This window comes from Cyprinodon tularosa, unplaced genomic scaffold (genome assembly GCF_016077235.1).
Source record: "Cyprinodon tularosa strain WSP-4 unplaced genomic scaffold, ASM1607723v1 ctg131, whole genome shotgun sequence".
NCBI lineage: Eukaryota > Metazoa > Chordata > Actinopteri > Cyprinodontiformes > Cyprinodontidae > Cyprinodon > Cyprinodon tularosa.
Genome location: NW_024038126.1, coordinates 986,438 through 1,058,526, shown reverse-complemented (window position 1 = coordinate 1,058,526; position 72,089 = coordinate 986,438). Strand labels below are relative to the sequence as shown.

At 38.3% G+C, this 72,089-nt stretch overlaps 1 protein-coding gene across 2 annotated transcripts; it reads right to left on the bottom strand.

Annotated features, from left to right (window-relative positions):
- Positions 1-15,172: 15,172 nt before the first annotated feature.
- Positions 15,173-54,281, bottom strand: rnf213a (ring finger protein 213a). Of its 2 annotated transcripts, none has more exons than XM_038277457.1 (67): positions 54,144-54,281; positions 52,266-52,378; positions 50,833-50,984; positions 49,799-50,404; positions 49,557-49,711; positions 48,436-48,606; positions 47,868-48,073; positions 47,477-47,766; positions 47,131-47,387; positions 46,828-47,040; positions 46,538-46,730; positions 46,211-46,266; positions 44,796-44,967; positions 44,552-44,710; positions 44,361-44,459; positions 44,037-44,159; positions 43,643-43,826; positions 43,336-43,509; positions 43,104-43,256; positions 42,400-43,019; positions 41,298-41,457; positions 40,997-41,214; positions 40,713-40,850; positions 40,423-40,587; positions 38,443-39,721; positions 38,172-38,353; positions 37,890-38,045; positions 34,192-37,797; positions 33,993-34,117; positions 33,428-33,538; positions 33,223-33,347; positions 33,023-33,145; positions 32,894-32,949; positions 32,544-32,706; positions 30,617-30,752; positions 30,353-30,544; positions 30,139-30,269; positions 29,909-30,066; positions 29,610-29,816; positions 29,333-29,520; positions 29,121-29,241; positions 28,911-29,011; positions 27,917-28,099; positions 27,648-27,814; positions 27,443-27,545; positions 26,074-26,188; positions 25,784-25,988; positions 25,481-25,677; positions 25,275-25,397; positions 25,072-25,182; positions 23,935-24,177; positions 23,774-23,849; positions 23,653-23,687; positions 23,454-23,554; positions 23,209-23,365; positions 22,546-22,720; positions 22,310-22,404; positions 21,958-22,209; positions 19,986-20,118; positions 19,608-19,691; positions 19,347-19,527; positions 18,687-18,888; positions 18,521-18,598; positions 17,681-17,878; positions 17,378-17,467; positions 17,103-17,281; positions 15,173-16,243 (listed from the first exon to the last, which is right to left on the bottom strand). In XM_038277457.1, the coding sequence occupies exons 2-67, from the start codon at positions 52,363-52,365 to the stop codon at positions 16,087-16,089; spliced, it is 15,564 nt and encodes a 5,187-aa protein (XP_038133385.1). In that variant the 5' UTR covers positions 52,366-52,378; positions 54,144-54,281; the 3' UTR covers positions 15,173-16,086. The 2 variants fall into 2 exon arrangements, with proteins under 2 accessions (XP_038133385.1, XP_038133386.1); XM_038277458.1 differs by having other exon boundaries at positions 50,839-50,984.
- Between the last annotated feature and the right edge of the window lie 17,808 nt (positions 54,282-72,089).

Below are 72,089 nucleotides of genomic sequence, written 5' to 3'. Positions count from 1 at the left end.
AAAATGCAGGATTTTTAAAGTATGACAAAATGATATAAAGTTAAATATGTAGAAGGTAATACTTATCTTTTTGTGGTAAAAAGAATAAAATCCAAGCTGTCAAACTACTTAAAGAGCAAGCTGTCTTCCACATTGACTGACCTTGGTAATCTTCCAGTGAGGAAACAGTTATCTGTGTGGGCTGGAGGCCTTCCTAGGTTATCAACCTCTTCCCACTCCCCTTGGCCTATTAGTCAGACAAGTAAAAAAATTTTATGGAGCCTGAGCAGAGCTGATACAGTGATCATTTGGTGGCTTAAAAAAACAAAGGTGTAAACAGTTCCACTTTCAGAGACCATCTGTTCTTTTCCTGAGCTCATTCTTGGTATCCCTCTCTCCAAGATCTGGCACCCGTTACAGGGAGATCTTAAGGTCGAGATGCTGGCCTAATACTTCCTCCCTATGTGACTGTATTCTGACAGGTCAGGGCAGTTCATTTCTTACAAGAGCGGAAGTTTTTGTATACCTGCAAAAACTTGTAGGGTAGCAAAACAACAAGAACAAATTACAGTGCCCTGGAAAAGTATTTATGCCCATTGAACATTTCCACAATATTAGAGCTGAAAGGAAAATGATAAAAAAAAATTTTTTATTCTTTTTAAATACTGTTCAAATCTGAAGTGCAATATACACCCCCCCCCCCTTTTCCTTTTTATCTCTAGATTAAAACATTATTTAAGTAATTGCTTTCATTATACATCTATATATAAATACACGCCACACTTCCTTAAATTTGCATTTGGCATTTAGAAAACCATGTGAAACTATTTCCCCCCAAATGCCCTCCTTTTTGTTGACTTATCAAACAAAATCCCAATAAAAGCATTCACATATGTATTTAAACATGAGAACACTCTAAAAGTTTTAATGAAAATAAAAGCATTGAAAAGCAGGATTTCTGTTTTTTTTTTTTTTTTTTTTTCAGATGACTGCTTTGAATTAACATAAAGTGCAACTGCGTAAGGCCAGTTTATTTTAGAATCAAATTTGTGAAAAGAGAAGAGACTGATTTATTTTAGATATGGAATGCCATTTATATTAGTCAAAACAATCGTTTATTACATTTAATTACATGTCACCCTCCTGTTATCACCAGCTAAAAAGCATGTAATTCAAGATATTTTGTAATTAGTCCGAACTTGTTGTGGAACCTTTATGTATACAGTTTGGACATTCATCCCAGAGGCATTGCAAGGTAGAGTAAACAGGCTATTTTTCAAAGCCAAGAGCACTTTGGGAGAATATGCATGAATGGTCTGCTATAGAAATTTCATACATTGTATTATAAACGAAGAGCCCACTAAGACCCCATTTCTTCTTTAACCACAATCCTAATTTGCCTGGAAATAATGCTGCTGTCAACTGGAGAAAAATATACACGGTTCATGTTTTTCAAGACAGAACATGTTGAGGCTGCCAGAGAGCAGCAGTAATAACGAATCAGTTGCTCCCAGCAGGAAATGACACGCATGTCGTTCTTGGGCATTGCAGAGTGGAGCCGACTCGCCCAAATAAGGCTCTGCCAGAAACAACAACATTATACACAGATCTTTCTATGTGTGCATGTAAAAAAAAATCTTGAGCTGGCCTGGGTTCCTTCCCCTCATTATTTCCATCTACTTCCCCTGCAAGAAAATCCTCAATCCACAAATGCCATCTCTAATAGCCAAAACAACCAACAAATCCAAATCTGATCTGTAGAGGAACCAATCTGAAGTATTACTGGCTAAGCAGAAATGAGATGGATGAGCTGAAGATACACACTATACCCGGCACCACAGTTTGAAACAAGAAGCTCAGTAAAGGGAACCATATTTAACTATCCAGCAAAGGGGCCAAGCTAAATATCGGGCTCACGAACAGACTGTGGCATTTCCCTTGCATCATGTAAAAGAGCTCCGGTGGCAAAAATGTTCATTTTCTAAAGAAGCAAGTGAATTAGTAAAATTTTAGCTTTGAATTTAAAAGGGACTATGAAAACATTTCTAGAAAAACTGAAAAACTTCAGAGCTTCTTTTATCAGCCCTATTTAGTCTAAAAGTACAGATTTGTGTCACTTGATCAGAGGCACTAATAAGCTTAATATAGTGAGCTATAGTAAGTATACAAGGAAAATTAATTTTTTTATATTTTTAGGTCAAATGTTCTCTGATGGTAAATATATGTGTTATGGCTCAACATCTGAGTAACATTTAATTCCTTCAAGGAACTAATACCATATTTTCCAACCTGAAAACTCAATAGACTTTATCTACAGATGAGAGGATATTAAATTATTATAAGTGTTTCACACAACCCATACAAGTAAATAAGTTGCATTTCATGCAAGCCTTATAAGACAAAACGCACATGTGGAACAGGTTCAATGACAATATGAAACAAACTAAAGATGAACTTTGGAGCCTACATGACAAACAATATGTTTGTTAGGATTCAAATGCTCCACATAAAACGGGACCGCACACTAACTCTCAAACATGGTAGTGACAGCATTATGCTTTGGGAGGCTTGAAAAATAGTCATTTCAATTCAATATAATCAATTTACAAAGTTGATTGGATGAGATGAAAGGGGTGAAAAAGATGAAAATGTCTTGATCAGTCCTCTTTAGGTTGATCCCACAGACTTCCTTTTGAATTTATTTGTAAACTCTGCCTAGGTCATTCCAAAACATAAATGTTCCTCTAACAAATCATTGGTTGTTTTTTTGTTTTTTTTGGGATGTATGCTTTTACTCTGTCCACCAAAAAAATGAAAAATAAAATCCGTCTTCATTCTCCGTTATATAGCTGGCTGTACACAGCTGGACAGGTCACCAGTCCATCGCAGGGCAACACAGAGACAAACAACCATTCTTGCACATAGTCACACCAAGGGGAATTTAGAGAAACCAATTAGCCTAACAGTCATGTTTTTGGACTGTGGGAGGACGCCGGAGTATGGCCGGAGAATGCTCAGGGAAAACATGCAAACTCCATGCAGAAAGATGCCAGGCCAGGAACCAAACCCGGAACCTTCTTGCTGCAAGGCAGGAGTGCTACCCACTGCGCCACTATCAGCCCCATATTCAGAATTAAAACTTCTGAAAGTACTTTAAATATAAAATCATTACATGCTGTTTAATAAATGATGTGTTTTTAATTAAGAGTCACTTTAATTTGAATGTGCTTTACTGGAGGCATCTATGTTCGTCAAAGAACACTACTGCCACCTACCTGTTTGTGACGTCACCATGCAGTATCTGATGTTGAGCAAGTCCCAATGCTCTATCTGGTGTTTGTCACTACGCGCTATTATTCAAGTCTTCTTCGAAATGTTGGCTACATATTATGCGATTTTTCAGGAGTGAGGTGTTACTATATTTGGGCAAAAAGGCCCCTCCCAGACTCAGTGATCACGTCGAAAATTATTATTTTTATTTTTTTACTAACTAACACAAATTCGTTAAACCACCCCAAACATATTCGTTTTAGGTATAGATAATGATCCATTGATTATTCCTTGCTGACCAAATTTTTCCTTTAAAACACTTTTGGTTAGAGTAAGCAACATAATATTCAGAATCTGAGCAAGGCACTTGTTTCAGTAGTAAAATTAGTATTTAGCACTAGGAACAGTTATCATTGCAAGTGGCATCAGCTTAAGACTTTGTCTTTCACTCCAAAGGTTGTTGATTCAAAACCTGGTTTAAGCTTTTGAAAGTTGCTTTCCAACTTTTTTATTAACCAGTATTTTGGCCAATGTGACCACTTCCTATTGGTTTGCCCTTTTACCAATATAGATTGGGTAAAAATACAGCCAAATTAGATTGGTTAGTTTAACCAAAAGATAAGTATGACACATAACTTCCAACCAGAATAAAACCCAAAACTGGGAAAAAAAAAAAAAAAAAAAAACATTATTTTTTTATTAAAAATGACTAACACCTTTAATTTTGCACATCATTGCCCACTTTCACTGACTGCTTGAGCTTATTTTGCTAAAAGTACAGAAAACAGTTTACCTTAAAATATTGTTCTCTTCTAAGACATTTACACACAAACCAACTTACAAAGTAGGTTATACACTTCAATTATAAACAATTTCAATGGAACCTGAATAAAAACAAGGGGGGAAAAATAGCAAATAAATATGCTGATGAAGATTCTCATTCATCCAGGTCATAGTCATTCCAAAGTCCAGTGGATTGTTTTTTAATTTTTTTTTTAATTGCAAAAAAATCACAGATTTGATTGCCAACTGTAATTACGCACTCCACCAGTAGGTGGCGACATGTTTACAAAAAGCTTCATGAACTGTGGGGATCATTGAACTATAGGGGACGGGCACAGCGCGTTGCATTCTGGGTACGCCGCCATATTGACAGCTAGTTGCTACGGTAAACAAAGACCTAAAACAGCACAGAGAAAGAGCACAAAGACGAGTAAACAGCGATGTTAAAAGCGAAGAAAGGATGAGGAATATACCGAGACACACTGCAGAGGGAAGCCAGGGACCGTTATCTGCAAAAGATGGGCTTCATAAACGGACTTGATCCCTACGAAGTAGCAAGCAAGGAGTGGTGCGTTGGGGAAGAATTTCTACCGCCGTTTGCGAGGGAGGACATATTTTCCTATCTAGTGTGTGGCGTTAGTGCCTACACACATGAAGAATTTCGCTGCTACAAGTCGCTAGAGGCTTACAAACAGCTGACAGATGGAAAAGTTCACGACATGGAAGTAATCAAACCGAATGAGAACACAGTCATCAGAGCCAAGGTAAGCTACCGTCTCAACATGGTGTGGTGTTTGTTGTGGTGATAAGACTAGGTGCAGGCACTAACGTAAAACATCAAAAATGTATCTAAACAAATCTTGTGCTGACTGTACGTGTCCTGGGATACTGTAGTTACATTCTGATGATATATGACTGTCCTACCATGGTACTACCACGCAGGGGCGGAGATAGATGGGGCAACGGCACAGCAACGGGTGACCATAACGACAGCAGAGGTAAAATGAAACGGCAAAAAACTAAGCAAACTACTAGCAGAAGAAAGCAAGTCCTACTTACAGGCGCGAAGTCGAAGTGTAAACAATGGGCTGACCAGCTTTCAATATGGCTGCCGCGCAACGTGTGACGTCATGTGCCCGTTTCTAATTAGCGCAAAAGGTTCAATGCCTCACAAGGCCTCATCTCACCATCACTATTGTCTTTCTATTGCTTTTGAGGGATATTTTTTTCTTTTGCAATGCCCTGTATTATTGTGCATTTATTAAACAATGCATTTTTTGTTTTTGTTTTTTTGTTTTTTTTCCAACAATGTCCTGTCTAGCAATGTGGCAATAAGAATAATTGTCTTGATGCCAAAAAGAGCCCAACAGATTTTACATTCACAAGTGTAGCACGGCAATTGCCATATTGCTCCACTTGTTTCATGCATATAAATTGCTTTATTATAATTATGCATGGAGTTTTATAGCATTCTTTGGTTTTATGGTGGAGGTTGGTTGAAGAAAAGAGAAGCAAAATCCAAGAATGAAATCCAAGAATGAAATACAGAAAACTAAAAACCAAGAGACACCAGTGGAAACGCAAATGAAGAGCAACATAACGACAAGAAACTAGCACTGAGGAAATGCACAGGAGGTGTATATATGGGAGACAGAACAAAGACTGGGGTAATCAGCTAACAGGGGACAGGTGTGCATATAGTATAAACAACTAGAAACTAGGGAAAGGAGACTGGCAAAAGGGGGCAACAGAGAGCAACACAACACTCCTTAAAGGTAACTGGAAAACAACTACAATAACAAAAAACAGAAAAGAAACCAATGACCAAGAAAACAGAATGACATAAATAACTGAAAACTCAAAAAGAGGTCAAAGGGGAGAACCATAACAATGTGATGCCTTTAAATGCTTATGATCTTTTGTAATAATCCTGCAAACTAAGGATCCAGCTGAAGGATGCCAATAAGCCAAGTCCAATGTCCTTATGAAAATATGTGAAAGTTATTTACTATTAAGCAGCTCATATACTGTGCGGATGTTAGATAATACCAAAAAAAAATAAATAAACTAAAATAAATTCTGACCATCACCAATATGTGCTTCAACCAAAGTTTAAATGTAATCATTCATACATCCAGATAACTGTGTTTTTACATTTTTTTACCCATTCTAATGGGATTAAACTGTACAAGAATATCAAATTTTATAAGGAAAGGTTTTGAAATGATTTATCAGTTTTATTTTTTACATTTGTAAGAACAGCCTTTCACATAAGAGCAACTGATAAGATGCTAATAGCTCCAGAGTGCCCCATTAACACAAATCTGAACAACCCATTAAAGGTCTGTATATTTTGGCTGCTGAAATCTTTGGGGAAAACTATCTGCCAATATTATCTAACCCATCTTTGACTTTTGCGTTATCTCTAAGGTCAATGCAAGTGAGATTGTGTCCATGTTAGCAGGACTAACTTTATTTAAACAATTTGCCCTCCTCACATGTGACACCGGTGTATATTCCAGGTGGTGTCGTATTTCCCTATAGCAATGCATGCATTCATCACAAGGACAAATATACAGCTAAGTGGTTGGGCATTGCTCACAAGGTCTTAATGGCTACATTGCTTATTTTGCACTACAGCAAGGCCAAGGGAGAGTTAGAAACTTCTAGAGAGCAAGGGGGGAGGAACCCACTTCAGCAAGGCCCAAGACCACTCTACTTTGCCTGCTGCCACTGTACTCTACTCAAGCATCCCTATCTATGGAATTAAAATTGAGGATAAATATTATCAAGTGCAATCCGAGATGGTGTTGTGTATTTGTGCTGGGGCCAAGACGAGAAACTCAGTGAAACCAAACACCAACTTGAGCTTTAACCACAGGGGAGCTGAGACAGAGGTAGGGGACCCATCTCATTCTTTTGCCCGCCGCAGGCAGCAGGGAATACAAAGGTGAAAGGTCAAGGCAAGAAGTATAATGTCTTTAACTAAAACTGCATACTCAGGAATACATCCAACAAAAAGCTGAAGGTTGAAAAAGTTTTATAACAAACAAAGGGCAGGGATTACTTTCACTCATGACAGCCCTGTTCCTGGGGGTCTACATTCAGTCTTTTCTTCTAGTCTCTCATCACCATGAGGAGGAACAACAGTCCATAATCCAGCTCCTCTAATCTTGTGAAGGATAACTGTCAGCACCTACATACACGATGAAATGCTTTCCGGGCTTGTTACAAGGCTGGCACCAGTAGTAATCACTCTAATCCTGATGTATCCCCGGTAAACAAAACCCTTTTGCAGAGTCATTATCAATTTTTACAACTAAATGCCGTCAGATAACAAAACAGATCAGGGAAGAGGAGGGACTAAAAGAAACTATGTAGAGAGAAGAGTTTGAGGGGAAGTAAATGAAGCTGATAACTGATGGAACAAAATAAGGCAGGACACTATTTAGTTGTATTATATAACAATCTGTTTGCTGTGCCAGCTATTGGAGTTTTGGGAATGTAAATCCTGCTTTTTCTTACATAAAATTATGTTTTGGATTCCAAACTTCTATCTGACAGAACATTTTTTGTATTGTGAATTGCTTGTTTGAACATCTAACAATTGTAAGCAATCTTAGCCTTTATAGCTTCATATTTCAAAGATAACTTGTGTTTTTGTGCAAAGCTTGCTCTTTAAAAACAGCAGTTCATGGTTTAACCTTCCTACGCAGGTCTAATGATAATTGACAGAGACCAAAAGCTGAGAACAAGAAGAACTCCTGAAAATCAGATGATGCCTGACTTTGGAACTCACTGGTGGTTATTTATAGCCAAACCAAACCTTCTGTTGAAAAACAATGAAACAAAGACACATAATGAGAACTCTGGGGCTATGGATCCACACAATTGGATCCAGCATGTAGTAAATGAAAACAGCCGTCTTCTGTTGCATGGAGAACAGGTGAGTGATGAATAGCAGCTGTTTGAGGGAATATGACTGTGAGGGAAACTGGCTTAACATAGAGGCATGAAGCAATAGGCAGCCACCGGGAAATTTACATAGGATAACTAGAACTATAAATAATCAAGATGGAGTCGTCACATGGAAATCTGACTTTTTCCATTTTAAAACGCATGTGTTGGGCATCAGCTAAAACCTGCCCAAAAATATAGTTCGAAAGAGTCATTTTTTTTGTTTGTTTTTTGTTTGTTTGTTTGTTTGATTTGTGTGAGCACTTTGTTGGAACCAGAAAAGCCTAAAAGAAAGCTTTCTCCTCAAAGCGAGAATTTGGTCCACTTCCTGGATTTAGGTAATTCTTTGAAGGGTGCTATCATTAGTCCACCTTGTCTCTATTCCAAAAAAAGGGGAGTTTCATACAATCAGGGCCTCACCTTTTTAACGAATATAAAAGAGGCTAAGGAAAGATGGCAAATTGCTAATGTTGCTCTCAGTACATCTATGCACATATACATAAGTCAAATTTTTGTGCACAGGGAAAAAAAAGCAGTATGATGAGGATTAAAATGATCTCTATTTTATATTTTGTCTCCTGAAAAGAATCATGAAATATTAAGATTTCACAATGACTGGATATGTAATATACCAGAAAAGAATAGCTAAAGGTAGAGGGCTTCTGGAAAGAAAAACACAAAAAGATCAGAAAATGGCCAAGATAGAGTCCAGATCTGAATCAGTTGGAGAATCTTTGAAAAGCCATTTTGCCTGAATGTGTAATATTTTTATCCAGTTCTTTATTAGAGTCATATGAAGATTTTTGCAAGGCCCCGTGTCACAACCTGGAAGATTGGCTAGATTTTTTTGAACAACAGATAAAAACTGAAAGGAGATACAAAAATCAAGGTTTCAGAAATTCAACCTGGAGAGACTCACAAATAAAAAAGTCGCAATGAGAAAATATTCTATTAAATATTTCTATTCTATGCATGTAGTGACAGTCGAGAGGAAAACTCCCTTTTAACAGGAAGTATGCTGGTGAAGATTCACAGTCATCCAGGTCCTAGTTGTTCCAAAAAAGGAAAACACCTTCTTAACAGGAAGAAACCTCCAGCAGAACCAGGCTCGGTGTGAGCGGCCATCTGCCGAGGCCGACTGGGGTTCAAGGAGGCAGAAGCAGATGAAGACATAAATGAAATAAGTTCTTTGGCACTAAGGCCCTGGCAGAAGACTTTGATGCTGTGAATCAACATACGCTTGGATGAGTAACCTAGAAAAGGTATTAGAGTATTCCTCCATTGGGCCCCGGGCCCTAGTGTTGGAATAAGCCAGAGGATGAGTGGGACTGAGAATGAGGGAGGAGATGGGGTGGAGGTCGGTTAAGGTTTGCCTGTGTCCAGGAGAGAGAAGTTAGGCAGGAGCTAAATGAAGGGGATCTTGCAAGATGATTGGATTCAGAGAAGGTGCGGCCCCAGAGTTGATTACCTGGAGCTGAACGAGGGACATCGCAGGTTGTTCAGGTGAAGCTCATAAGAGTCTTCCAGGTTGAATTTACGCTTAAAGGAATAGTACACCCAAAACATGATTAGCCTTCATTTTCTACTCACCCCCATGCTGAACAAAACTCTGGAGTACTTTTTTGATATCTCAAATGCATCTGGAGATCTGGGAGGCTTCTTGCTGTCTGCTGACATTCAAATAATGGAGGTCTATGGTGACCGAGACAGAAAGGTCCACAAAAGTCCACAAAAACTTGTCAATATTCCTCCATACTGCTCGTCCAATGTAATCCAAGTGTCCTGAGTGGGTAGCATCCAGAATTTACTCGAAACGAAGTCATTTAGAACGTTTTAGAGCCTAAACAGTAGTGTATAGGATTTCCTAATAGCGCCCCCATGCGCGCTCACGATTCTACGGAAGCCGGCAGACCAAACCAGCGCATTCAGCTCGGCAAAGAACTCATGCTCTTCCTCAACACTGAAGTCCTCAGACATTTTCTTTCGTTGTTTCTATCTTTGCACAGGTAAACAGCACATTTCTTCTTCTACGCTTGCATTATCGGCAGACCAGACGCTGAATGCGCACTTTCTTCCGGTTTGGTCTGCCGGCTTCCGTAGAATCGTGAGCGCGCATGGGGGCGCTATTAGGAAATCCTATACACTACTGTTTATGCTCTAAAAACATTCTAAATGACTTCGTTTCGAGTAAATTCTGGATGCTACCCACTCAGGACACTTGGATTACATTGGACGAGCAGTATGGAGGAATATTGACACGTTTTTGTGGACTTTTATGGACCTTTCTGTCTCGGGCGCCATGGACCTCCATTATTTGAATGTCAACAGACAGCAAGAAGCCTCCCATATCTCCAGATGCATTTGAGATATCAAAAAAGTACTCCAGAGTGTTGTTCAGCATGGAGGTGAGTAGAAAATGAAGGCTAATCATGTTTTGGGTGTACTATTCCTTTAAGCTTCATGTCTGTGTTTTAGCCTTTAGTTTATTTTGACATTAGTACTTAAAGGCGTCAAAGGATGTTATTCATGCTTAATTTATCTATTCATTATCCAAAGCCCAGAAGAAAAGAGGAGATGAAAAGAAAATTGAGACAAAAAGTCTTAATGAAGCATCTTTCCAAACAAAAGTGGGTAAAGGCAGCAGGCATTTCGGGCAACGTTACTGAACCTTTAACACAACCTTACAAATGTTATTACTTTAAAAAAAATGGTAGACATTTTTTGCCCTCTTAGACACCTTCTCATCTTTCCATAACAATTTGATTTAATAATAAACTATATTTATCTTATAAATTTAAAACTGAGCTTTGGTGCTATGAAAAACTGGTATAAAACTTGAGGCTGAAGCAATGAAGCGGGTATAGTTAAAATAAAAGAAGGATGAATAAAAAATGGAGCTGAACAGTAATCAGATTCAAATGCAGTTTTATTAAATTAAATGCCACAAACTGTCTTAATGTTTTATGTCTTGTGTTTGTAAGGAAAATGTATCCACACACAAAGCAAGGTTCTGAAATCTGAAATCTTTAAATGCTGCACCCTGTAATAATCCCATGTGGTATGTTCCCACTTAACTAGAAATAGTATTTTCTCTTTACGTATTTAATAAAACAACATGGCAGCGGTGCTCCTAATTTCTTCCTTCTGCTTGGAGGACAACTCAAGTGTTGAGTGCAAAGAGAAGTGCACACAATTAGCTAATATAATTCACAGATGTGCTCGTGGAGCTTTTCTGCCTCTCTGTTCTTCATCTTCAAGCTGCACAGCAGGCCGGGCAATTTGAGAGTTATGACACAGCCCTCTGAGCTTTAACCCCATTGTGACCTGCTGGCACATACATTTCAGATGACGTAGTAATTAAAATACACTAATTTGATAATAATGCAATAACAGCAGCACCCGAAGGGATAATTTAAAGAAAACATTTCCGCAGACATTCAGTAAAGCATAAAGCTCCATAGAAAATACAGTAGCCCATCGGGGCTCTTTCTGAGGTCTCAGGGGTATTTCGGGGTACAGATTTCATACCAGAGTCATTAAAAGCTTTGTTCCCCTTTGGCTGTGAGCGCCTGCCTGGCGTCAAAGCCCGTGAATGATATTAGATCCCTAAAGTGCAAACCTGATGAATATCTGAGGCTGTTTTGGAAAGGGTTAAGGCTGAATCTCTTTCAAAGCTCAAGGCACGGAGGACATTTAAAGTCAAAAATGATAAAATATCTCAGACTGGAAGAGATATTTTTCATTAAATTGGTTAGGTTTCAGACTTCTGAATGTTTAGATTGCTTTAGGTTTGTTTTCTGAAATTTCCATACATACAAGAAAGCATAAAAGTGAAGATATCAGGTATGCATACAATAAAATGCAAAATCTAATGATCGAACAGATATCCTGATAATAATGAGAAGCTTCATCAAATTTCAGATGCAGTCATTGTTTATTGTGGCTCAATGGGTCTTTTCTATGAAAAATACCACCTAAGACATTAAAGGTCAAATAATATTGCTTTAAAGGTATAGTCAAGCTAAAAATCTCAGAAAGCATGAAATATAAATGATTGATAATCTATGTTTTTCTAACTGAATGAATAATTTCAATTTACACTTTTCTAATACACCAACTAAAATCCATATAAAAGACCTTCACAGCACTGTCTGGAAGTCCATCACTGCTAAACTTTGTGAACAAAGAACAGATCCTTGTTTATTTCATTTTTTCAGCTAGAAAAAAACATCAATGGAAATGTGTCAAATGTATTTGGTCAGTTATGTGGTGAACAGAAGGTGGTTGTGCTGCAAATATGATAAATGCAATTAAATAAAAAATGCTGGATATTTCCTCATAACAGTTTCCTTCTGGTTAAAGAGAGTTTAAGTGTTGGAGTTTTCGATTTACTGTTAGAAACAACCCAAGATCTAAGAGAAGAGGGTGCATAACAGTTGATGCCATTGGAAAGACTGCTGAAAAGGATTGCTTTGGTCAGAAAAGAAATGTTTCCTACCTTGCTCTCTGTCAAGGCTACACTCATTCTGATCTCCATTGGTTGCATTCATAAAACTAAACACTGAATTCCTCTTTAAAGGTTTGTTGTACTTTTATAATTTTTATTCATACTTATAAGTTTTGTAAATAATAAAGATCATCACTGTCATTATCAACAATCCTAAATATAGTTATGCATCAAGGGGAGGTTGTCACTGATATACAGAAAAACCTTATTTTTTTACTTTTACAGGATGATTCAGAATCAACAAAGTCCTGAGTGTTTAACTGGAAGGCCACAGGACTACCCCTCTCTTCAGCAGAGTTGTCATGTCTTGGATGATTATAAATCTGAAAAAAAATATGAAGCCTTTTTCAGTGTGCTGTCCCGCTTTGTTACTCATAACAAACCTTCTCATGGAAAAGCTCCAGACCTAATCCAAAGTGTTCATCCACCATGATTGTTATTAACTGTGAATTAGCAAGTTTGTCCCTGATTCCTCCTCATCAAAAACAAAGCCAGGACACTGAAAGCTGGTAAACAATTTGTTCCTCCCTTCCTATCGCAGGCATTTTGGCTTTGAAGCTTACAGGAGTGGAAGTAAACGGATTGAACTTATTCAGTGAAGCTTGTTTTGCATGCTGTAGTTGCTCCAATCATGCCAGTGGGCGTGTTTGAGTTTATGCAAAGTTTCTTTCCTCGCTAATGATCTACAGGGACATGGTGATGCAGCCTGGAACAGGACTGGTAGTGAAAAACAGAACCAGATATAACTTTGAATAAATTAGTAATATTTTACTGTGGTTCATATATATATATATATATATATATATATATATATATATATATATATATATATATATATATAAGCTTGAGTATAGTGGTGATAATCTTAAGTGCATAGCCTTGGTTTTCTGCCTATAGACTCCCAGAGGGTGGTCATGGACATAGTTTACTTTCACAGGCAAAGGCTTCCATTTGCCATTGTTGTGCTAAACACTGCTTTGGCACAGAGGAAATTGAATCAGGGAGCTATCCAGCGGCGCTCTTTGGGCTGTCTTGTCCTTATCATTTCCATCAACCTGATCAGAAACACATTGGGATCCCACCAGCTGAGGGTCAAAAAGCCACAAAACCTTTGGCAGGCAGACACTTCCTGAGTACTGCATCATATGTTGCCTGTGTTGGATTTTTTCCGGTGATGTCATTTGTAAATATGGACTAATTTATTTAGCCAGCAGCACTGAGGCTGCTAAAAGCTAAACATCAGTAACAGAAAGCAAACAAGGTTTTATTTAGATTTACCTAACTGTGTGAAGAGATTTATTTATTTATTTTTTGGCACAGGGTTATTCTGACGCAAATTGTCCTATGATGTAAGACCATTCGCATGAAAAAAAAAAAAAATATATGAAATTTGAGATTCCTAAAAGTTGAGTCTCTTATATACCCTAAGTACTACAATAATACACCACAGCACACCTACATCTTTATAGGTTTAGAACATGTGTTTGCTTGAACTTACTTCTGTATAATATAATTAAGTTCCAACCTATTCAACTTTTCTGTAGAGGCTCTTTTAACACACTCAGGATACAATTATTTTCCTTCATATTGCACATTTACCAACATATAAACCTGCTGAAAAGGAAAACATTTGACTCAGGTGTATGAAATTACAGTAACTGTGTATAGATAGAAAACTGTTACTCAGCTTTCAAGGTTCTTTGAATATCACACATTCAGTTTGTTGTGTTCCTGAATGTTGATGTGAAGGTGAATACCATGGAAAACAGTCTACAAGTGGAAAAAATTCAAAACAACAGTGAGTAAGCCCAGGTGTGGCCATCTAAGCAAAATCATACTGAAAGCAGAAAGCATGATTCTTACAGATGTCATTGAGAAACTTGGAACATATTTACAGAGCCTGTCGCTGATGCAAAAGGTGCCTGCTTGTATCACCACAGGCATCTCAGGTTTAACACTCAAGAGATGTGCAAAGAGAAAATATTTACTTTCCAGGAGAAGCCTGACGAGCAACCTGAAGTTTACTAGAAAAAATGTAAACAAGAAAATCTAGAATGTTGTTCTTGTGACATATAGGTCTGAAATTGAAGTATTTGCACATCTTAAAAGAAGACATGTTTGACACAAATGAAGAACAGCACTCCATGAAAACGGTTTCATACCATTGAGGAAGCGTGACATGGGGTCAGGTTTGGGAGGCTTCAATGCAGCAATACAAGAATGACTTACCATCATATAGTAGAAGCCATCCAGATCTGAAAAACTGTGTTGGAGACTGTTAATTATGACGACCAAAACATAGCTGTAAATCCAAAAGTTTAGGTTTTAATATGTGAACATCTTTTTTAAAAGAAGTAAATCTTTGAGATGACTACAGGTTTAGTTTACAGATAATTTAGCTTTTTCTCAGTACTACTTATAAGGGTTTCCAGGGTCGGTGGCTTCAAAACAAGTAGGAATCTTGACTTTGGCATTCTGCCGGACTTCTTGTGGGCACACAAATACACATAACCAAGGCTTCAAGGGCCTTAAAAATATATATTTAATGATTTTCCTGATGTTTACAAGGGATGTCAACATCTGCGGATACATATTTTTGGTCAAATGGGACAAAATCTGCACATTGGAAGCGTTTTCTCTGAAGAAAAAAAAAAACTAAAACTAAAAAGACATGTCAATTCAAAATATTTTTCCCCAAAATACTAGTTGTCAAAAAGAAATTAAACAAGTTTTCACTCAAGTATTTAGTAAATGTTTAAAAGGTAATCATGCTAGTTTTCTCCAAAGCCGGAAACTATAAACACCAATCAGCATCTTTCGCTTCGTGCAAAATAGTTATGATTTTAGTTTTACCCACTAAAATAAGGACAACACACAACTTTCAACCATCCTCTTAAAAATCGTGTCAGGAAATAACCGCAGTCCACTACATTATTTTAAGAAGTATTATTTTTCATTATTGTGACAAATAATGATCCGAAGTCAAAGCACTGAGACCAGCACATAAAAGATGATTGATCACAAACAATGAAACTAAGACTTATTTGGTCATTTTCATGATGAAAAAAATTATAAGCGAAAATAAAAAAAAAGCTGGAATATTGAAAGGCAAAGTTTAAAGTGAATAACATGCAAGTGGATCAACGTTTGAACACTGAATAGTGGTAAAAACAAATGCAAATAGGTGAAAAACATTATTCTTCCTCAGTTTTAAGTGATTTAACACTGTTCAGTTCACAACTCTACCTTATATTTTGTACCTGAGATAGTAACATAATTTTTCTATTATTCTTATTTTAAGTAAAGACTTAAAGTGCAATTAAACTTTATTGAAGAAAACTTTCTAGATTCTTATTGACATAAATACAAACCTGAAATTCACCAAAGTTTAAATCCTCATTTAAGTAAATGACACTTAAGATGACCATGGCACTACTGTAAGTGCTTCTCAAAAGGCACATCTTTACAATTCAAATGCAAAAAAAAAAAGAAGAAGAAAGAAAAGATTAAAGGTGCTTAAATTTTATCAAGACTGTGTACATTTAGATAAGAAGGCAGCAAAAATAGTATTTTTCCTTTTCCTGATGTCTTCAATGTCTCTGACCACGTTCCTGCTTAAAGGCGATGATGAACTTCCAGGCTTCAACGTAATGGGACAGGCAGATTTCCTCTGGGAAGTGCTCCTCCACATCTGGAGGTACGTCCATGTCTTTTCGCTCCATGTAGGGCAACAGGGTGTCTTTTAAACTTTAGAAGAAAAGAATTATAACAATTTAAAACGAGGGTCTGGCAGAGCAAAAGTAAAAGTTAACAAACTACACAGCAGCTGAAACAATGATCTAGATTAATATTGTGACCGAGTTCTGTTTAGCTGACCCACGGATGTAGACTCTGCATGTTTTTTTTGTTTTTGTAGTAATGATGTCTGTTTTCCCAACAGGATATTTATAAATATACCAAATGCAAAGATTATCTTTAAGAAAATACTTTCTTGCTCAAGGTAGTGGTTTCCTGTGCAGAGCTGCCTCTAGAATGTTTATTCTGTTACAGTGTACTGATACACCTCATTTCAACATATGGCGTCATCTTAGTGTGGTTTCATCTGAATAATACAGTAAATGTGCTCAAAGTGTGTTACTGTGCCTCACAGACTTTAGTCACACTTTTTTATGTTTTCCTACAAATACCTAAAGCGTTGCAGTTGTTTTTGGATGGTAAAAGAGTTCTGATTGATAGAGAAAACCAGAATGTGTTGGATGAACAAGATCCAAAACACCCGGGTTCAAAAATCTACATGGTCTATACAATAAATACGCAAGTCACGACCAAATGAGACCAGAATAGTCCTAAACTATCCTCAGTGGCTGTGATTGAACAGCGTAAGAGGACAGCAGACAGAAACAACTTAATGGAACCTTCATGAATAGATGACCAGATGGTCAAATATAATAGACTAGAAGCCCTTATAATTACGTATATTTGCGTTAACTTTTATTCGTGAAAGTTCTAGTAAAAATCTTTAGTTGTCAAATTATCACTGTGGTTTTCATTTATGCATCAATTTGTAAAAAAAAGTAATAAACTTTATGCAGAAAATGTATATTACCCCCAGTCAGGCCTGTAGGCATCTGGATCATTGTTCTTTCTGAGGACCAGAACCAAGAACTCATGCATCTCTAACAGGAAAGCGTCGGCACTGTTCTTGGAGAAGAACGCAGTCAGTAGCCTGTGCTCTTCCTCACCCAGAGGCTGCTTGTATTTCTCTGAGACTCCTACAAATGGATCCTATTGAACACAGAAAAGGAATCAACTTCACATAGTTTATAGATTCCTCAATAGATTACCACCACTGGTAGTAAAGAAGCGGTAGTGACATCTTACCCTTTTCAGCCGCAGCATATTTTCAGATTTAAGCGAGGCCAGCAGCTGCCATAGGGCTACACAATGCTTTAGATAACACATGCTGAAAGCCTGTGGGCAGAAGTGGAGACCATTAACTTATGAGCACCTCATGCATAAGGCTGTACTGATGCTCAGAGAATTACAGCCTCGAAGGTGGATAACAAAACAGTTCAGGAAGAACTTCTGTGTGTTTATGTATAAAACGTAACCAAACAGTCTTGCCTGCGGAAGAGAGATTGAACATGAAACCGATAATATAACCACTGTCTAAGATAAGCCGACCTTGACGATATGCTGAGCCATCTGGCTTCCCATCTGCAGCACCTCCTCCAGGTAGCAGGAAAGCTGCATGTGAGGCTTCCCTCCAGTCATGGCGAGGAAGCCGAGCGCCACTTCCAGCGTGGACAAGGCCTCGCACACCTCGCTGTAGGAGTGCAACTCCCCAGCCACAGAGAAGAGGGTGAGGGTCTGCAAGGGCTCCTGATAGGATTACAGGAAGTCATGTAGGTTTGAAGAGCAACTTTTAGAGGATGTGGGAAGAGCATGAAGTAAAAAATCAAAACTGATTGCTACATCAAAACCTGGCAAAAATAATCACATATATACACTTCAACCGAAGATAGTCTATGTAATATATTGGCTTTGTACAGGATAGACTAAGATCAGGAAGCAACACAGCTTTATCATTTTTTACAAATGATAAAGCTGTGTTCTTTAAAGTGTGAGCTGGTATTTACTGCTGTAAGTCTTTAAAGACAATGAAACATGATGAACAGATTCTAATTGGAATTCGGGTCTAAGTTTGAAAAGCCTCCCCACATCATGATTCTTCCACCAACCTGTTGCATTGTGGGGATATTCTATTCAAAGTGACATACAGTGTTAGTTTTCTTTCACGTGGCTTGTTGCAAATGCCAAAAAGGACTTAAGAGCACTTGGGATTTTGCTTTTTTACCCAATCCTGTTTTATAATAAAAAAAAAATATATCTATGATTTGGCCTGTGCATCCCTAGCTCTTGATGATCCTGTTTGTTCACTAATGTTTTGAAGCAAAACTCTAAGTTCTTCACAGAACAGCAGGTTTTCTTGCAATGGATTTTTTTATGGAGTAAATGACTTACTTGCTTGACTTTGGCTTTAACATCTCTGATGATTATCTCGTAGTTGCGATCGTGTCGGTTGACCAGTGTAGGAATGCCCTGCAGAAAGCAGACATGGATACCAGGGTTATAAACGTATGTAAACATTCATAAAAATGTGCTATAATTATGTTTTGCATGTATTTACATTGAGAGTGATGAGGGGTTTTCCCAGTAGGAAGTGAGAGACGATCTGCTGCTGTATCTTAGGCAGATCATATTCATAAAGGGTCTCCTGGCCCTTCTCGATGCTGTACTGGGTATTGGACAATACCAGGGGCATTAAGTCCCGCTCCAGCTCATAACGAATCACATGCAGATCGGTAAGATCGGCGGGGCTAACTTTGTAGCTGCAAATAAATACATGAAAATATTTAGCCAAGAGATGCGGCGAGTTAGTAAACATCTACTCTTATATCAGATGATTTACTTACACTGAAAAAAATCAAAAGACAACTCATTTTTTATTTTTATTTTCTTAAAAAAAAGTGCATCTGTTCTTGGATTGAGGAGGTGAAAGAGATATTTTGCCAATGGAAGAAAACAATTCACATTAAAAATAAGAAAACACAAGTGCATCATCTTATTTCAAGTGCATAATATCTAATTATCTTATTTTAAAAGTAAAACTACTAACTCCATTTGCAAATCAGCTTATTTACCTGCTCAAATTAAGGGTAAATACAATTAATTTAAGATTTTTTTTCTTATTTATAGATGTTTTTTTCCAGTGTAAGCATCTAAAACGCAGGATGAATAAGCAGGATAAGTATCAAAACAAGCAAAAATGTGGCAAGAGCGCCCTCACCTGGTCTCCTCCCCAGTATGCTTGTCCATGCAATAGATGATGTCATTGTGCAGAGCAATAAGGTAGCTGATAAGAGCTGTGGAGCAGAGGCCTGCACCCTGTCGCTGAGGTAGAAGAACCTTGAAGCTGCTGTTTAGGTCCAGGTCCCCCTGGCAGAACTCATTTGGGATCTTAATCTCACCTAAAGAGCATTTTTCAACCACGTTAGGCTGTTAGTTTATACTTTGAGTGGGTTTACTTGCTGTAGGTGTTTGTGTTTACCATTGGTTGCCAGAGACACTCTAAGCTGGTTCCAGGTTGTTAAGAAGATGTTGATGTATTTTTCATACCAGGCTTTAAGGGTAGCTGCCACCGGAGAGAAAGCAGGAAAGTTTCAGGAAGACTGGAGCCATTATTGTATGCAGACTGACCACAGCATATTTACACAATCTGTACAGGACTTTTTTTTTTATCTTTAAAAATACATTGTCTTATTTTAGGCTAAAATAACCCATTTCCTTCTAGACAAGACCACAAAATGTTTCTAACCAGGTCATTAAAATAAAGATTCATTTATAGGTCTATGAAAATAAAATGCTGCATGCATCCAAGTCGTGTGGTTTGAAGGAGCAAGTCAGTGCGTTTGGACGGTCTCAATACCTGCTTTCTGAGTTTGAAGAAATTCACCGATGGTTTCATAAGTCAGCTCGCTGACGTTCTGAAAGTTCTTCACCAAATCCTTTTGCAGTGTGAGGATGTCAGGGAGGTTCTTCACCAGCCGAAGTTCTGCTTCCTACAAAAACAAATTCCAGCTGGTTAGAAAAACCCATCCTGGTCTTTATTAAGGAGCAAACTCTGGCAAGTCTTAGTTTATTGGACCAACATGCCTGTTAGTCTTAGTCACATTTTAATGATTTCATAAGCAAAAGTTTTAGTCAAATTTTGGTAAACTCAAAAAGGTTTTAGTCTAATACAGAACAGAAATCTGAGGGGAGAGCCAAGGAGGTGATCCAGGAATCTGGATCTGGACCCGAGCTGTCCAAAGTCAGCACTCAGGGTCTTTAGTGAAAATCAGCTGAGCCATGGGAACATCTAAAACATGCAGGACAATGGCTCTAGAGCAGGGATCTTCAATGTTTTCGAGGCCAAAGACCCCCAAACTGATGGAGAGATGGGGCGGGGACCCCTAATTATATGTATTGTTTGAATATGTATTATATCAAACTAGTCCTAAAATCACTATTAGATATGGAGTAATGTAACGAAAGTAATTTTCGCCCTGGGATTATTAAAGTATTTCTGATTAGGGTTGGGTATTTTAGCCAAAGTCCTGAATCGATTCGATTTCTGTTTTTACAATAATGAAAGTGGTTCAACTGTGTTTCAAAATACTCATATATTTCATTGTTTCCTTTCATATTAAACACAAAAAATCAAACTTGTAAATCAGACAGTTTAAACTTGTGATGTGAACTAAACTGTCTCAAAAGTGCAAACTTGTTTGTGAAAAGTGAAGCCTCACACGAGCAGGCAGATGTGACACAGCGGGGACACAGGAGACATGCATGAGCTGCATTATCTTCACTGCGCAAATCATATTTGCAGCATTGTCTTTAAGGACTACAGGTTGTTTTCTGGTCAGCCCCCATTTGTTAATGTCTTCAGTCAACCTATTGGCTATATTTGCAGCTCTCTGGCTGACTCATAATCTGGGTGGTCTGTAGCATGAGATGTGAGGCGCCAATCATTATCAATGTAGAGAGAAGTCACCCTAATGTCACATATCCAGCACATTATCTTTAGCTGTTTTAAATCCAAAATGATTCCAGACATCAGACTTCTGTTGGGACAGCCTGCTGAGCGGTGTGTTGGGTCGGCATTTGCACAGGCCTGCTCATTTGAATGTGAACGTCACGCGCCTCACTATAAAACTAATCAATCTCATTCCCTAAACATCGATTTTGAAAAAATGTAAAGGAATCGATCTAAAGTCGATTAAATGGATGTTTTTACCCAGCCCTATTTCTGATTCTGATTCCTGGTTGATGTGTCAGGTATTGTGAATGAAACGGTTCCCAGGTTGAAAGAGCTCCTGTGTGTCGCTGAATGTGTGCACTGATGACTGAAAGACATCTTCTGCCTCCATTTATCTGTTTACTACAGTCTGTTGAATTCATGTTAATGTGTATTTAAAGACATTTCAATTGGTGGAAAAAATTGCAGGGGGGAATATAAAAAAAAAAAACCTTTGCGACACCCATGCAGTTCCTCCATGGACCCCCTAGAGGTCAGGGACCCCCTGTCGAAGACCTCCGCTCTAAATGGCTGACTTTAAAGGATAATGCAGAGAAAATGACAGCTCTCTTACTTTCTCTCCATCTTCCAAACTTTTGATGTGTTTGGATGAAGATTAAATGCTCTTGTATTTTGAAAAAAGGGTTTATTCAAACTATTCCATTAAATTCCGTAAAAGTTTAAAAAACAATCCACTGGACTTGGTTTCCAAGGTTTTTATTAAATATTTGATCTGAACACAATAGATTAAGTGTGGTCAAGCTAGGGGTTTACCATGCGTTGGGTATTGTAAGAGAAGTTCCTCTAAAGATTGCATTTTTTGCTGCCGTTCTCCTACCTTGTGCAGAAATCTCCACAGCACAGGGACAGTGTCTTTGCCGTCATTTTGCTCTACGATGTGAGACAGGCTCAGGATAGACACTTTCTCTCTGCAGCTCCACACGGCAGAACAGTGGAGCGGAGAGTTTGCCGGCAGGGAGGCCAAGAAGAGCTGAGGGTCACCAAACACCAGCTTCATGATGGGGTTGGCAGAGATGCGAGAGTCTGCCCGGATAAAGTTGTTCACCTCTTTCAGCTGTCTATCCAGGTGCTGTGAAAGAGAACATAACAGAAGACAACACGTTTTGCTTAAACCCCTCATTAACATGGGCAACATCATAACCTTCTGAATCAAATTGTTTGATTAGTACCTTCAGCAGAGGTGTGATGACAGCATTGCTCATTTCCAACTCCCATCCGTTTCTGGCTTCTTTATTTGAAAGCAGATTGTCATAAGGAACCGGCCCTTAAAAGGAAGCACAAATAGAATTAAACCAGCCTCACTAGAGTTAATAGCATGTTAGCAAACAAAACAAGAAAAAAAATAAAAATACATTTAACACTAAATATTTTTGAAGTGTATGGAACCATCAGGATTGTTGCTCACATTTCTGTTGCTGGTGGGGGCTCAGTAAGCTGCTGATTACCAGGTGAACTGCTGTGATTGTGTCATCAGTCCCTTTCCCCAGAGACCTTATCAGATGTTCAATATCTTTTCTCAGGTGGGCAAGTAGGAACGGAGCAGGTTCTCTAACTGGAGGTTTGATGATTGCTGAGATGAACTGAAAGTGCAACCGTATTAATGAAGAGATAAATTAACCAGGATTACGGCAATCACAATGTGCAAACGTTCTGTTCCTTTTTAGCCAAACCTTTGTTTGATCTTCAAAAATATTCAAATGTTATATAATTTCTGTGATTCTAGATCTAACTTATTTTGGAGAATTGTATTTTAGTTAAATTTTTTTTGCATATTTTATTTGCTCTTAAACTTTTTTGATCATCATTATTTATCTTTTTAAAGTAGTTTGTTAAATTAATTTATAATCTGATCACAAAGTACATTTTTGGACTTTTGAAATTTCAATTATTTGCTCTTAAATGTAGAAAGTTTCATTATTTATTATATTTTACACAGATTTTTCTTCTAGACACCAAATAATTGTATTTACTTAGATAAATATCTGCTGTGATTTATGTTTGCATTCTAATTTCTTTGATTTTAAACGCTATAAATCACAGAAAGTGGCCAATAAGATCTGACTGTTACCTGTGTTTGTCCACAGGCCCCGAGAAGCATTGCCATGTGGGTTAGCATTCGGACAACATTAAAAGGGACGGGCGAAATATTCTTCGTGTCCAGCATATCGGGATTGTCCCGCCGACTTGGATCACCAAAGATGTGGCCTGTCTGGGTGCGGTCACCTCTTCCAGGGGACGTGGAAAAAAGGAAAAACTTTACACAAATATCTATTGTCTTTGTACAATTTGTCTTGGATTTTGGAAAGCCCTTACTGTATCTGAAGACGGTGGAATCCCTGCAATGGCTCATGGTTGTTTCCTCCAATCATTTCACCACAGTCTACGCAGCGACTTGTTTGCATTGGCTGGCCACACTGGAGAACACAAGTTCCAAAAATTAAAAAAAAAAAAATTGAAGATAAAACATTGGTAACATTTAAAAAGTCTTGCAATCTGATAGAGTACAACATACCTCCCCAATGGTGCAAGGATGACCATTTGGACAACCTGTGTGGCAAAGAGAAATAACTCAATGTTTATCACTTTGATGTATAATATCTTTACCAAATGCAAACAGTCTTTACAGTACTTACGGTACCAGTGCAGACCTCCCAGAGCTTGTTGAGCTACTGCTACCATATCCTCTGGCATAGAAGGCAAAAAAGCAGCCTGGAAAACCAATATAATAATGTGTCAAATTTATTTCAAAGAACCAGTGATAGTAATGATGACAGAAAACAGCTTTTACACAAACCTGCATGTTGGCAGGTGTCAATGCCAGCTGCTGAAGGGGAGCTAAGATCCCTTGGTTCCCACAGAGCAGCACGGCAGCTAAGTGAACACTTAATTCCACTGCCACACTGTTGGCCGCGGACATGCCGGGTCGAACAGAGAGAGGCCCCATTGTGTTGGTCACCAGGCCCTGGGCAAAGGCCTTCAGTTCTGCACTGGTAAGTATGCTGGACTTCTGAATGTAAGCTTCAAGGGCCTCAAGTTGCTGTTGGTGCAAGTTAGTTAGTTAGTTATACTTTCAAAATACTTTCAAATATGCTTACATTGTCAATTTTCCAAGTATTTTACATTTGAGTGTTAACAGCTATGTAAGTCTAATGGGTCTCGCAAAGGTATTTGAAAACACGTTTCAAAGTTTAACCACATTACAACCAAATTCAAAATTAATTTATGCATTTTATAAGATAGAAAAATAAGGAGAAGGGCTATACTGTTTTTATGTCTTTTACATGGTATATAAATTGGTTTTGGTTTTAGACATAATCTGAATCTACTAAATTAATTCGAGAGCAACGGTCTTCTGAAGTTACATCTTAGCAAACAGAATCCCTCTCTTGCTAATTAAATTTTATTATAAACACAGCTGTTCTGCAAAAGCCTGGGTTTAATTTTAAACCATTATTGAATGAAAATGTTTTGATATACCAGTAACTGCAAACCATCAAAGCTTTAGCACAAAGAGTTTTTTTTTTTTTTTTTACCATTATTACAGACTATATATTGCTCTGATCTAAAACTTGATGCAGGAATCTGAAATGGTTGCTAATAGATGCTCTCCATCAAATCTGATTGAACTTGAGCTTTTCTTAGTTAAATGGACGTAGACTTTGTTTGCTAACTTTGAAGATTTAGAAACTAGAGTCCCTAAACGAGGTGTAGCTTTGATTTCTTATTGTAAAGGTGATTATGCAAAGTGTTGATTTAGCAAAAAACACATCTAGGACTTTTCAGGTTTTATATGCAATAAAAGTAGAAATACATGCATCATTTTCCATTCACTTGATATTTTTGTTAAAATATTCTAAAAGAGGTATGAATACAGGCACTGCATATGAACAATGATATTTTCATGTTGCCTTTTGACAAATTTAGGAAGTACCTGCGGCTTGGGATGAAAGCCCTCATTAGGTTTGCCATACAGAGTGGTGATTTCTCTAAACAGTGCTAACAGAACGTAAACAGCTTTCAGTTGTAGTGGAGATTTGCAGCCCTGAAGTGAAACAAAAGAGCATGGAGATATTCATAAACCAAACATAGAAATCAGTCCCAAACTGAAACTAAATCAATGAGGAGTAACATTACCTCACAGGCGACGTCTAGCCCTTCTACTTTACCCTCCATAACGATCTTTGCAACACCTTCTCTGATTGTCTTGTAGTCTTCTCCGTACACAAGATAGAGATCTACTGGGGGGGTCTCTTCATCCTGGGTGCAGTAAAATTGAAACACATTAACAATCGCTATTGTGGATCGTTTTGGAAATTTAAGAAATAGGAAACCCACTGAACCTGTGTTTGAACTTCTTCAGGGAAGAGCCAGCCCATCTGAGCCTTCCTTTGAATTTTCTGGACAAACTCCACACCGTGTTGTCTGCAGATCTTACGGATCAAGTAGACACGATACCAGTCATTCCCACTCCGCCTGCACAGGTTTATCACACTGTCCAGAAAAGCCATAGTTTCATTTTGTCCGACTTCAGAAGAGCCTGGAGGAAGTTTAAAAAGGACACAAGAGGTTTAATGAACACATTAAAAGTAAAACCTTTAAAATCCTCATTGTTGTGCTTCATAAAAAAAAACATTAAAACACACCAGCTGCTCTCAGTTTTTCTATAATCAGGTTAGCAGTCATATCCAGGTCCATGCGCACTCTGGCCACCTGCTGCAGGTACTCCATGCTCGGCTTTTCAGTACACTGACGTGTTTGCAGGTACTCAGTCAGAAAGGCACTTTCATTTGCTAAATACGCCTTCTTATCTGCAGCACACCTGAACTGGAGCCTCTCAAACATGGAATCCTGGAAAGAATGAAAAGAATTACTAAAAATAATAACACCATTCAATGCACTTCAAAATTACTGACATCCCTATGCAGCTTTTTACCTCTAGACAGTTGATGTACAAGCAGTAGAGTTCAGTTTTGTCTGTCTCCTCCAAGATGTTGCTCTGCTCAACAGCCACCAGATGCTGCTGCAGGTATTCTTTTACTTCATCAAAGCTACAAAAAAGTTAGACACATGAGAAATACCAACACATATGGCAGACTCTGCACGTTATTGGCACATAAGTACAGATGTGCAAAAGGAGTTGAAACATTTAAATATTTATTTCAGCATCATGTCATAGTCTTATTTTTTTAAGTGTTTAGACCTCTGCAAATAGTAGGGCTGGGCGATAATTCAATAACGATATATATCGATCGATAGACGTGTGGCGCAATAGAAAAAAAGAGGGTCGATAAAAGTTCGATACAAAAGAAACGCAGTTTTCCTTCCTTCTCATTGTAGCCTAGCATGTAGGTTTATGCTAGTCACTGCTTCCTCCCAACCAATCACAATCGCGGACCCAGGCACGCCGTCACCAAGCGCCGCCCTCTCAAACCACAACACAGAGCATATGAAGATGTCGCAGCAAGGAGAGGCGGAGGAAATTGTTCCAAAGAAGGGTTTTTGTAGTTCGCCAGTTTGGCAGTATTTCGGTCATGGCAAGTCGGACCGAAAACAAACCACAGTCATCTGGAAAATGTGTCGGGAACCAGTGAAAACGAAGTCTGACTGATAACACAACCAACTTTTTTTTAATTTTTTATTTATTTTTTTTTTTTATCGTCTCTCAGCCGCTCACAGCCGCAGGAGTACGAGCTGTGTAGGCCCCGACGCGGCTCTCCTCCGAGGAATCTTCGGAAAATATATATATATATTTTCAGTTCTGGGCAGTTTCCCACGTAGTTCTAACAATTGAGATGAAAATGATGAGGGGCCAGAAACTTCAAAGTAATAACTCAGGTTAAAGCAGGAAACGGGGGCGGCTGCGGCGGTGGGGGGGCATTTATTTATTTGTTATATTTATTTTGGTCACTTTTCTGGTCACTTTAGTTTATTCTTTGTCAGTATTTAATAACATAACTCAGGTCTCTTAAGTTATTTTTCTTTAAAACAATTCTGTTATGGTTAAAAAAGTTGGTTAAATAAAGATTTAATTCGAAGTCTGTGTTTGTGTTTTTTATTAAAATTAAATCATTTAGCAATATTATAAAAAGTCCAGGCAGAGCTGCACATAAAATATGGTTTCAAATCTTTTCAATAATTATCGATATCGATCAATATGCATTTTTTTATCGATAAGCTTTTTTTCTATATCGCCCAGCCCTAGCAAATAGTACATATGAGTGTAAAGGAGACTGCATATAAAAAGCCTACAAAAACAATACAACTACAGTATAACTATCATAAAGTCATCGCAACAATCTCACCTATACTTCATCAGAAGTTTGAGCACTACTGAGCGAACAACAGGATTTTTATCAACAGAGTCATCAAATGGAGAGAGCACTTTTGTCAGCATTTGTGGAGTTTCTGAAAAAGAAATAAAGAAAAAAAAATAGATATTTTTTCAGATTTCACAAACAGTCATGGAAACAGTGACATAAACTACAGAGTAGGGTGTTAAGACAGTACTTCTTATAAATTGAACTGGGCCGGCCTGCACCATCAGGAAAGACAGCAAATGAAGAATGACTGCTGAACACGGTGGAGAGTTATCCTTGAAGCACACGGTAGACACCAGGTCTATGAAGAAAGCGTTACACCTCTTCCTGAACGCAGCATGCTGGTTGACAAGAATCCTAAATAAAACAAGACATTCATTGAGCTTAATCTTAATGTCCATGCTGACAAATCCTCTAAAACAATAAAGTTTTCTAAAATCAAACAATCAAATTAGTCACCTGATTTCATTTGAGGGAACCAAAGGGTAGTCTTCTTGAACTGGCTCCATACAAAGTGGACAGTACATCTGACCAGGGATCAGCCACTTTTTGATACAGGCTACACAGTAGATGTGTTTACATGAAAGGCAGAGAGGATCTTGAGGGTCTCCCATGCAAACCGGACACAGAATGTCGCCAAACCTGGACACGGAAAATACAAACATAATCAGAAAAGCCACGTCACATTCAAGAAATACAACGATTTAGTATTAAATATCCACTTTAGAATCTTTTCAATAACATATTTCGAATGAAGATGTACTGTTTAGAGTAGGACAAGCATTTCCTAAATAAAAAAGGTCCGTTTTAGAGACTTCAAAAAGAGGCAAACAAAGAGCAGGGGTGTGTTCAAAACAAAAAAAAAAGCTGATTTTACAACTGAATTGATTATCATATTAATTCCTAAAAATCAATTCATATAATCAAATGTTCATTAATAAAAAAGGAACAGCCACTATTAACTATTTCTAATTTACTAATTTGTGGTTGAATGTTAATATTAATACTATTATCCATATACAATTATTGCATAACTTACAGACATGGAAATTCAGGTAACAACTTAAAAACATTTCAATACCAGCAATTCCATTTGAAACCAGACAAGATAAGATTAGATTTAAAAGAAGAATTCCTGAGAATCAGAACTGAACTAATTCTTGAAAATGTTTATCCATGTCTAGCCTGAGCAAAGACTATAAATAAATTAGACACTTTGCTTCACCTTTAATGTCTTTTACTGTTTTGATTAAAAAGCAAATTAAGAGAGTTAAACAGATTTATTGAAATTAGCTTCAATTTTAGAACTGGAAAGGATTCAACAATAGAATCCAAATTGAATTCTTTCCTATCATTTAGCAGCCCAAAGTTCCTGTCATCCATCGCAGATTATTTTCGACCATTATTATTTGAAATCCATAACAGTAAAATATATGGTAATGTTGATATCTACCTGAAAATACGCTCCACGGCTCCATCTTTGCAACTTTTCAGTAAAACAATTACTGCCTCGAAAATCTGCTGGGTTTTGATGTCCGAATTTCTTTCAAGAATCTTGATAGAAAAGATAAATTGGAATCATTAGTTTCAATGGGGAAGATGATAAAGCAGCAGGTTTTACACTATCAATCTTCTTCGGAAAATGCAACCGAGAGATAAGAACCTTGCCAAGCCCTTGTGTGCTCTCCAACACTAAAGGCGTGAGTTTCTGGTCCAACTGTTCAATTCCCAGCAACATGTGCTCCACAAACAAAGAGAGAGAAAAGATACGATTCCATCCGGATCTAAATAAAAAGAAGCACAATGATTGTTTCCCTGTAGTCTGTGCATTTAGATGATAAACTTTACATTGTATTATGATTTTCTTTAACTTACTGGACTCTGTTGACGATCGTCTTGCTTCTCTCTCCATATTGCCTCACACTGTCTTCTGAACAGATCAGTTCAATTGGAACCTGGAGTTTTTTCACCTGCCGGAGCCACGCTTGTCTTTGAGCATCACTGTTCAGCATTCTGGGCTCCAGGTGCTCCAAACATGCAAAAGCGGCATAAATGTCGAGGACCTTGCAGGAAAACAATATAAGTTTCAAGATTTTAAGGACAAAAGTCTGATGACTAGTGAAAAAATAATATTGGGCAAGTTGAGACTTACAAGTTCATCATGGTCTCCTGCATGTGGATTCCCTAGGAGGTCCTTGGTAACCTGGGGTTCGATGCACATCATTCTGGAGAGGTTCTGCAGCCGATTTTTGAACTTGTGGTAAGCAGCATGAACCCATGGAAGAGCCGTCCCTTTCTCAGTGTCATTAAGCTGTATTCGTAGTTCAGTGACACAACTGTTCAAGGCACCACAGAGGAGCTGGAAGAGCAGATCACTGGCTTTAATACAACATGTGTTAAACTTTCTCAGAGAAAGTGATATAATAGGAAATCAAATAAAATAAAGTCAACCTTCAGATCTTCAGCAGAAGTGACATTCATGGACATGCAGATGAAATCTTGAAGGTAGCGATGGTAAAACTCCATCTGAGTCTGAGAGTCTGCTTTCTCAATGTAAAGCCCAACTGGTGTTTTCCAAAAGAGCTCAACTAATTTCAAATGAGTGTGTCCTGTGAAACATATTAATGAAGTTTAATACAACTATGTACAAATTATGTTTATCTACATAAATTAACTGGTACCTTCATTCTGTATGGAATGGATGCAAAGTTCCTCCAAATAATCCCTTATTCTCCAGCTGAAGGGCATTGTGCAACCAATGTTCTTGTCTTGGGCCATATAGTTCTGCACAAGGATTGTTCTTGTCTCAGAGCTGACCAAAGGTATAAATATAAAAAGGTAAGCATTATGTTACAGTTAATGTTATCATAAAATAATAATGCGGCTTGAACCAACCTGGGGTCCATCGTTAGGTGTGAGATTTCCAGCAGTTTTTGATTGCTAAAGATATCCAACCACAATCTCTTTACTGACTCGGGGCAATTCTTATCGAGCAGGAGATCCATGTTTTGGTCTCTGTCAATCACTGAAATTAGATGCGCGAACATTGGGACGACCACGGCCTGAACACGCTTCCATAAGGTGTGCCTGAAATGATTGCAGAACAAATAAGCAACCGATCTTAGCAAACACTGTTTTCCCTGACATTATTTGAATTACCTGAAAGTGCCTCCCTCCTGCAAGGCATCAATGTTTGAAGCCTCTTTAAGGACCCAGTTGCTCTTAATAAATGTGTTCCCATCATGGATCAGTAACAAGGAGTGAAGACGCTTCTTGATCGTTTGTAGAAATTCATCTGATGAAAGAGAAATTGACAAGTACTGTGGGTGTACACCAAATTAAGATCAATAATAATATTAAACACGCAAACAAAAATGTGCACCAACAATGGGCAGAAACTTATGCCATCAGAAAGTGAATTTTAACTATTGTAATTTGAAATTAAATGCATTCGTTTGAAGAGAAAATTCACAAAATTTTAAAAAGCTGGAGTCAGGGTAACTAACAGCTATTAGTAGCTACAATTTATTATTATTAGTAATTGGTTTTGCAGAAATGTTTGTATATTCAACCAAAAGGTCATGGGTCAACTCTAGAACCATTAAGTTGGTCAGAAGCTGAAAAGATTGGGAATCTCTGGTCTAGAGAGGCACATAAAGAGGCTGATGGTGCTCAAATTTCAATTAAAATGACAAACTTTTAACTACAGCTCCCAGCATCCCATGCAGCTGTGACATCAACGACGGTCCCAGCAAGCATTGTGGCTCCATTCATCAAACTGCTGGAACATATCTTCCCCTATTTAACCCTCCACTGTGCTGTTGAAGAGGGATGCCTAAGTAGGCTGAACACCACCTTCACCCATGGTGAACACCCCTGATGGCTCACCTTTGTTAAATGAAACTGCTGCCCATTGCCCTGTGATTTGGAGCCCTGTCCTTCAAAGACAGTGATTCTGCAAGGTGTCCTTTTTTTCCGTCTGTTCGATTTAGAGAGGAGAGCTCTGCCTTTTAGTCAATCAACAAGCAGCCCCGATTGCTTTAACTAGACTGTTACTCTGGACTGCTACCGCTATTCCTACTGCGCTGCACATAGATGAGCCGGAAGTACCACCAGCCACCTGTCGCAGGAGCCCGGCGGGATGCAACAGTTTGCTTCCGTTATTCTGCCCTGTGGATTTTCTTTCTTGCCTGTACATGTCCCTACTGTTCCTCTCAAGGTTTGCCAAAGGTTTTCAGAGGACTCTGAAAAATCTACATTCCAAGGGCACGCCACATTCCCCTTCAAGGACCGGTGTGACCCATTCTCCCACAGGAGAGTAGGGGTGTGGGAAAAAATCCTTTTGGTGATATATCGTGATTTATCTGTAGTTGAGGCAGTCATAGTGGTAGACGTAGATGGACTCAAACCCAAAACAACATGCATACCAAAACAACTCAATGATCAATATCTTCTGATAAACATATGAAGCACCTGCTTTTTCATCAATATACAATATCACAATATATAGGAACATTGAAATACTATAATAATATCTTATTGTGACTCAAGTATTGTGACTTCTACGCCAATACTCACCCCTAAAGGAGAGAGCAAGAAAAGCACAGAAAAAACTCTCTAGATACGCCTGGTCAGACTTTATTAAGCAGTAGGTTTAATGCTGACATTTGCTCCAAAAAGAGCATGCTAAAAATGTCTGTTTGAGCTTTCATTGTTTGACTATCAACATTTTACTGTATGGTGTTGGTTTCTGAGAAGAGGTTGCACTGACTGCCATTATTCTGAGCCATTGTTCTCCGTCACCTTTCTTCCTCACTTTGCCTCCTGCAGGCTTTTATTTAATCTAATCCATCCCTCTTTTTGGCCTGTTAAAGTTAACCATTGTTAGGTGGTTCACCTTTTGCTCTGGTCCTTTCTTTCTTGCCCTGCGGCCTGTTGAAGTTTTTCCAAAAACAGCTAAAAAAACTAATATCATTTACTTTTTTTCCTCTCATCTCATTTCAAAACACACAAAAGGTGTGATAATACATTTACCTTGAAGACAAACAGTTTTATCAACACAGTGACAAAGAGAGGTTTTCTATACCTTTTATCTCATCTTTGTCATCTTTGTCATTCAGGAGAGTCAGAAGGATCTCAACCCTTCGAGTACTGCGGAAGCCGGTTGTCACTTGGTCCCTTAGCATGCCAACAGCAGTCTGCACACAGCTCCGCAGCAATGCTGTAGTGTCTACAACATTATCCAAGCCCTTCAAAAAGAAGAGAGACAAGTGAACTAATTTTAACATTTATACTGGACAAATGCAAACATAAAGGAGCACTATTAATCATATAATGTGTTTCTTTTGGTTAATTGCATTTAAATAATAACCATATTTTTTAAATACAACTGTATGCATTAGTTTTATCTAAAAATGGGAGAGTGTCTATACTTACGCTTTCTTCCAACTCTTGGTGTTCACTCTCTGTGTACATGTCATCGGTCTCCATGGCTGTAAAGAACAAGAAGATGTACAGTGCAATGCATGTAGGCAAACATGTTAATTACTCTGAACATTATTTTACCTTCAAGTTGAGCCTCTTTAGTTTCAAACATTTGACTGATTTTCATGTTTTGCAGGGTCTTGATGTCTGAAACAATATCTTTTGACCTTCTGAGGTCATCTATATGAACTGATTTCCATGGGCCTGAAAGAATAGTGATGTCTTGGATTATTTTCTTTTCAAACAGAAAAGGAAAGGATTACAAATGGTAATAGACCTACCACCATGAAAACCAATGTAAGAGGTCCCTCCCTCCATTCTTGGCAGCCTTGTGATGAAGTACACAAACACCTTGCTTCCTGGGATCTCATGGGTTATTTTGTTAATCTCATTTAGAGATGAGTACCTGAGAATTGAATGAAAAATTCAATATGTTAAGACGAGATGGTGGTGAAATTCACACAAAAAAAGGAATAATCATCTTACTTTGCTGATGCAATGAGGTTGGTGCTCTTAGAGGGTTCATCAAAATTACACTGAATGATGAGGATTCGGTTGCAAGCCACAGTGCCCCCATGCTCAGCTGTCAGGAAGTTCCTTTAATAAACCAAGAATGTGATACTTTAAAATATGAAGTGATGTGGAAAAGTTTTAACAATACTTGTTAAAATAGCTGTCAAATCTTTAAACATCAATAAACAGAAGTCTAAAAGCATATTTCTATGTAAAAATTGTTGTACATAACAGTGCACCCCTTGTGGGACTTGGGCTCCCATACAGTATATGTTCCTCAATAGAAATGTTGATATCAATACTTTGCAAAGTAAAAACAAAAAAATGTGACTGAGCAGAAAGGGTCAAGTGTTTATTTGCGTTATCATGGATTTGTGTCTAAAGTTCAAAGTTTGAAGATTTATTGTGATTTTCCGATTGACGTGTTTTATGACCAGGGTAACTGCTATTAGCAATAAAAGGAAATAAGTAGCAACATCTTCACGAGAAGTGGTTACCTAGTACTGCTTATAAAATTGTTGAATGAGAGGCAATTTACCTTATCTTCTTTAGGAAGGAGTGCTCTGTGTCAAATTGTTGGAGAGAGAGGAGCTCAACACTATGAAACATTTTCTCCAGAGGTTCCATGTCAAAGGCCGTCAAAAGTCTGGAGAATGTAGTCACCTAAAATTTGACATCCATGTTAGATCTCATAATCCTGAGAAAACAAAGACTTATAAAGGGTCAAGAAGCATTACCTCTGTGAATAATGTGCTGCTTTTGGTTTCTTGTCTTGTGTGATGATGGATGTAGTCAGCTAAACAGCTGTTGCTCTGTTCTTCAAAGTATACCTTAGCCATATGCTGACTTTCAACTTTTGGTAGGTGTGTGCAATCCAATCGAACCACTGAGTCTGGTGTAGCACATTTGAGAAGTATGAGTTTAGCCTCATCAAGCAGTCTGCCCTGAGAATCAGATGTTTCCAAATTGTCCTTCTGCTCCTCTATCACTTTAAGAATCACTGAAGCACAGGTGTCTGAGTGGTAACCAATGAAAACATCAGGGAGTGTGTACTTGTATGGCACAACTACCCCAGCATGCTGATCACTAAGAGAGGTAAAAAGCTTAGCCCATTTCTCCAATTCTTCTACCATCTTCTTCTGCTCAGCTTTAAGGACTGTGTGGATGTCAAGGTAGTGTTTCTCCAACCTGTTGATTAAAGGGATCGGGAATTGTTTGTAGACCACTTCTCTTTCCTCAATAACAATTAGCCGGAAGTCTTTGTGCACCCTGCATTTTACTCGATGGGTTCCCAAACCAAGATCGACATATTTCTGTCCTCCTAAGCAAACATAGTACTGGTTGAGAGCATCATAGAGACTTTCATAGAGGTTCTGTAAGTTTAGAAGGACAACTGTTTGACCAGTTTCCATGCATATCTTCACTCTGTTAATGTTGCGACAGATTTGGGTGTATTCTTGGTCTTTTGGAAAGCTAGATCCAAAGAGTATTTCTGGTTGACCACTTTCTGAAAAGAATGTTTGCTGCAGAATAGATAGGGCAGCATAGTTTTTTGTTAGCACAAGGAGGTATCGACACTCTTCCTCTTGTCCAACTGCTTGAATGTTTGCTTTCACAAATTCAATTGTGTTAATGTTCTCCAGATTTGGTGCAACGTTAAGTCTTTTGGAAAAGACAGAAACAGCATCCACATCATCCTTACCGCTGAAATTTCTCAACACAGCCTTGACAATCTCATCTGGTGTGGGCTTTCTTTGAGAGGTCTTAGCCACGGCAAAGATCATCTTAATCAAGCTGTAATAGTCACGTAAGCCAAAGAAACCTTTCCCTTGTTTCCGACAAATGTTCAAGTAGGATCTTGCAAAAGGTTTAAAGAAATCCCTCACTCTCTCCAAAACCATAACATCAGAGGAGCATATGCCTTTAGCACTCTCAATGAGTTCTTTCTCATCAGGGTCACCTCGTGAGACAAAAATGCCTCTGTTCATCTTTGCAGGGTCTAGTGCCCAGTTGGAAATACCAATAAATCCAACCTTTTTGTGTGGCAGTGGTTCATCATCAATGCAACCCTCTTCAAGCAATGGGTGAAGAGTTTTTAGAGGCATCTTTGGAGAGTCCTCTGCCAGCCCAATTTCATCAAGAACCACAACTGAAATGTATTCATTGAGGTTTTTCCCTTCCTGAAAGCGCCCACATTGCCTGAAAGTGTTGATGATGCCTTCTGGAGTTGAGTGTGGGCTACACTGGAAGGACACCAAATGGATCTGTTTGAGCATCTTATAGAGGTCAGAATGAGCAGCTTGACCCTGCATGGCATCTGCTACTAGAGTTTTGGAAAGGGATTTGGAGCTTCCGGGTTTTCCCACTAAGAAGAGGGGGATTCTTAACTCAATACAGAGAACCATCATGAAGACATTCTCTTTGAGGGCGCTGTTTCTTGCGATAGTATCTCCCATTGGAACACCACTCAACAGTAGATCTTGCATGAGTGAAATTTCTTGCATAACCCTCGCTGGTGTGTATGTTGGTAACTGGCTGCTGATTTTCTGTCTGTATTTATCTTTATCTTCAAGGCAGGCATGGTAGCACACTCCTATAGCCATGACAAGGGACCAGAGAACTGGATCTTTAACTTCAGGCTGTTGGTGATGCCCTTCACTTCCTTCGTTGTTTTGATTACTCTTAAATTTCTGAAGCTCTGAAAAGAACATTTCATGGTGGTCATGGAACCAAACAAAAGCTTGCATGCAGCGTTCCACATCCCTCAAGCTGACAAAGCTACATTCATCCTTTCTGTTCCTCATGTACTTCTGAGAGGCTGAGAGGACATTTGTGATACACTGGATGTAATCTTGTTGTATTTCTTTGCTTGTAGTGACTCTCTGCACTATCTGCTGAATGTAAGTTTTTTCTGTTTGGTCATTCAACTGTCCAAAGTCCCATACAAGAGGAATCATGCTTGGTGGCAAAGCTTGAACTCTATACACAAGCTGGCGCAAAGGTATAGACCCTAGTTTTTCATCAGTCTCTTCTGCCCGAACTCTGTACCCAAGGCCAGCAGATTCCAACCTTTGAATCATGTCATCTGTGTGCTTTCTGTAAGGATTGCATGCAGCAATGATCTGCAACCCTGAGTGGGGTGTTAAATGTTCTCCTTTTACAGTCTTGTCACAGAGGACCTCCTTAATACTGCTGATAGCCTCTGTAGTATTGGCCTCGTCAAAGAAGAGGACAGAGTCAAATCCATAGTCTTGCTTGTTGATAGAAGCAATGACTTCTGCTTCTTTGACTTTACTATAGATCATCTCTGATGTTGTCCCTCCGTGCACCTTGACCAGTTTCATGTTTTCAGTTGCGACTCCACTCCTTCGCAATTCACAGAGGAATTTGATCAGCCTGGTTTTACCACATCCTGTCTCTCCCATTACGATCACAGGTATGCCACATCTGAACCTCATGTGGATTGCTAGCATCTTTAATATGTTGTCTGTTGTGAGTTCATATGTTTCATCCGGGTCAAGAGGCCACTGGATACCAAGAACATTACAGACTCGCTCTATTTTCTCCCATCTTGGAAGGCTATCAAAGTCGATGTTAAAAGGAACTCTTTGGAGCTGTAAGCCTTCGTACAATTCTCTGGTCATGACGTCCTTCTTAATCACCCTTCTGGAGGTGGGCTCAATGGCATCAACGTAGTTTTGATCATTGGGTTGAAGATGAAAACCAATAAAGGTCATTGAGTTGTGGTCATCATTAAAGAAGATGTATGGATGTGGTTCTGTTTCCCATCTTTTTCTGATGAGAAAAGGAGCCAAGTCTTCCTCTCTGACATCAACCAGAGTAACTTGTGACCTGCCAGGACTCTGATCAGAGATGCTGAGTGATGGAGTGGCAAAGTCTTTTGCCATCAGAATCATAAAATCAACCACAAAGGTTTTGAATCCTCTTAGTGTGTCTCCAGTAAAAGTGGCATCACAAAATACTGAGGTCTCACAATCTCTAAGTTGAAGGTTAAGAAACCAAGTGAAATTTCGAAGTTCAGCCCAGGATGGGTCCATTACACCACAGTACATGAGAAGCATCTGAAGACAATTAACATGGGACCCCTCAACTCCATGGTATGTAAAAACATCTAAATCAATGTGGTTATGGAACCGTGTCAGGTACTGATATGGGCGCTGAAAGGCCTCACTCCTGAACTCTTGATCATCCATCAGTGGGTCATCACTGCTCACAATGGTAGGATCCTCCTGCATTCTCATCTCTAGCATAAGGACTTCTTTTGGTGGTCGACAGAAAATATAAGGAAAAACGTCCATGAAAGTGTTGTTTGCCATTTGTGCCTATAAAGAAAATTTGTGGGAATAAAAGTAGAAAGATTTAAGGTAGGAAAAGCTACACTGAAGGTGATCGTTCTGAATGATAAAATTCTTACCTCCCGAGTGTCATTTCTTGCTGACTTGACAGTGGGCTCTAAGATCTCTATTACATACAGCTGCTTGTCATTGCACCTCCACATTTTTCCCTCAGAGTCCATCAAATAGCGTAGAATCAACAATTTGAAGAGGAATTCTTGGAGACCTTTCTGGACCTGTAAAAAAAACAAAAAAAAATATTGTTTAAAATCAACAGAAATTAAATCAAATCAATAAGTTAAATGGCTAATAATCAGGTTCATAATCCTATTTAACATCCTATTAAATGACACAATGTTTACCGATGATGTGACATCAAAATGGAATATGACAAGTTCTTTTGTTTTAGGAGTGTCGAGCAAAGACTGAAGGATGGTAGTCTCATCAACTTTAGGTTCAATCAAGCAAATACATTTCAATGTTGACTGTTTTTTAGTTGAGTGCTTAAGCTTTTCATACAATCTTCTGATGTAAAGAGATTTACCTGTGATAGATAAATAAATAAATAGAGAGCAATAATCAATTAGAACATTTTCTATGAATGTGTAAGAATGAAATATCTTAGATACGCACCAACACCAGCCCTTTGGGATGAGACAACACCAACACAGAGCCGGTCTTTAAATGCTGCTGCAGCACTGCTCTGTTCTGCTGGGACAGTGTAGTGTTTATGAAGATACTGCTGGATCATTGCTAATGGCTCTTGGGGAATCATGTGCAATCTGTACTGGCTGAAGGCAGATGGTAGGTAGGCATGTTCTCTCTCTGAGCTACAAATGATAACAAGCCTGTAGTCTGCACTGCTTTGCATCTTCATCAGCTGAAAAAAGCTCTCAACTTTAGAGCTTACATCATAACTCAAAAGATCTCCATATACTAGAGAGTATATCTTCCTTCCCCTGTAGCCGGTACCAAGACAGCGTCTGAGGAACAGTTCTACTTGTTCATATGGAGTTGAGGGGTTGCACAGTAGAACTTCATCATAGGAGGGTAGAACCTCGTTTTTGCTGCTCATGTAAATTGAGATGCAAGATGTCAAAGCATCATCGTGTGGACAGACAATGAGATTTGGCTTTCCAGTGACTAAACCTCTAGGCATTTGTCTGTTTATAACATTTCCAATGCTGTCATCAGAAATGTCTTCTTCACTGTCATCTTCTTCACTGTCATTCTCTTTGTTGGCCAGTATTTCTAAAAATCTGCCAAGACTTTTAATATCAAGAATGTTGGGGAGGAAATTCTTCATGTCTTTCATGTAAGCATTCCATATGTGATCAAATGCTTGAACACCTGTAGCTTTTTCCACAAGACTTGGAAATGAATCCAGTTCACTTGGAAACTCCTCCAGGTCACTTGCTGACACTACAACAAAGGTCTGGAACTCAATGTCCTCATTTTTATCTTGAGGTTTTGTGATGATCTCATATTGAAGCTTGTGCCAAACTTGCCTCAGATCTTTGAGTGTGCAATTTGGCTTGATGAAGGAGAGCATCATGAGAACCTGGTCCTCAAATACATTTACATTTTGCTGGGTCAGCTTGCTACATAGGTAGACAATCTGCTCGGCTGTGTAATAATTTAAGAAATAATGTTGGGATCTCTGTTTGTGTACAAAGTTCATCCAGTATTCCAGACATTTCTCCATTTTTCTGCAGAGCTCTGGAAGGTGCTCATCTGTTTTGCCCTCCACAGTGACACTAAGTGCACGTCTCAAATTGAAATCCATTAAAATGCAGGGTTCAAAGCCCTTTGAAGAACAATTAATTTGCACCTCCCAGTGTCTGAAAAGAGGATTCCCAGCAGTGTAAAGAGCAATGAAGGCCTCTGTTAGTCTTTGAACACTTGCAAAAACCTGTAACATAGAAAGAAAAACAATGACAGGAGCAAATTCTTTAATCAATACATCTACCAAAACAATAAAAACTAAATCTGGATTATCTCTATAGTCACGGATTTCACAAATATTCAGTTTTACTCAATGCACAGGATTGCACCAGTTCCCAAAAGGCACTTCTATAAATTAATCACAATAATCAATAAACCCTTGTTTGTTAATACAGGTGTTTGACCAACCTTTCAGATAAACATTAATTCACTTTTTATGGTTATCTGCTAAATAGAGCTAGACACATCTCTAAAGCTGTTTAGGTTTATAGGATCCTTGGAGTTAATAAAAACACTATGTTCTTATACTGACAAGCCATGTCACAACATTCATGACTTTTTAAAATCAATTTTATGTCAAGTTGTCAAGTTTTTTGTTTAAGTTGGTTTTAAATATTTTGGTATTCTAACTAACTTGAAAACATGCTGTTATTTTGTTTTTTTCCAGCCAAAAAAAAAAAACATGGGTTCAGCAATGTGAAGTTATTAATGTATCAAAAAAATTAAGGTAAAGCCAATGTACTCAATATGAAGATGATTTTGTTATATTTCTTATCTTGATAAAATGAAAAACTTTTCTTCAGAAATTTGACTTCAGATGAAATTAAGTCATGGATTTGGAAAATACATTTGAATGATCTTTAGGTAAATTAAATGGTTTCTTTTTACCTCTACAAAATGTTCAACTTCATTTTGTCCTTGGTCTCCTTTTCCAGACATGAGCATGAGTTTGTTTTGTAGCTCTCTCAAGTCTTCAAGAGAGTAGCAGCGCATCTGCCGACCTTCATCATGCTCCTCTGGGATTTGCAGCGTCAGAGCAGTTTCAAGACTCAACTAGACCAACATACACAAAAGAGAACTCATTTCACACGCATTACTTTGTCGGGACTATGTATACTTAAAGATTACTTATTTAAAGTGTAAAAAAACAGAGAAACTTTTTACTGATCTGTTTTTACCTTTGTCACACCTTGTGCACTGATCAGGTAGATGCCTTTGTTATTAATAGCTGAGGCCAATGAGAGAGATGATAGCTCCACTGACCCATGGCTGTCCTTCACAGTTTTTAGCCACTCAATATGACGTGCACTGTCACGCTAAACATTTAACAAAGAAAATGCATGTAAAAATATATATCATCTAATTTTAATATTCTTAAAAAAACTTGCATTTAGTCTTCTTTAAAGTAATATATTAACTAATTTTACCATAAGTTTTCTATGATATTTGTGGGTTCTCTCACCAGTTTTTTTGGCAAATTGTTATCGTTCTCCAAAGCTCTCCAGAGCTTGTTGAGCACTTCTTTTAAGGCATGAAAACCAGAGTCTGGTTTAAGTTCATAAAGCACAGAGGAGTAACCAAGGATGGCATCATGGAAGCAAGCTACGCGATCCACATCCATGTCATTCTCTCCAGCGGAGATGGAAGCCAAGTCGACAAACACTTTTAACTCATTGATATCTATAAATAACATTAAAATACACATTTTACAAAAATGTTTTTTGTTCCCTTTTAAAAATTTGTCAACAAAAAATTGTACAGACCCTCAAGGGCATCCTTCACCCATCTTACAAAGTGTCTTCTGAGTGCTAGCTCATGTAAACACAGCCTGCGGGGCTCTGTTATGTCAACCAGCACCATCTTTGCCTGCATCAAATCATTATCAATCCTATTTAGGGGCTCTTTCTGAAAGTCTGCTTGGATCTGAGGAAAGAAAAAGAGAAGTTACAGTTAATGTTAATGATTTCTTAAGAGCTCTTATGGCTACTCAGTCAATTTTGTAGAGTTCTCAAATACTTTAGATCTGATCTTTCACATACATTTTATTGTTTTCCCCAAATCCCATATAAATATTCTTGGTTTATCCAAACATATCATCAGTATATGAATGGTATGACACTGAAGCATTATGCTCAGTCCAGTTTAGGTATTAATACATGTAATATGAATCTTCTTCTGTTCCTGATTTAGGACGTTTTTTAATTAGGAGTTATTGTTTTAAGGTCTGCTCAATGGAACAGTGGGTAGCACTGCTACCTTGCAGCAAGAAGGTTCTGGGTTCGATTCTCGGCCTGGAGTCTTTCTGCATGGAGTTTGCATGTTCTCCCTGAGCATGCGTGGGTTCTCTGCAGATACCCTGGCTTTCTCCCACAGTCCAAAAACGTGACTGTTAGGTTAATTGGCTTCTCTAAATTTTCCTTAATTGTGCGTGAATGGTTGTATGTCTTGTTTGTCTCTGTCATGCCCTGCAATGGACTGGCAACCGGTCCAGGGTGAACCCCTTCTCTCGCCCATAGACAGCTGGAGATAGACACCAGCACCCCTCGCAACCTCAATTGGGGCAAGCGTGTCAGATAATGGATGGATGGATGTTTTAAGGTCTCAATTTAAAGTGTCAGTAACATTCATTCCAAATGCTCCTTGCTGTGACAAAAATTATTTAAATCTGTCAATCTCTGCGAAAAACTAAATAGGTTTTTGATGAGATAATTCATAACTTTTTCACAATTAATTTATATCATAACTTTAAATATATTTAAAATTGTAATTCTGAATTTTTTCAATTTAATCAATTATAGTTTACTTACTACTACTACACTGTTTTTCCTTGCAGTGTCATACTCATCGTCATAGACAGCTACTTACAATGTTTGTCAGCGTTTCCAAAACTCTGAAATCCCCATGAAGACCAAGTGTGTCTTTGACAGACATGATGACTTGAGCAGAGGCCACAGCGAGATGAAGCTCATGATACTGCTGGACCTGTTCAACTCTGTTGTGGATCCACTGTCTATTTGCAGGTTTGTCAAGTTCACACATGGTGTTAAGTTCCTGAGTGAGATCATCATACTTGTCCTTGTAGGCTTTGAAAATTTGGTTGACTTCTTCAAGTCTGATGCTGCCAATTTTTAAACGGGAATATATGTCTTTGTATTCATCAATGCAAGGCATGTAGATGTCCTCATATATCATTTCCAGTGTTGCCCTGATGTCCACTATTTGACCCTCCACAGGCCTGTCTTCTTCCATTTCCTCATTGGCCATCTCTATAGCAAATCTTTCCCAGCAGCCTCTGAAGACGATGCTGTCGTTGAATGTGCACAGGACTTCTGCCATTTGCCTGATTTCTTCCTCCAGACTGAAGAAGGTAACAATACCAGACATGATGTCTGCCAGTTGGTCAAAGTGATGAACTTCCATGAAATGGTTCAAGGGCATCATCTCAATGTTGACTTGCGACTTTTCCTCAAGGTCAGAAATTTCAACTAATAAAAGAAATTGAACAATTATCCATTAACTTTGCAACAACAGATAAAATTTGACTAACTTTATCAACATGAGTATCATACCTGTCATGTGTTCCTCAAGTTTGTGGCTCATTGTTAATATAACATCAACCAGCTCCTTTTCATGGTAAACCGCTTTAACTTCCTCTTCTCTGTGCTGTAAAAACCTCCTCATTTTGGAAAGATCTCTGTGTTGTTCTTTCTCACTGAGGCAGTCTGTTCAGAGGACATAAAAGAATGGTCACCAATGTGTCAGTTATGATTTTTTTTGTTATTTTATGGAACATTTTCTTACCAATCTTTAGCAGTTCTAAGAAGGTAGTTCTCCTTTCCAGAATGATTTTGAGGAGGCTGATCTTAATGTCTCCCTGAATCAGTTGATTGTTTATAGATCCGAATGCTGATATGGCTATAGCCAATCGGTCTTTGGCATCTTGCGAAAGTTTCTCAATCACCTTTGTGTCTGCACCTGTGCAAACACAAGACTTGGTCAGTTTATCCCAGAGTTTTAAAGCCAAAGGTTACTCAGTTTTGTGTACTTTGCAACTAGATAATGTTTTTTAAACAATCTTTCAAAAAGTTGTTTTCAGTAAACAAGATACCATATAGACGGAAAATGTCTTTCGCTGCCGTCCAGGAGAGGAGGTGTTGCAGGACAACTTCTTCTTTTTCATGATACTTTCCATGATCATCCCTTGGCCAGGATTTTTCAATAATAGCAGAGATGAGTTTCCCGAACTTCCAGTTTATATTCAACCTCTCAAACAGTCTCCCTTCTGACCTGGTCTGCATACAGTGGAGAGAAAATCATTCAGCTTTGTAATAAAACCAATGCATTTTAAATGATTGCAGTACAGACCTAAATTGTGAGAAATCTCAAACCTTTTCTATGTCCTTATAACATGTTAATACACAAAACCTAATTCTTCTAATCAATATTACCATTAAAAATACCAAGGGCCACCAAAACCTGTTTGTAAAATAGAAGTCTTATACCTGGCACAAAGACGTAACAGCTTCAAGAGCACACTTCTCAATGCTAGCTGCAACATGTGGATAGGAAGCACTAAGCTCCTCTATTTTTGAGCAGTAGAATTCAGTTTGATTGAGAGCAGTTTCCTACAAGGCACACAAATAAGTTAACAGTCATTTAAAATCATATAATAGACCAAAAATATTAAAGCAATAAGCCACAAAAAACTGTTTGGAAAATATCCGTAACACAGATTCAAGAGGCTTATTGAAAATAAAAGAAGGTTATCTGACTTTATTTTCCCCATATTTAAGAAGATCCTGCCCACCCCCCAGTGTATCACTTACCCGTTTGAACTTGCCCTCAAAGTCCATAGTTAAGGTTTGCCTCCATTTCTTGGTACATTCTTGATCTTTAAAGTTAATGGAGATGATGTTGTTCCATGTCTGAAAATCAAGAACTTAAATCAAATACCTGCTAATTTACAGTCTCAAACCAGTTGTATGATTAGCATTTACCTAAAAAGATAACGACATACCTCCAGTTCTGCTGCTTTAGCCTTGTAAGTGGTTAAATACCCCCCACTTAGCAAACTTTGTTTGAATGACTGATTCATCCAGTCTCTCATTATTCCCATCCCCTGAGAGATGACCAAGTCTTTTGCATTTTGGTGTTCTCTGTCTTCATCTTGAGACTCCTAAATATGAATTATTTACAGTTTTATTATACCCAAATAATTGTTGGAAATGTAAAGGTTCACAGATATGATTTGTACTTCTTACCTGTTCGTTGGACAGAAAGAAGTCCAAAACGGATGCAACAATATTCATCGCTGCCACAGGGATTTCAGGAAAGTTTTGGGTATGTGATTCTGGTCTGACTCCTTTGCAGACCTTCTCGAGCAATCTAATTGCTGCTGTCAGACACTCTTTCCTGTAGATCTGTGTGAAGCAGCTAGAATGAAAAAAAAAAAAAAAAGATAATTAGGGTGGGATAATACTCAGAAGTTATGATGCTGTTGATATTTTCTTCAGCATTTTAAAAAGAACCTGAATGAGAGCTGCTCATGCACTCTTTGCTATCTGAGAACTGAGCCAGAACTAAACCACGCCGAGCCCTAATGATGAACTAGTACCAGTTCTTTGCGGTTCGGCTGTGTCTGGCACAGTCCGGTTTATTTTTGCATGCCATTTACACTCAACAGTTATCTCGGTTACTGTGCTTGTACCGATCTCAGCACAGTTTCAAAAGGATAGTGTAAATGGGGCTTAATTAATGCAGACCCGGCCCAGTACAGTAAAGCCCGGCGTACACTGTGCGATTTTCGGGGCGATTTTCCAGTCGTGCTAGAATCTTTTGATCAGCCCGACTTTCAGCCTGTTCGTGCGTCATGAGTCGTGTAGTGCATTTCTTTTTTTTTTTTTTATGTATTTAGCCTTTAGCAAAACAGAACCTGTAAAATACCTCTGTCTGATTATATCATTTCTGCATATCAAATCAGATGTTATGATCCAACAATTACTCAATACTTGAGTTACTTTTTTACATTTACTTGAGTACAGAAATGTAGTGCTAAAGTAGAGCTACTCTTATTTTAGTATACTTTTTTTAGGTACTCTCACTGACACCTAAGAACTTAGTTTTTCTGATGCTACAAGATGTTTGAATTGGACTGAGGTTCAAAGTTATTCAAGATCCACCTGTTTGTGGGAACAGCTTGGATAATATTTTGCAAAAGCTGCTTGTGACAAGCCGCCCAGCTATTAGCTTGAGTTTTAAGTAGTTAGTTGAGTCGTTTATCTAAACAAAATCTTATTTTTTCCCTTGCAAGGATTATAATAAAGGTCTTTTGAGTAAGTACCACCAAAATCATTCTTGTTGAATATGACCAATGTTTTTTTCCCCTAGTAACAAGCATTACATACCTGGATGAATCGTTTCTGTCTAACACTACTACTTCAATGCTTGCTATTATAAAGTAGTTGAGTTTTTTTTAACTGTTGTGAAACAAAAAAGAAAGACATTACTTTATATAACTCATTTTTTATAGTTTTTTGAATAGACTTTTCTTTATTCATTGCAATCATCTAAAGTCAATTTTCTTACATCCAACAGAGGCCTGGAGACCATTACACGTGATGATAACATTTTACACTGTATATCAACAGAAAAGGTTTTCCTAAATCAGTGTGCGTACCTGTACTTTTCCTCAATGAGACGCTCTTGGATGTGGGCAAGGATTTGAATGACAGCCTAAAATTGGAAAACAGAAAACCAGGAATATTTTCAGTTGATAATGTTGCTGAAAGTTCTTAACTTTCATTCCAGGTTACATATTTTTCAGCAGGGAAATTAAAGGATGTTCATCCATGACAAAGCTGCAATATGTCAGGATCATGTTAAATAAACAGATCTTAAAAGCTAATGGCTTCACTCGCTGTAAATCTTCACTGGGATTTACAGTGATTTCTTAAGTTGCAGGATTGAAGCCCTATTTAACATTTATTTCTGGATTCCCACTCACCTGAGAGCTGCCACCAGCAGTAATATCTTGAGGGATTTTATTAGTGAAAACATGAAGCATGTCCAGAAGCTCAGGATTTAGGTCGCTACATTCCAGCTGTTCTTCAAGTGGCATCAGGTACAAGAAGGACCGAATTAAAAGTGGATCCACTTTCATCAAATGACTGTTGTTCTTTATCACATTTATAAGTGCTCTAAAAGAAATAGACAAAAGTTAGTCATTAATCCTGATCCATATAAATATAAATATTCTAACATATGTAAAACACCTAAAAAAAAGATGAAACTTACTTCCTTTCTTGACTGTTGAAGGATATTTGGTTGCCAATGTCAAGCCCTTCCAAACCGGCCCACTGCCAGCTATACTTTAGATTTGCAGAGGTTTTCAGTTGAAATGGCTTTACGGTGCCTTTCAGTAGATGAAGGAGTGGCAGTACCATAATCCATCGAGGCATTGTTGCTCTTCTGACAAATTTGATCAAATCCACCAGCATTTCTGGCAAACTTTAAACAAAAACCCAGTGAGAGAATGAGACATTTTAAAAATTGTTAATGATCCGTGGTATTTAATATTTAATTATCAAAACTAGTTACCTTTTTATAGCTGAGACGTCTTGAGAAAAATCGCTCCAGTACTGAAGGAAATCCTCTTTCTCCAGCTTAGGCAAACACAGCGCATAACAAAGGCGGTGGAGTTCAGAATTTTCAAGTTTGACACCATAGCTTCTCCACACATGAAGCATGATCAGGGCTGCTTTCATGGGGTCCTGAACGTAGGGACTTTCTCCATCTCCATCCCTGAGCTGAGGGATCACGTACGTTAGCATGAACTCCTTCAGAATCCTCCTCACCTGTAATATAGCATCAAAAAGCAGAGGATTAAGTCAGACTGACACAATCAGAAGGATGTAGACTGTCCGCACAAAGGCTCTGAACTTACATCCTCTTCCCCAAATTGTAAGGAGTACCATTTCTTTTGCCTGTCTTCAAATACGAAAGGGTTTGCATAAACCTGAAAGAACTGATTCAACTGCATTTGAAAACTTTTTAGATTGGTTTCACTCCAGGTCATCAGAATATCAAATATGGACTCCAGCATTATGTTTGCAGCAATTTCTCTGCCTTCAATAAGACTTTTGCGTTGCTCAGGCCAAAGCGCTTCCTTGATGCGCTTCAGAACGCCTTTCGATGGCTCAGCGCAGATGATGTCGTCATACTGATGCCAGTCCCCTTTACAATAAACATAAATATAACACTTAATATCATAAGCTGATTAAAAACACTACTGTGATTGTAAGAAAATTACTGCACAGCTGTAACTGCAACTTTACCATCATCAGTGATGAGGTGGTGTTTCACAAACAAACACCTGTTGGTATGTTCATGTGAAGAGTCATGTTTGTAGATGAACTCATACTCGTATTGCTCCTTTTTCATGTTATAGACTACATATTTGTAGGCTATAGATTCAGACACAGTTTTGGCTTTGCTTGTCTCGAGCCTTCCTTCAACAAGAAAACCATGTTTTCCAAGATCCCTGCAAGAAGAGATGACGTTGTGGAAAATGTGTTGCAAAATCAACAAGAAAAACCTTAAATTAAACTTGCACGAGTGTTGATAACCCAAGAAGTAAATGTCTCGCATTTTTTGTACTTCATTTGTTGCACTTTACAAAGCCAAATGTATTCATCATATATAAAATAATAGCTATTCAAGGCATCCATTATCATAATTAAGTATTTTTACTCCATGTTTTTGGGGCGAAATATTTGTTGATTATCCATTTACTTTTAAATGTGAATCCTCTGATCATCTAAGGGATGCAGAATCAGTATGACATTACAAATTCAAGAGTAAAAGTTTGTTGTTTGTGAATTGTTTTTTTAGACACCATGTTACCTTGTTACTTCCAGCTGAGCAACATTATGATTCCAGCTTTCAGCTATAGGTTTTCCAGCTCTGATGAAGATTCTATCTTCCTTAGGATCAAATTTAAAATCCTTCGAGAGAACTGCATGAAAGTAAATTGTGAGTCTGTCTCGTGTTGTGATGTTCTTGTTTTGGATGTGCCTGCAAAGAGAAGAAAACTGCTTTATAACATAAACCACCCAAACAATAAGGCTACGTTCACACTGCACCCTAAGGTGACCCAAATCCGATTTTTTTGGCCCATATGAGACCTGGATCTGATCTTTTCATGGCAGTCTGAACAACACAGATCCGACTTTTTTTCCAATCCAACCCAGGCCACTCGGCTATGTGGTCCTGAATCCGATACGAATCTGATATTTTCAAATGCAACCTGTGTCTGAACGGCCAGGTCGGATTCATCCAACCTGAACGTCATTAATACCAGACAAAGGTCACTATTCTGTGTCTTGCTACACAGAAGCGGCAAGGAAAACAAACACCATGGCAGATGATGATGCGGAGAGCAGTATTTATGTTGACACATATTGAAAAGATTGTGTTTTTATGGTTGGAAAAGAGCGCTAGATGTGCGCTGGCACTACCATCCATGTTTACTTTGGAAAAAAAAGCGCATGCTGGCCTGTGACGTCATTGCGTCCTCTACTGCACATGCGGGACACTTGCGTTGTATGACTGCAGTTCACACAGGAGATTGCATACAAGTCGCATATATTTGGAAATATTTTTATTTTATTTTATTTTGATTTTATATACTCTAATAATCCCAGAGGGAAATAACTTCTCTGCATTTAACCCATCCCCTTGGGGAGCAGTGGGCTGCCATTGTGCGGCGCCGGAAGCAGTGTGGGGTCTTGCTCGGGGACCCAGAGTGGCAGTCTGTGGGAGTGGAGGTCCGAACTCACAACCTTAGGATTCAAAGCCCTATGTCCCAACCACTAGGCCGCCACTCCCCCAAATATGAACGGGAACGCAAAAAAAAAAAAAAAAAAAAAAAAAAATCGGATTTCACAAAAAAAATCGGCATTGAGCATCAAGGCCTGCAGTGTGAACATAGCCTAAGTCTTTCTTTAATGTCAGATATGTCTCACGTTTTAGGCGGTGGTGCTGCTGGAGAGTTGGTTTTAGTGCTTTCCTTAGTGTCTTTTCTGTTTTGTTTGTCAGCATCTGAAGCCATTTCTTGTTTGTTTCCAGTCTCCTCACAGTCCATTCCCTCTGGATCCACACTGGAGCCTGAGTTATTAGGCTGTAATATTAAGTATAGATTGTAATTGTACACAATGATGCATCAGAGGTCATGGAGGTCTTTTTCATTAACATTACCCACCCTTACCTTTGATTGCGCTGAATTCTTCCCCTGTTTATGCTCCTGCTGAACTTTTCCATTTGTTTTCTGACCACCCTGACTTTTAGCCTTCTGTTGTGTTACGTCCGTCCTATCTAGTTTCGATTCTGTCAGAACAACAGATTGGTCTTCTTTTTTGGAGCTTTTGGGGCCATCCTTTTGCTGTTTAGGATCAGCAGCCTTTACCTCAGCTGCAGCTAAATCATTGTCTGCTGCTTTCTCTGGTGTTTGATCCTGATTTGATTTATTGACATCAGGCTCTCTATTAACATTAACAGTGGTTTTGGTAGGCTGACTTGCTTCAGTGCCCTCAGCCATGGATGCTGGTTTTTCACTGTTAGTGTTTTCAGAGGAGGCTGTTGTGGTGTTAGCCGGTAATGAAGTAGAATTCTTTTTTAGAGTGGATGGATCTTCTTCAAGTGATTTTTCTATTGTAGAGTCAGAGCTTTCACCATCACTGGATTCTGCTTTTTCTTGCGTTATCTTCCCTTGACTGTCTTCCAGGGATATGTGTGACAGGTCAGACTGGCTTAAATCTTGATCTGATGGCACGCTGTCATCTTTTTTCTTTTTGCTCTTCTTTCGTTTTTTCTTCTATGAGGAAAAACAGGAAAAAAATATATATGTACTTTTTAAAAAACAGCCCAAAATTAGACAAATTTTCCAATATATTTGAACGCCTCATTCCTACAGCCAAGATAGTTTGCTTCGTATCTTTAAGTCTAATACTAGCCCCATTAATAACCCTGTTTGAAGTTGTTTCAAAGCATATGCTGCCCCCTTTATTCAGGATTTTATCACATTTTTTAAAATCAAGAAATGTAATCATACTTCTGTTCACACATTATTAGACTTTTTTTTAAGTAGAAGTATGCCTTCACAATATAATCATGACAGACACAGCAGTCAGGCTTAAGCTTTTAAAGCCACTGTGAACAAGAGGTTTTCCATTTTTTTTTTTTACTTCCATTTCAATTACCTTAAAAATAGAACAGAAAAAAAAAACAGTTTTAGGTACTTACTCTCACCTTTTTCTTTGGGTTTGGTTGTTCTTCACTTGGACGTTTGGGAGATTTATTGGAGTCTTTGTTATCTGTAGGCTCATCATTCTTCTGAGATTTTGATCCATCAGTTTCTTGGTTTGCTATCAAAGGTTTAGGCTCATTTTCTGACTCTGGAATAAGGATACAAAAACAAAATCAGATTTTTAAAAAGCAATGTCCTGTAAAAAACTGTCTAGGGGGGACCCTGTCTTTTGCCAATAAGCTTCTGGAGATGGGCACCAACCCCACTGTGATCCCGTGTGCGGAATAAGATGAATGGATTTTTGAAAAAAGCAAAATCAAAGTATAATCAGACTTTAGAGAAAGAATACAGTCAGCCAGATTTCTTAATTCCAAAGTATTTCTGTAAGACGATATATGATGCTCTGAGAAACATTCCCAAAGCATTATGGAAAAATCCACCATGCTTAGTAGGTAGTATTTGGAACAATTCTATTCTAAATTGCCATGATTTGTGTTGCGAATAAAGATACACTGATCCATATCTTTTCTGATCCAATCTGATACCGATACAAAGGCTAAGTGGATATCTATGCCAATATCCGACATGGATCCGACTCAACTGTTGAATGAATTAACCATATATCCTGCCTTGTAAGTAAAGGCTTTACAGCTGACACGAACATTGTTAAAAAGGGTAAAAAATGTACACAGATGCAAATGTGCTTTATATTATTTATTAACAGATAAGCAGCAAAAAGAAAGAAATAACAGTTCCATGTAAAATGCAATGGATTGGATCTCTGATATGCAATTTCAAATCACATATATCCAATATAGCTATAGTCTACAGTATATCTCAGCTGATATCAGATCCAGGTATCTGACTGGTGCATCTCTATTTGTAAAAATAGATAACCAGACTTTCCTGTCAACTCTCAGCCCAACTTTGTGTTGAAATTTTCATTCTTTTTTTTTTTAAGTGAAAGATGTTCTTTTCCCAGATGGATCATCAAAATAAGTGGTCCTCCTGATTGTCATTCATCCTCGTCCCCATTTTCACTTACCGGTGGTGAGTCTGACATAGTGGAAAAATTGCAAATCTTCGTTTGGAAAATAAGCTTGTATGTGATGCAAACAGCAACTTCTAAACAGAGTGTGAACGAGGAGAAATGGGCTTGTGCACGTGTTCAATAGGTACAGGGTTGTGCATGGGCAATTTTTTATTAAGTAAAGAGGGTGGGTCATTTCAAAAGTTTGCAAAGATCCTCCACTGTACTTTTAAAATCATAAATAGTTCAAAATCTAATATGAAAAAAGCTTTATGCTTAATGTCATCTTGTTAATGTATCGATGTCCACAGACCGAATATTGTCCATTTCAAAATGTTTCATCAGAAAAGAAGTTTTCGTATATAATTAGTAAAGTATATAAATAAGAAGTTTACTTACTCTGTGATCCTGAAGGAGCTTCAGAAAGCTTGAGGCCACATTGACTGCAAAAGTTGGGTTTATTGTCCAAAATATCATGTTGACAACGTGGACACTTCATCCTTAGGAGGTTTCTAAAAAGAAAGAAAAAAAGAAAGTACCGTTCATTTGATGCCCCACAATATGGCTGTTTACTTTCGCTTTCTCCTTTACTGTTCCTGGTTGGTCTCATGATTATTTTCAGCCTTGCAATGTAGCAAGCCAAGAAAAAGTACTTCCCCTCATGTGAACTATGAGCAGCATTCGCATAGAATGCACATTTTTTTTAATGTTCAGTGTTAAAACTCTTGCAATAGTGTATCTAGGAAATTTTACACAGCATGCCATCTTTCCCGCCAAGTTCCCAGTACCAATAGTTCTATTCTAATCTCATTAGAAATTTATTTTTTAATAAATGAAGGAAACACGACAGCTCTTACAACACATAGCAATAAATTTAATTAAAAAGCATAAATTAATATCAAGATTTTCTTTCGAATTGAAAACCAAGCTTATGCCATGTCCAGGGGTGGAGCTAGATGGGGGGCCAATCATTGGCCACCCCTGTGGCCACCCCTACCCTTTATTTCCCTCGCAGCAGTAATACTCTGAAGTGGAATATTAAAAACATTTAAATTTTTCATATATTAACAATGACTTGACCACAAAAACAATGTGGTTAATTATGCACATCAATATACTATCATTAAAGATGGTAAGTACAGAAGTCATGCACTTTTCAGAACTAGATTTTGTCTTTTATGGGGTAATCTCTGCAAGTTATCTAGGAGTCTTCAGTGAAATCATAAACAAATAACTATTTTAATACAAACTTATTTGATAATCAATTTATGGAGATATTAGTACTTGTAAATATCAGTTTTATGCAGAATGATTACTGATAAAAGTAGGTCAGTAATGACAATGGAAAATATGTTTGCTCAAAACTCAAAGCCTGAAAGAATTTTATCCTCTATATCTTGTATCTAGAAAGCATGGATGTTTGAATAAATTCATCTTTTTGTTAGCAAAGGTTGTGGGAAAGTATAGTTTTTCTTTATTTAGAAAATATGGATGTTTTACTCATTAATTTTCTTGCTGGAACAGTACAGGTTCTTGTGCCTCTCCACTTTTGGCCACCCCTCAGTGTACATTAGTCACTGGCCACCCTTATAAAAATTTTCTGGCTACGCCTCTGGCCATGTCACAGACTATCTGTAAGCAACTAGCTAATAAGTTTCATTTTCCTTTTTTCACTTGGAAAATCGTTGCTTAGTCATTTGGGAAACAGAAACTGAATAATTACAGAATCCGACTGAAGAAAAAATTGCGTTTAACCCCAACTAAAAAACTCCAGACAGACAAAGTAATGAGGCATCTCTTGATAATAAACGATCTATGATGTATATTTCAGCCAATCGCGTTTTAGCGACGCACTTCCTTGTTATTTTGACATAAAAACCAATGCATGACAGTTTTACGAAGAAAATGATACAAACACGATAACTAAAGCAACACATCATATCACTCATCTTCATTAAAGTCTCTAAATCACATTACCTAAAAATGCTATAACATTAAATCAGCCAGTGCGCTAACTAGCTCAGTGGTTAACACCAAAATTGCTAACTTTAGCTTCGCCCTATCCTCTTCCAAACAGAATAATAACTAATGACAGCTGTAAAGGTTGGTGTGTGCGGAACCGCCACACGGTTTGAGCCCCACTTACTCTGCGGTTTCATGTCTCAACGCACTGTTATAATCTCTCCAGCTAATAGGATTATTTTTTTCCCTACTTTGTCAAAAACGTTCAATCTGACGTTAGGTTACCGTGTGCAACATAAACATTTCAGTGCTTACCAGAACCGAGCGGGCTCAGTCCTCTTCCTGCTGTGCAGCTCAGTAAAGCATACAGAGCAATCCTGCTGCATGTACTGCTAGTCACTGATGGCTGCTCTCTGTTAAAACATTTCCGTCGCTTCTAAAGTTTCGTTTTATCCTAAATGGGCGTATACCAATAAAGTTTACTTCGATTATGAATCATAAAACTGCGTCTCTTTGATCTTACCTACAGGTATGTGAAAATAACTTAGATCCACTACAGACATTTCAAATCCATTTATTTATTATTTATTTATTTAAAGCACTTGGTTAGAAAGCATGCTTTTATAATATAAAGCACGATTTCAAAAACTACTTAATCAAGTGATGGATTAAAAAAAGCAACTCTATTTGTTTCCCACACCTCCTGCACAGAGGAGTAGCCAGAAATGTTGATAAGGGTGGCCAAAAGCCACTGAGGGGGGGGGGCAAAATGCAGATAGGTGCCAGAACCTCAGGGTCAATCTATACTGTTCCAAAAGGAAAATGAACAATCACAACATCCATATTTTCTAAATAAAGACAAACTATACTTTCCTTTGCTAACAAAACATAAAGGCATATATTGAAACATCCATGCTGTCTAAATTAAAGGGGTAGTGGACAAAATTCTTTCAGTTTTGAGTTCTGGGGTCAACATCGTATTCATTGTCATTACTAACCTACTTTTATTAATAATCATTCAGCATAAAATTTATATTTAGATGTACTAATATCTACATTAAATTGATTATTTATTACTTAAGTAGTTATTTATCACTAGGTGACATCCAGAGACATAATTTCCTCTTTACCCCATATCAGACGAAATCTAGATCTGAAAAGAGCATGAATTCTGTATTTATCTTCAATGTTAGTATATTGATGTGCATAATCAACCACATGGTTTTTGTTGTCAGGTAATTGTTTACATATCTAAAATGTAAATGTTGAATAAGATATAAGCATTTGAGAGTATTGCTGCTGTCACCGTCTGTATTAAAGGGAAACAATGGTAGGGGTGGCCAAAGGGGTGGCCAATGATTGGGTAAGGCTGACCCCCCCCAGCCCCCCCCGTCTAGCTCCACCCCTGCTCCTACATAAGTCATAACGGATGTTGCAATAATGTGCTGTGTAATGTAAAAAAAAAATGTAAATCAAAAACAGAGACAATTAGATTATTGAATTCCACTTATTAATCAATAAGGTTTTTCTGGAGCACTTTTTATAGGCACAAAATGGTTCATTGAGTTTCAAAACAGAATATTACTATTCAAAAAAGGAAGAGTATCAGAATTTTCCAGAATACTTGCAGAGAAATCTAAATATAATGGAATTATCTAGTTATTTTTAACAGATAATAACAAATATGAAATATGATTAAGTCATAATAAACATCCAAACTTATTCAAAATCTGGTATCCAAAGTGGTCTAAATATAATTTTGATGTTCAGGGCCTGTTCAGAAAACAAAGAAAGTGAGAACTCATAATATATTCTGTGGTGAATCCCTGCCCATCCTGGATTTTTGGTTTTAGAAAGATGGGCTCAATCCGAATATTTGTTTAATTGTAGCTCCTACCATCTAATCTTAGCACTATCCAGCTGGTGCTGATTCCAGACAGCCTTCAGCCTTAAGGACACCATTACGCAACGGACACACAAATGATTCACACTGTTCAGATTGGGACTGCAGGCTTCTGGAAAAGCACTATGAAAAAACAAAAATTGCACAAATATAGCGAATGGCTGAAACTTTCTATTATAAAACCCAAACATGTGAAGATATGGACGCTATCATGTGTCACACAATATAGAGGCATTTTTTTTTGTTAACTCTGTAAACTAGCTCTGCCTATAAGGCAGGGGTCACCAACTTTTTTAAGGCTGAGGGCTACTTTATGGGTACTGAGTCATAGAACGGGCTACCAATACTGACCTATGATCTAGTGGAGTCGGCGTTAACCTGATCTTCATAGATAATAAACATATATCTATTGTTTCTTTTCATTTTTAATTTGCTTTTAGATATTCTCATTATGAAATCCATATAAATCCTCAAATGTTCTAATTTATTGATAGGATAAAATGCTTCATAAATGCTTCAAAATAAGAGCTTCAGTAAAATATAACATTTCAGATTTAGTCCACTGGTGAATTGTTCTGTTTTCAAAAGATGCTGAGGGCACCCCATGTTGTCCTTGAGGGCCCCTTGGTGCCCATGGGCACCACGTTGGTGACCCCTGCTATAAGGTCTGTTTCAGAAAGCTTTGTAGGCAAGTATTCTGCTCATATATCAACCTGAGTAAGGGACTAGATAGGCCACTGAAGTATTAAAAGCAGGATGTCATCAAATCTGCATTAAAAGTGCAAAATAATAACAGGAACACATATATATATAGACAGCAATATAAAACATTCATTTGTACAGCTTACTATTTCAAAAACCACATTCAGTTGTGAGTAGTCCTTATAAGTACATGGTGTTGTATGGTACGCTACGGTATAGTACGGTATGGTATGGTATGGTACGGTACGGTATGGTATGGTATGGTATGGTACGGTATGGTATGGTATGGTATGGTACGGTATGGTACGGTATGGTAGCATGGTACAGTGCGGTATGGTGCAGTACGGTCCTGTGCAGTACAGTGCGGGGCAGTATGGTATAATATGGTATGGTTTGGTATGGTATGGAACGGTATTGTGTGGTGTGGTATTGGGCAGTGGTTTCAAACTCATTTTATATTCAGTCATTTCAGCATCATTAGGTCTTTAAAGGGCCAGGTGCAGCTTTATATGGAAAGAAAATGCATACTATTATTTTATAACTTTACCCCTCATTATTTTACTGTTTTTGTTACTTTGTACACTTACAAGAACATGCCTTTTTTTACTCATAAGGGCCTGATAAATTATTATAGGCTGGATTTAGCCTGTGGGACTTGAGTTTAACACACTGTATTTTGGATTTTAACTCTACCGCCCTGACATTATCCTTCATTTGTTTATATTTTGCTTAGAAAATGAGATGGGCTACTAAGGCTTACAATTAGGACTAGTGAGTTCTAGTGTGGTTAAACTGATCAGCTCCTGTGGTTGGGAATGAATGAAGCATCTCCATGGCCAGATGAATAAAGTATCTCTAGAAAATTCCTTTATTCTCTCACAGTGGGGAAATTGTGTTGTTACATCAGCAGCAAAATGTTGTAGCAGAAGTGGTCACACAATGTGATAACTATGACAAAGTCCTCAGGGAACTTCTGGAGGTGGCAGCGTGGGGAGTTGATGGAGAACCCTGTAGAGTAGAGGGTGAAGAGGAACGGTACCAGCACTGTTCCCTTTGGGACCCCTGTACTGCAGACCAACCTGTCTGAGACACAGCTCTGTGTCCTCACATACTGTGAGCAGCCAGTGAGGTAGTACAAAATCCACAGGGACATGTGCTGGTCCACTCATGACAGCTCCAGCTGTAGGAGTCCTGGCTGGATGGTGTTGAAAGCACTGGAGAAATCAAAGAACATAATCGTCACAGTGCTTCCAAATTTCTCAAGATGAGTAAGTCTTTCGTGCAGAAGGAAAATGATGGCATAATCTGCCCCAGTCCCCGGCTGTTAGGCCAACTGAGGTGGATCCAAAGAAGTCTTCACCAGGGGGCGTAGATGGTGTAAGACTAACTGTTCGAGGGTCTTCATTCAATTCAGTTTATTTATATAGTGCCAATTCACAATACATGTCATCTCAAGGTACTTTACAGTTCACCAGATGAGAAAAAGTATAACATTAGCGATTGAACTAACAGATTCTACAGAGTGTGAGAATAGAGATAGAATGAAGCAGAATGATGAAATAGAGGTCCATATGTTCTCCAGCAGTCTAAGCCTATAGCAGCACAATTATAGAGATAGCTCAGCTGAGCTGAGGCACTCTAACTATAAGCTTTATCAAAAAGGAAAGTTTTAAGCTTACCCTTAAAAGTAAACAGGGTGTCTGTCTCATGGACTAAAACTGGTAGTTGGTTACACAGGAGAGGAGCCTGATAACTAAAAGATCTGCCTCCTATTCTACTTTAGAAATTCTAGGAACCACTAGTAAACCTGCAGATTGAGAGTGAAGTGCTCTGTTAGGAACATAAGGAACAATCAGATCTCTGATATAAGATGGCGCTTGGCCATTTAAGGCTTTATATGTGAGGAGGATTTTAAATTCTATTCTGTATTTAACGGGACGCCATTGAAGAGAATCTAGGACAGGAGAGATATGATCTCTCTTTTTAATTTTCATCAGGACTCTGGCTGCAGCATTTTGGATCAGCTGAAGGCTTTTAACTACAGTTTGTGGACTTCCTGATATTAAAGACTTACAATAGTCCAGCCTTGAAGTAACAAATTCATGGACTAGTTTCTCAGCATCACCCCATGACAGGATATTTCTAATTTTTGCAATATTCCACAGATGAAAGAAGGAAATTCTAGAAACCTCTTTGGTATGATATTTAAATGAAACCAAGTTTTCTTACTTTATTATCTGAAATAAGTTTAATCCCATCCAAATGAAGTGACTGACTGATCAGCTTCTTTTTCAAAGACTCTGGTCCAAAGACTATAACTTCAGTTTTGTCTGCATTCAGGAGCAGAAAGTTGAGAGTCATCCAGGTTTTTATGTCTTCAAGACATGCCTGTAATCTGTGTAATGGGTTAGCTTCATCTGGATTTATAGACAGATATAGCTTGGTATTGTGGAGTAAAAATTGAGCACTGAGAGTAAGAAGAAAAGGTTTTATTTTCTTTGCAAAGGAAATCACAGAACAAGCTGAACACAGCTCCCAATGTGATTCTGAAGCATTCAGAATCACACCCCTCCATTTATGAAGAACCCACAGCATACACACACATGAGCATTGAATCTTCCCAAGGGTAAAACTTCATCAAAAGACATAAATATGCTTTTGGATAAACATTCCAGACAACTGCTTTCTGTTCTTACCAGAGACAGGACGGGAGAGCATATATTTTAACCATAGCATGAAGGAGACTTTATGAACTCCTTATTTCTCGTGACCTTTCCTTCACCCATGTCTAGAGTAGGGAGGGAAGGCGCCTGTTTTTTGTCCCCCTAAACACCATAGCATAGTGAATGGTACAGGATCTCACTATCATTACCTCTGTTCGAACATTTATCACACAAAATAAGCAAAGGAAAAACCTTGATTCCACAGTATCATCAGCATAACAGTGGAAATGAAACCAATGCTGTCTAATAACTCTACCGATTGGGAGCATATATATAGTAAAGAGAATTGGTCCTAGCACTGATCCCTGTGGTACTCCACAGGTAACCTTTGAGCATGAGGAAGATTTGTCATTAACGTGGACAAACTGAAATCGATCAGATAGATAAAATTTAAACCAGTCTATTGCTGTTCCTTTAATTCCAACAAAATATTCAAGTCTTTCTAAAAGTATATTATGATCAACTGTATCAAATGCAGCACTTAGATCTAACAGGACATGTACAGATTATCTGAGGCCATGAGAATATCATTAGTGACTTTCAACAGAGCTGTTTCAGGGCTATGATGAGCTCTAAAGCCAGACTGAAACTCATCAAAAAGTTAATTATAGTGTAAGTGGTCGCACACTCGTTTGGCAACTACTTTCTTAAGAATTTTAGATAAGGAAGACTGTATATAGGTCTATAATTGACCAAGTCATCTTGGTCAAGAGAAAGTTTCTTAAGCAACGGTTTAATTACAGCAACCTTAAAAGCCTTTGGTACATATCCCTGTAACAGAGATAGATTAATCACATCTAAAATGGAGGACGAGATCAAAGGGAATTATTCCTTAAATAACCTGGTTGGAACTGGATCTAACATAAAATTTGAAGGCTCCATCCCACAAATTTGGAGCCTGGGTGCTCTGATTTTGGTCTGAGATGTTTTCAGGCCTTTCCAGGCCCCTCTAAGCATTGTAAGACAGCATTGTAAGGAGGGTCTGAGTTGATACAGTGGTGGAATATGCAGTTCCTTCAATTTCTGAAAAATATGGTTCTCACTGCATCCAAGTAATCTTATCAATATGTCACATATAATAAATATTTGTTAAAAAAAACAATTATTTTAAGGATTTACTGAAACCAATTCAGAGCCACAAAGAGAACAAATATTAATTTAAGCATTAAACAACATATAATAAGCAACATATAAAACTTTTTGGAAGGCTACCGTTCCTTTCTGCCTGTTTTTTACTTAACCCCTGTAGCAATTTTTTTTCTACAGTCAGAAATCCATCATAATTAATAATGTATAGCAAAAATCTTCCTTGGTAACTTTCAATTTCTCTTTAAGAAATGATATTTGCACTGCACAACCTAAAGGAATATCATATTGATGAGCAGAATTATGGCACTCCAAGTGAAACATAAGTGGTCAAAAGTATTAAAACAATGACATCAGAAAGTTCCAAACAGAAAAGAAACAAAAATAAATAATGGAGTCGTGTTTTGTCTTCTAGTACCAATAGTGGAACAGCAGGTTAGTTAAAAATAGTGTGGTGCACAGATTACAAAAAACTGGTTTGATCTTTAAAATCTTGACTCTGTATCTTGGGTGTGCAAATGCTAAGAATAATTCAATTCAATTCAATTCAGTTTATTTATATAGCGCCAAATTCACAACACATGTCATCTCAAGGCACTTTACAGTTCAACCAGATCAAATTGATACAAAGTTTTCTATCTAAGGAAAACCAGTTGATTGCATTGACTCATTGACTCAAATACAATCCCCCACACTAAGCATGCTTGTAGCGACAGTGGAGAGGAAAAACTCCCTTTTAACAGGAAGAAACCTCCAGCAGAACCAGGCTCAGTGTGAGCGGCCATCTGCCGAGGCCGACTGGGGTTCAAGGAGACAGAAGCAGAGATACAAAAAGCAGCTGTAAAAGGCGGCCCCGTCCAGGAAACACACAGCCAGGCAGACGAGCTCCAAGGCAGCTCCCATGCCAGAGGACGAAGAAAGCACATCCACTCAGTCACGGTCAGAGAAACAGGACCACACTGGAAAACAGGCCGATCTCCAACATCTATAAACAAGGGTGTTGATAGAAGCAGCACAGCTGATGTTTCTTTCCAGGATGACGTCACAGCCAAACAGGAACAGACGAGGCAAAGCTACTCTGAGGAAAAGCAGAGAGAGCAGAAGGTTAGAGATTGAACTAACAGATTCTGCAGAATAGGAGAACAGAGAGAGAATGAAGCAGAATGATGAAATGGGGGTCCCTATGTCCTCCAAAAGTCTAAGCCTATAGCAGCATAACTATAGAGATAGCTCAGGATAACCTGAGCCACTCTAACTATAAGCTTTATCAAAAAGGAAAGTTTTAAGCCTAGCCTTAAAAGTAGACAGGGTGTCTGCCTCACAGACTAAAACTGGTAGTTGGTTCCACAGGAGAGGAGCCTGATAACTAAAAGATCTGCCTCCCATTCTACTTTTAGAAATTCTAGGAACCACTAGTAAACTTGCAGATTGAGAGCGAAGTGCTCTGTTAGGAACATAAGGAACAATCAGATCTCTGATATAAGATGGAGCTTGGCCATTTAAGGCTTTATATGTGAATAGCACAGGGTGATCTGCAGTCACCTGCTGCAAAAACTTGGTAGTTAAACTGCTTACGACAATGAATTTATTTCAAAACAAATTTGCTTTTAAAAAAATTTGCAGGAAAATTGTATTTCCTCACAATTTTCCTGTGTAACGTCATGCTCAGGCTTGAAGTGTTTATATAAAGCATATGAAATGTCTGCAGGATGACCTTTTATCCTGTTATGAGTCAGTCATTCTGGCTCTCACATGACAGCCATTCACCTTTAGTTTAGAATTTCCACGTCAGAACACTTTGCTCCTATTCAAAGGCTTTGCTGTGCTGCTAGATGTTCAGCAGAGGGCAGAGTGAGACAGAATTTGAATGTTAACGCAACAACGTGCAGTATCAACCAATTAACTTCAAAAATGGCTCCTGCAGCCATCTAAAAGAGTCAAATGCATTATCTGTCTGAAACACCTCAGATTGGTGTTTCAGCAAGATCACTCCACTGTCACTTTTTTAAGGTTTGTGGTGAAGTCATAATGCCATGGTAACTTAGGTTACACTGAAAGTGAAAGGTTCAATCAGGTTGTCAGATTTTAAGACCAGAAGGTGTTTCATCCCAAAGAATACAGTAGTTGCAAATAGTTCCTTCAATGCTCACCAATATAAGAACAATAAAGTATGGTGATATTGTAAATATGTTGCCAACAGCTTAAACAGACCAAAGAAAATTAGTAAAAAGATAATGTTAGTAAAGAAATGGTAACTGACAATGGTTTTCTAGTTCTCATCATTTATAAAAAAAAAACAAACAAAAAAACAAACAGACAAGAATGATGATTATTTATGAAAGGTTATAGGCTTTTACAGACAAAAAAAAAACAGTAATACTGACCATAATAAGGGGTAAAAAAAAAAACAATATTTTATCTCCAGTTAAAGTTTCACAATCAGTCTATGCATGTTTACATTTTCAAAGTGCAATGTTATGTCTTCATTAAACCTGCTGTGTTTGTTTTGCCTGTAATGATTCATTTATGCTTTAAATTACCAAAACACTGACATTTTTTTTCCAAGTTTGAAGACATTTCGGTTCCCATTCAGGAAGCTTTTTAAATTTAAAATGTCAGAATAAATGTTGAGTTCAAAGCTTTGTAGAAACTCAAACTTTATAGAGGAACTCAACGCTTATTCTGAAATTTTGAATTTAAAAAGTTTTCTAGATGGGAAGCGAAATGTCTTCAAACTTGGAAAAGTTTGAAGACAGTCATGTCCAGTGGATTGTTTTTTTTTTTATTGGTATGACTATGACCTTGATGACTGAGAATCTTGATAAGCATATGTATTAGATTCACCATCGAAATAAAATTAGTTTCTCTAATATTATGCTTGGGATAAAATCTGATGCTTGCAAAAGTAGTCATATCCCCATAAAACCTTTCTGCAAACCATCTGCAAGGTTACAAGGATTTAGATAAAGCACTGCATAATTCAGAATAAGCAGTTCACCTTTAACTGATTTTCTTTTTTTCTTTTTACAAAAACGTCTATGCAACTCTATTATCATTAGTACACAGGTATAAGTAGCTTTTTTCTCATTCTTTTTTCATATGCATCTTCATTTTTCTTTCATATTTACCAAAGCTCAGATGACTTTAAAAGTTTCTGTGAACTGCTACACTTCAAAATGACAATACTTGATGTTATTAAATTGCAAAGGTTTAGTAGCAATGCTCTTAAAAAGAAAATACATTTATTCTAAGGCTGCCTTAAGCAAACTGTTATTAATGAAATGTTTGCTTGTAGAGATTTACCTGCAAACTTCACTGTACGTCTCTCATTTATCACCCTTATGGGACTCTGTCTGCTTCAGGGTGAAGGTGACACAGTAGATGAGCGACTCTATTATCGCATGAATGGTTCTATGGAAAATATTTATGTGACTAAGAAAACATCTTTCATGTCTCGCTTTTTATTGGCGTAAACAGATGCTTAAATAATCTGAGTATCATATATGACATTTTCCTCCTGTGTTTGGGGTTGTTATCCCAGCTGATTTTGATGAGATCTGAACATATATGGTAAATTATAACACACAACATAGGAAACAGCTATTTTTGTCAGTATTTTTCACTGTTATACCTGTTATAAATTTTAGAGCAGCAGATCTATTAGGTAAAATAATCAGGATTTAGTTTTTGCTAAATTCCACTACCTTATTTTTGCAGGTAACTTTTTAATTGTGCAAATCCATATATATATATATATATATATACACTATATTGCCAAAAGTATTTGCTCACCCATCCAAATTATTGGAATCAGGTGTTCCAATCACTTCCATGGCCACAGGTGTATAAATTCAAGCACCTAGGCATGCAGACTGTTTTTACAAACATTTGTGAAAGAATGGGTCGCTCTCAGGAGCTCAGTGAATTCCAGCGTGGAACTGTGATAGGATGCCACCTGTGCAACAAATCCAGTCATGAAATATCCTCGCTCCTAAATATTCCACAGTCAACTGTCAGCTGTATTATAAGAAAATGGAAGTGTTTGGGAACGACAGCAACTCAGCCACGAAGTGGTAGGCCACGTAAACTGACGGAGCGGGGTCAGCGGATGCTGACGCGCATAGTGCGAAGAGGTCGCCAACTTTCTGCAGAGTCAATCACTACAGACCTCCAAACTTCATGTGGCCTTCAGATTAGCTCAAGAACAGTGCGCAGAGAGCTTCATGGAATGGGTTTCCATGGTCGAGCAGCTGCATCCAAGCCATACATCACCAAGTGCAATGCAAAGCGTCGGATGCGGTGGTGTAAAGCACGCCGCCACTGGACTCTAGAGCAGTGGAGACGCGTTCTCTGGAGTGACGAATCGCGCTTCTCCATCTGGCAATCTGATGGACGGGTCTGGGTTTGGCGGTTGCCAGGAGAACGGTACTTGTCTGACTGCATTGTGCCAAGTGTAAAGTTTGGTGGAGGGGGGATTATGGTGTGGGGTTGTTTTTCAGGAGCTGGGCTTGGCCCCTTAGTTCCAGTGAAAGGAACTCTGAATGCTTCAGCATACCAAGACATTTTGGACAATTCCATGCTCCCAACTTTGTGGGAACAGTTTGGAGCTGGCCCCTTCCTCTTCCAACATGACTGTGCACCAGTGCACAAAGCAAGGTCCATAAAGAAATGGATGACAGAGTCTGGTGTGGATGAACTTGACTGGCCTGCACAGAGTCCTGACCTCAACCCGATAGAACACCTTTGGGATGAATTAGAGCGGAGACTGAGAGCCAGGCCTTCTCGTCCAACATCAGTGTGCGACCTCACAAATGCGCTTCTGGAAGAATGGTCAAAAATTCCCATAAACACACTCCTAAACCTTGTGGACAGCCTTCCCAGAAGAGTTGAAGCTGTTCTAGCTGCAAAGGGTGGACCGACGTCATATTGAACCCTATGGATTAGGAACGGGATGTCACTTAAGCTCATATGTGAGTCAAGGCAGGTGAGCAAATACTTTTGGCAATATAGTGTATATATATATATATATATATATATATATATATATATATATATATATATATATATATATATATATATATATGCTTAATTTAACATACATTTTTGACAATAGTATTGGCAGGGTATGTAGTGGTTAAATATCCACACGAAATGAACAAGTCTAAATATTGTTAAAATTTGAATGACGGTAGAAAACAGTGTGGTCAACCCAGCTTTATTTCCAGTAAGAACAAACACACATCAATTTTTTTTTTACATTCCAGAGATGTGCGAGCTCCAAGACGTCATCGCTCAGCGTCAGTTCCTATCTGCAATCCATTCAACATAATTCTAAGCATTAAACTGAATGCAGATTAAACTAAAGGGAAATTATAAACACAGTAAAGCAGTTACATAGTTATAATGTAATCATAAATATTCTATACATTAAATACTAAACATATCCAAAAGTAACAACTAAATATGAGCGTAAATTACTGAATAGAAAATTTTTTACCAACAGGGTATGTTGTGTGGTTTGTGAGGTCATCCACAGACAGTGAGAAATGTCTCAACAGCTAGAGCTATATTGACGACATTTCTGTCGTCAATTGCTAAGGGCACTGAAGAGGAAATGCTAGAAAGGAGGTAATTTTAGGAATCCACTTCAAATCTATTGTCCTTTTATATAACTTGAAGCATCAAATTTACATATAAATGGTAGATTGTCATGGTGTTACATTTTTTATTTAAATACAATCAAATATGCTTCACTTTAGTGAAGCATGTTGATTTTACCATTGTCAGACAAGCTTTGGTCTTTTCATGGACAAAAATAAGAAAGAATTGATTGAAAAGACTTCAGATGTTTATTACAGATGCAGTTGCTATTTAAAACAAAAGTCTTCTTTAAGGACAAATGATAATTAAAATGTTAGCAATGAGTACATGAGTAGCTACAAATAACAATATAACAGAGCACAAATCTAATGCGAAAACCAAAGAAAGCTGCAAAAATAAAAATATTACCATTTTAATTGTGTGATACACCCATCCATTCATCTACTGTTTGCTTAACTGAGACTGAATCGGTTACAACCTTTAACTTGTCAGTTTTGACCATTATAACTTATTGGGCAATAGATCCATTGTGCAAGAGGATATTTTTTGCTTATTTACAAAACCTTTTGTTTGCTTTTTTATGATGCATATGAAATCAATAATTTCTAGAAGTTACTTTTGCCAAAGACAGACATGGTTTTGTACCCTCTTAGGTCAACCACAAAAAGCGAGAAATGTCTCAACAGCTAGAGCTATAATGACAACATTTCTTTCATCAATTGCTGAAGAGGAAAAAAGTTGTCAGGTCTTAGAAATAAACCTAACAAACATATGAGGTCTTTGGTCTCAATAAACAACAGATCACTTTTTTCTATTTAGTGAAATCTTGACCATCCAAGCAGATAGTTTAACAAAGCTACATTTCATTCTATTCTATGAGGGCATTTTAAAAATTGTTTTTGATTATTAAGGGCAAAATGGATAAATTTTCCTCTGTCCTTGCTGTCCAAGCTTCACTAATCCACTTAGACCTACAATTAATTATTGGAAACGGAGGGATTTTCGATGTTTTAAGTGGAAATGTAGCTTTCTTTCTGCTTGGTTGTGTTGATTGAATTTTCTAGAATGTTCTGTTGTTTCCTAAGTTTTAAGACCCTTAAGGTTATTCCTAAGATTTTATATCTGACCGTTATTTTTCCCAAGAACTAAAAATGTATTTAATGAATTCTAAGACCTGATAGTTGTCCTAAGACGTGATTACTTATTTCCCAAGCCGTGAGGGTATCCTAGTATGTACACCATACACTAGATCCAAAATTCCACCTTCAGGGTCTTCTCTTTCATTACCGTTTTAGACTGGAGCAATAACCACATAACAGCAAACAAAGCCAGAATTATTCTACATCATCAGTTTGGAACAACAGACCAAGAAATTTCCACCCTTTTGCTTGAGACCAACACTGTCATGATCTTGGCGCTGATGACGACCTTGATTACTCATTTCATTCACATGCCCAGTTCCACCCAGATTCTCATTACCATTCATTTGATCCACCTGCTTCAGCCTCTATTTAACCAGCGTTCAACCAGTCATCAGTGCCAGATTTTTACAGCTTTTGGTGAGAGTTCTCCAGGGTACATGAGTGCTTCTAATTGCCTGATCCTGACCTGTCCCATCTCTGGACCTCTGAGCCTGCATGTTCCCATTCTGATCTGTTTGCCTGACTTGTCCTCGAACTGCTGGATTCTGCCTGTGTACTGAACCTGAATCTGATTCCTGACACTGTCCTTGATTTCCCCTCGATACTTCCTCGGATCTCTGATCTCCTGGCTATGACTCCAAAGCACGTCCTCGCCCTCTGGATTATCCTGCCTTCCTTCGTCTACTCTGTTCTGATCTCCTGCCTGTCCACCAACCTCCGGGTCTTTAGCATTTGGGACTCTCTGGGCAGTTCCGATCACGTCTTGTTGGCCGGTGACTGGCTTGAACCAACCTTATACTCGGAGCTTGGACTGATCTATAAGACCAGGTTAGGGACTCATGTTCTTAATCATGCTCCACCAGATAGATGTGGTCACTAACCTGTGTTCTCCCCCTGCAGAGGTTCCTTCCTTAGATGCTGTTCTCTACAGTTCCATCTTAAATAAACATTTTGTCAAACCTAACTGCCTCTCCGCCTTGAAAACTTGGTTCTCTTGTTCTGAGCCTGACAAACACTGACTTCAGACACAGAGAAAGCAATTTAATTTCTTGTGGCTGAACACTACGGCTCCCGTTCCCTTGCTACTACACACTCGACTTCACATAGCTCTTTTGTTTTCTGAATGTCATGACTTAAAGATGCCCCTTAAATATCATAAGAAGTAAAGGTGGCACCTCAAGCTTTCACAACCAGAAAAAAATGATCTCTAAGGCTTGCAAAATAATCTAGTCATTTGGATCATGCATAAACCATCAACCACACGAGTCTCTGATGTGTTCTTTTCTGGGTTATGGTGGTTAGACATCTAAACATTATTGACAACAACCTGTACATTAACAACATAAAAAGACTCAGTGACCAGGAGCAGTGTTCTTTTGTCTTTGTGTTTTCCCTCCTTCAATGTTTACTTATGTTCATTTTAGTCTTTCAATATCATCATTCCTTTGAGTTTAGTTTCATCATTGATTGTTTGGTTTTCGTTGTACATTGGGTATAATGTTTTTTAATCTGTTAGAACGTCCCTTTGTTTAGAGAGGGCCTTATTTACCTCTATCTATGTAAGTTATACTTCCTTCTTCAGTCTTCTTGCACCCCTTCTGAGCCAGCTGCTTTACTTAATCTCATTGATTTACAGACCTGCATTCAGTATATATGTGCCTCGGTTCTTATTGTTCCCAACTGGATTCCTCTGTTTCTGCATTGTATTTTATTGTCATACCATGAACTCTCCCCATTTAAATGCTTGTCTTTTCTGTCCATGCTCCATAACCGGTTCTGCTGTTTTTTCTACTGTTTTTAGGAATCCAGTTTGTTTGGGTTGTGTTTTTTGTGTTTTTCTCTGCCTCCACCACCAGGCGGCGCCCTGTCCTCGTTGGTCCTCCTGCACACCTACGGCTGGTTGGCTTATCACTGAGGACTATTTGAGCAATGGGCTGTCACTACCTCGGCGCCAGAGTGTTTGCCAGTTTTGGGTACTCTAGCCAAGCTGAGTTTCGCTGAGTCTAACTTAGTCTTTGTTTTCTGTTGAGCCTAACCTTGTTTTTTGTGTTTGCCTTTTCGGCAAGAAGCCTTCCTGCAAGCTGGATGTTTGGCCTTCTCCCCCTGGAAGGATTGTTTGAGTCTCACACTGAGCAGGGGATTAACCTCCACAAGTTCCTTTCAAGTCCTCCTGGATTACCAAGTGACAGTCTGCTCAATACCTGCTCAGGGTCAAACCAAGGCTATACCTGTCCTCCCTCCAATGAGTCTCAACCTCTGGATAAACCCACACCGAATGGATTCTGGGAAGAAAGTTTTCTCCACTAATGTGAGTCCCATTTTCTCTGTCTCTCCAAGTCATTGTTCAAGGTTCCCACGGATCCTGAACTAAGCACTGATAGTTCCCTTCCCTCTTGCAGTTCCGGTTCACCAGTACACTGTATTTCCTGGATCCAACCCCCGCTGGTTTTATCAATAAACCTGTTCAAACCTTAACCCTGGTTCTCTGAGTGGTTTACTGCATGTGGGTCAGATCTTCTAAGAAAATCATGACAACTGTAAGTTTCTTTCCTGTTGGTTCTTTTTACTGTGCCACAGAGTTCTAAAAAATACAAACTCTCTAAGGTGGGATCCAAAGAGTACCAAGGGCAGGCCTGACTTTGTTGTGTATTAGGCATTCCTTTGCTCTCACTGTGAATCATTTTCTAATGCAAGCATTTTAAATTTCGCCTAAAATCTAAATCATAGTTTTTTATTTTATGAAAGGCTTACTTCTGACTTCTTTAAATTAACATAAACTATAGAAAGAGATTCAAGAATTCAGTCGTCATCTTTAATGATTAATGTCACAACAGATGAGTTTGTATAGCACGTTTTTTGGCTATTGTAGTTTTGTTTATGTGTTATTTATAGCAGGTACCCTGTTCTGAATGGTCTCCATTACTCCTAGAGATTATGTTCATTAGATTAAAAAAATTTTGAAATTAAAATACAAACATGTATGTAAACCATCCTTTTCTTGAGTTGTTTTGCCTAACAATACACCTATCACATTTTTAGACTTTCTTATTCTCTTAGCCACTTATCTTTGGTCTAGTATTCTTCTCCATCCCTCTCATTCAGTAATGATGCTCATAGCTCCTGAGGTTGTTTCAGTGGTCACTTTAGAAAAACAGCTGCACACCCAAAACAGCACGTTAAGGATTCTGAAGAGTGCAAGGAAATGTGAGCTCTTCCCTCCCATCCTGCTCACTCTACTGGCTCTCAGTGCCCAGTTGGAAAGCAACCCAGATCTTTCTTCCCATTTTTAGTACATTCATGGCAATGTATGCCTTTGCCTTTTAGCTCTCTTCATCCGTTACACTATAACCAGATCCTGCCATACTACAAACATCCTCCTACTAAGACCCACGCAATAAGAGACACAGCTTCCTGTTTTGCTGCATCATACCAATGTAGCAGAAGTATCAAGCAACAAAGTACAAATACTTCGTTATCTACTAAAGTAGAAATTTTGGCTGTCTATATTTTACTGGAGTAACAATTTTTAGACAACTTTTTACTTCTATTTCTTACATTTGTTTTGCAATTATCCCTACTTTCTACTCCTTACATTTTAAAAACAGAGCTGTTAGTTTTGTTTCATTTAAGCTCATTTTCATTATGGCTCATTTCTGTGTAAAAAAAAAAGATATATACACTATATTGCCAAAAGTATTTGCTCACCTGCCTTGACTCACATATGAGCTTAAGTGACATCCCGTTCCTAATCCATAGGGTTCAATATGACGTCGGTCCACCCTTTGCAGCTAGAACAGCTTCAACTCTTCTGGGAAGGCTGTCCACAAGGTTTAGGAGTGTGTTTATGGGAATTTTTGACCATTCTTCCAGAAGCGCATTTGTGAGGTCGCACACTGATGTTGGACGAGAAGGCCTGGCTCTCAGTCTCCGCTCTAATTCATCCCAAAGGTGTTCTATCGGGTTGAGGTCAGGACTCTGTGCAGGCCAGTCAAGTTCATCCACACCAGACTCTGTCATCCATGTCTTTATGGACCTTGCTTTGTGCACTGGTGCACAGTCATGTTGGAAGAGGAAGGGGCCAGCTCCAAACTGTTCCCACAAAGTTGGGAGCATGGAATTGTCCAAAATGTCTTGGTATGCTGAAGCATTCAGAGTTCCTTTCACTGGAACTAAGGGGCCAAGCCCAGCTCCTGAAAAACAACCTCACACCATAATCCCCCCTCCACCAAACTTTACACTTGGCACAATGCAGTCAGACAAGTACCGTTCTCCTGGCAACCGCCAAACCCAGACCCGTCCATCAGATTGCCAGATGGAGAAGCGCGATTCGTCACTCCAGAGAACGCGTCTCCACTGCTCTAGAGTCCAGTGGCGGCGTGCTTTACACCACCGCATCCGACGCTTTGCATTGCACTTGGTGATGTATGGCTTGGATGCAGCTGCTCGACCATGGAAACCCATTCCATGAAGCTCTCTGCGCACTGTTCTTGAGCTAATCTGAAGGCCACATGAAGTTTGGAGGTCTGTAGTGATTGACTCTGCAGAAAGTTGGCGACCTCTTCGCACTATGCGCGTCAGCATCCGCTGACCCCGCTCCGTCAGTTTACGTGGCCTACCACTTCGTGGCTGAGTTGCTGTCGTTCCCAAACACTTCCATTTTCTTATAATACAGCTGACAGTTGACTGTGGAATATTTAGGAGCGAGGAAATTTCACGACTGGATTTGTTGCACAGGTGGCATCCTATCACAGTTCCACGCTGGAATTCACTGAGCTCCTGAGAGCGACCCATTCTTTCACAAATGTTTGTAAAAACAGTCTGCATGCCTAGGTGCTTGAATTTATACACCTGTGGCCATGGAAGTGATTGGAACACCTGATTCCAATAATTTGGATGGGTGAGCAAATACTTTTGGCAATATAGTGTATATAAACCATCAAAATAATTTGTTTCATTCAGACAATGAATTTGTTTGTAGTTGGACTTATACTTATAAAATAAGTATAAGTATAATAAGTAAAATAAGTACTTATAAAACCAAGAAAAGGAAGTATAAGGAAGTGATCATCTAGAATAGTAGAAACATTTTCCTTTAATAAGGTAG

Excerpts from the sequence above, each read along its gene's own strand:
- rnf213a (XM_038277457.1), bottom strand. The coding sequence starts at position 52,365 with ATGAAGTGTCCACGTTGTCAACATGATATTTTGGACAATAAACCCAAC. Across the intron at positions 39,722-40,422 it reads AAGTTGAACATTTTGTAGAG|GTTTTTGCAAGTGTTCAAAG; the intron begins GTAAAAAGAAAC and ends TCTATGTTACAG. Across the intron at positions 34,118-34,191 it reads GCAGCACATTATTCACAGAG|GTGACTACATTCTCCAGACT; the intron begins GTAATGCTTCTT and ends GTCAAATTTTAG.